Source organism: Lutra lutra, chromosome 6 (genome assembly GCF_902655055.1).
Source record: "Lutra lutra chromosome 6, mLutLut1.2, whole genome shotgun sequence".
NCBI classification, from domain to species: domain Eukaryota; kingdom Metazoa; phylum Chordata; class Mammalia; order Carnivora; family Mustelidae; genus Lutra; species Lutra lutra.
Window position 1 is genome coordinate 126,418,959 of NC_062283.1, and position 72,089 is coordinate 126,491,047.

Sequence of the window (72,089 nt, forward strand, 5' to 3'; positions counted from 1 at the left end):
ACTTGGAAGGAAGTTAGCACTTTCTTGAACCTTGCTAAATTAGGAAGAAAGCCCCATTTGCAAACATTTCCATTCTTGTCTATTTCAATAAGGAAAGAGATGAAAAAGCATGACCCACAGGGCTCCTGGAGGAAGGAGATGCATGGTTTTGTCTGCTAATTTAAATACTTAACAAGCCACAGGGAAAAAAGAAGACATCCCATTCCACTGCCCATAACATATGTCAGTAAGTCTTAAAAATAAATCATACCATGGACGGCTTGTGAACAGTGCTCAGCCTCCTGCGAGACATTAGCGCTTGTTCTTGAGCCAAAAAGGCAAACAGTCCAACTGTCTATCTAATATTTGTTCTTCCCTGCCATGAAAAACAGTTTCCAGAAGACAGCAAAGATAATTAGTTAATTCTTACCCTCACTCCATGGCAAAGTTATAATGTTCTCTCTAATAATTTTATCCTATAGAACTTCTTTGAATTAAAGGAGGATATTTCAGTAATATTTTTAGGTTTAGCAGAACTATGACATCTGAAGGAAATGATAAGAAGCTGCCTTTATGCTTTATATGAATCAAATTAATAAATATTGCCTGAAGATGAAGGTCTCTGGGGATCTAATACTGAGATTAGGCTATTCATTGGAAGAAAAAATAGTGAATGAGATTTTTTTTTCCTGCTCTGTCATGCTTAAATTTGACTAAAACTACAAAACAGTGTGTTTTCAAATATTTCCAAAAATCATCGAACTGGTTATTTGAGGAAATATTTAAGACTGAAGTATAGGAGCGCCTGGGTGGCTGAGTGGGTTAAAGCCTCTGCCTTCGGCTCAGGTCATGATCCCAGGGTTCTGGGATTGAGCCCAATATCAGTCTCTCTGCTCTGCGGGGAGTCTGCTTCCGCCCCTCTCTCTCTGTCTGCCTCTCTGCCTACTTGTGATCTCTGTCTGTAAATAAATAAATAAAGTCTTAAAAAAAAGGCTGAAGTATAGTATTAATGGCAGAAAATGAGTCTGAGTAAGAAACTGGAAACTTCAAAGCAGCTGTTTTCTGCCCAAGTCTTCTTGATAGTGTAGCTCAACTGCAAGGAATTGTGTGTCTGTTCCCACTCAATGTATGATCAATGTCACACATGATCCATTTCGCTGAGCCTCTCTAGTCTGATGAGGAATAGCGAGGTAAGAGGGGCAAAAATGAGGTAGGCAGGGATGAAATCAAATTACACTAAAAAAACACAATGTTGTTTGGGTGGAGAGCTTACTCATTACTGCCTGAAATATAGTCCCCCTACCCACCACTCCACCCCACCCCCCACCCTCACCCCCCCCAATTATTACTGGAAGTCTGCAAGAAAGGTCCCATGTGATGTCTTGACCATCAAGGGGCATCTGATTTTTCCTCATCTCCTGTCCCCGTTCTCTTGAGAATATGTTTAAGGTCCACGTAGCCTAGTCTGGTGCCTGACATTTCTGATACAGAAGGTACTCCACAGCATCCAACCCCCAGAAAGTATTAAGCCAACAACTGGGTGGAATCTCCAAGGCAATGCTTTAGTCCAAGCCTCGTCTCAACTGCTGATGCATCGTGTAACCTCTATTGAGGTACAATGAGCTCTGACTTCTATGCAGATTGATACTGTGTACAATTTCCAAAGGCATCAGCAGCATCTCTCAGATGGTAGTGCCTCCAATGCTTGTTCTTCTGGGCGTGGAAACTGGCTGCTACTATGGCCTGTTCTTGCCAACATGAGGACTACATCATTTCTGGGAGGACAGACCAACGCTACACAGCAGCTTTGCTATGTTCTCTGGAATGCCTGAACACACAGAACCATGCTGGGTTTTGCCCACAAGTATAATGATGTCCCCTCCCTCACGTGTGATACTGTTAAGTCTGCAACAAAATGGAGTCATTTCCTATTTCAAGAAGTGGTAGGGAAGGCACATAGCTGACTGACATCTTATTACGCCTCACCACCAAGCCCTGAGCATTATTATTAGAGCAAACTTTGAGACACTGACTCTCCATTGAGAAATCAATTTTTTCCCACGAAGTTCCCTTATCTGCAATGGTATAAATGCAAGTCGATTCCTAGTGGTTTCTGGCCAGAACACCACGTCTGAAACCCTGTGGGAAACATAGCTTAGGCTTTTTCCACAAGACCTGAAGCAAATACTCCCTGCTCTCCCTTAAAGTCACTATTTTTAAATTTTAAAAATATATCCTCTTTGCTGTACATGTGTAGAAAAACACTAACAAAAACTGAAGGACTCATAAGAAACGAAGAAGGAAAGGGAAGAGAAGAAGGAGGAGAGGGAGAAGAGAAAGAGGAAGAAGAGGAAAAGGAAGAAGAAGAAGAAGAAACCCCACTAAACCAAAAGAAAAGTGAAGAACAAAGTCTCAGCGCAGGAACAATGGAATCCTGAGCTCCTTGTAACCGAGTGTGTTTAAACCAACAATATCCTCATAATCTTCCTCTACCTCTCTCTCTTTCTCACACACACACACACACACACACACACACACACACAAACACACATCTGGCGACATTCATCCAACACTATTTCTAAGCATGCCTGGTATCTATTTCTTTCTTTTTTTTTCCTTTGGTATTTTTGATATCATTTTCAATGATAACCAGCTATGGCTTTTTCCTATTTTCCTATTTTTTCTATTTTCCATCCTCTCTCTTTTCCCATTCAAATAACACCTTTCACTTCATTAGTCTCCTTTAAGTTATAGACACCTACCAAACTATTAGGAAATAAGATATAAAATGTTTCAAAGTAACTTCAAAGCCATAAAATAATCACAACAAAGAAATTAAAATTTTATACATCAAAGATTTCCACATACTTAATCACTAAAACTGAGGGAAAGGGCTGACATATTTTTTTGGAGGTGAGAGGATTTCTCAATGTGAAAATTCTCCTTCAAGAATAATGGAAGATAAAGCAATTATGTTTTAAAGGACACAGACGTAAATGGGAAATAGGATGTGTTGTTTGTTTCTTCAGGCTATTTTTTCCTCACAATATATATGCAGAATTAAAGTCTTAAGAGCTCCTGCACACCTCCACATTCCTTCTCCAAAAATACCTACCTCCGCTGTAGCCACTTAAATCAGGCATGCATTTTGCTACACGGGATGGCAGAAGCACAACTAAAAGACTGAGTGTTCAGTGACCTGAGATGGGTGTTCTCTTTCTGCAAGGTATAATACAGTTTCTTCAAACTGATAATTGTCACCAGAAGGAATTCATATTAGAACCTTAATCTTCCTCCAAAATTCTTTTGGTAAAAGCCTGTAATTTGTGCAACTGGATGTATCTGACTGTCAGGAGCAGATATATTAGCCTCACCTGCTCCTGACACAGAGAAACACTCGCCTATTCCACAGTTTTTGTTTCCGGTTTAATGATTAGCACTCTTTCCATCATCTCTTTTCACTCTGCTTCAAACATGCTACTGCCATCATTTATCTAAAAGCTGAACACTAACAAGAAAATGTGGTTTGTGCTGCACTTGAGCTTCCTTTGTGATTCTCACCACCGAAACGGAATCTTTCTCCTCTCTCCTTCTCTCTTCCTTTTTTTTAATCTTACCACCTCAGTTATATTTTCCAGCAGAGCTTAGTGATCACAGTTAAGAAACTGATAACAAAAGATAAATAGGCAAACAAAGCATTCCCAAGAGGCTGTCAGAGGACCCCTAAAATCGATGCTAATTTAACTCCAGTTGGAACAGTGGCCCCACTATGGAAAACTGAAACAAGTCCACCGGGTCAAATCCACTCCCAATTACCAACCAGTGACTGAACTAACATTTTTTCGTAGAGCAATTTACTGTCTGTCATGGACCTTTGCCAAAGGCCAGACTAAAAAAGACCCAAAAAACTGACAACATCCCCAATGTTTAAATTCAGGTCTGTTTAGCCATCAGTAATGGATGTACTGTTGCAGGGGAACCAAGGAATAAGGCTTCAAGAAGGGAAAGAGGGAAGAAAGAAGAAGGCAGTTAAAGGGAAAAAAAATTGCCCTTTTAACCAGCTGCCTAAAGAAAGAAATCAGTGAGATCTACTTAAAAAAAAAAAAAATTTCCCTGAGATAGGACTGAAAATAAAACTAAACCATAAAAAAATCAATATTTAAAGAGAACCAACCTGAATTATTTGTTCTTTAAAAATACTTGAATTCAATAGAAAAGGTACAATTCCAATTCTGTAAATATATCCTAGTACAGTTTTCTTTTGTTTACAACTGCAAAAATTTTAGGTCACTTTTTCACTTGCTATCACATTCAACTTTTCATAATTCTAGGAAGCAAATAAGATTAACTTCCAACAAAAATGGACAATCAAGACATAAAAATATATTTATTAATTATCATCACAAAATAGGACACAATGGTGGCTCAATAAACAAAGTGTTCCATCGAACCTTAATAAAAACTGCTCTGTATTTAAGATCTGAAACACCACTGAAGACTGTGCTCTTTCAGGCAGCAAATATAACAGGAGATAGTCAGTGATGGAACCAACAGTGGGGAGAAGGACTGAGTGCCCTCCTTGAAGAGATTAATTCTCCTCACATGGAAATAACTATAGTATCTAAATGTCACTCAATGGTATATAAGCTTCACTGGCCCATAAAAATATCACTTTCCTATGAATGAAAAACAGGATTAAGATCAAAGAATAAAGGCCATATTTTTAGAAATTGAAGATAAATTATTTAAAAATATGTGAGTTGAATAAGCTGAATCAAAAAAGAGAGAAAGGTACCTATTTATTCTTTGCTTGAAATACACATGTGTTTTATTTTGCACCAAACATTTTTAAATATTAATTTAATTTCCACACTTTTAGTTACTTAGAATTAGTGAAAATTAGATACTTCTTTGATATAATCTAAATTTTTGCTGATTCTCTGACCTAGCTATCACATTCCAAGTAAATAAGGTTAAGACTTTAATAAATAATCTTGGGACTTCTGGCAAATGAATGAAATAAAAAGGAGTTTCAATTATGTTAGACATTCTTTGACAATGTGATTATAGATCATAAAGAAGGGCAGCACTGCCTGATGAAAGGCAAAGCTTTTGAAGTCAGATCTGGTTTGAGTTCTCTGTGCACCACTACCTGTGCGGCATGACCAAGTCAGAGCTCTTTTCTGAGACTGTTTTTCCTACAAAACTGAAATAACAATTCCTACTTTGTAGGATGTTTTAATGTTTAGGGATAACATGCCAGGTGGCCAACAAAATGCCTGGCACTGAGGTAGACTCTTACAGGATAATAAAGAATAGTTTTGATCATCATCTTCTTTTTAGATTGTGTTCTACAAAAGTTAAAGCCAAATTCCAATTGCTTGACTTGGTTGATTAAATGCAAAATTAGACAGAAGGATGTTGCTTTTATTAACTCTTAGAACAAAGTGATGTTTGGAACGTTGTCATCACCACATCATCAATTCAGAGCCATTAAAAATCAGCATTTATCAGCACTTCAAACACACAGGTGCCACCCCTCCAAATCTGTTTAATTAACAAAGACTGAAATAAATTTTAAGATTTAATAAGCTTCAAGATTCACTGGTTAAAATGGCATATACTGGGCAATATTGAGTTCACTAAATCAAGGGTTTGTGGACTATTTAGTTATATTCTCATGGTTTTGTGCACCTTCTGTCACATAATAGGTCAATAACTGTTTATTGCTGAATTAACCAGAAGCAGGAATTGAAAACTATGAGTATTAGAAACATGTACATCACATTTCATTCCTTCATACTAATTGTTTCATGTTTAGTATTTAAAGGATTCAGCAATCAATAAATATTTACAAGTGCCTGCTATGTGTAAGGCACTGAGCCAGACACTAGAGATAAGGAAGTGAATAAGATACAGTCTTAAATGAGATAATGCAGACAAACAGAACAATACCTAGCACATAATAAATTCTCAATAAGTGACAGAATGGTAGAGAAGTCCATGCCCGTCTCCTTCTCCGTCATGCTTTCTCCCTCCCATATACATACATACATATATATATATATATATATATATATATATATGGCACACAAATGCCTAAAAATTTTTAGTATCTCACTCCTCTACCCAGAAATTTACAAGAAAAAAATAAACATTTGTTGAAGTATCTTTGTTTTTATTTTATTTTTCCCTCAAACTGTGGGTTATCGATAAAATAGCCTTCCACACTAATGAAAAAGCAGTTGCTGTCATCAAAGAATCTCTAGGAATCTTCAAACTTTCTGTAAATTGGCAGCATTCTGCTCAAGCTGTTTAGTTTCCACAGAAGTGAGTCTTTGAAGTTACAAGGTGTTCACGGAGAAAGCAGTAGTTGGCTAAAAAACCATTACTTTTGTTTTACTTGAGACCTAGTTAAGCCTGATTTGGAAAGAACAAAGCCTGAGTTTCCAAAACCACTGTTGGGCCACTGCAAGATAGACTCCTTCCTACTGAGTGACGGGCAAAGGCTCCCCACGTGGCTGCTGAAGGGTATCGATGCACACTATAGATCTCTCCCCATCATTTGTCCTGTCCTGTGCAGTTGAGTAAAGACAAAGCTACTTTGTGGAAAGATCAGCCGCCAATACAATGAAAACGCAATCCTTTCTCATGAGCATGCCCTGGGAAGCAATCGGGATTAAGTAAGTGTGTGAGCTCAGGAGGTGGAAAAATCTGACTCTAAAACTGGGCATCAGCTCTCTTATTGATAATAATATTAATAGCTATCATTGATTGCGTGCTTCCAAGTTCCAGATGTACTAAGTGCTTTATGTTCATTATCTTACTGACGTACTAGAAACACTGCCAGTGTATACCAATGAGTAGAGCTGCTTCACCACTTAGCAGCTTGTTGGGGAAAACATTTGTCTGCACTCTCGCTGTTTCTTTCCACCTGGAGGGATTTCATTAGCTTTGTCCTCCAGGCCTTTCTCCATTGCCTCATTTAACCCTGGGGAAGGATGGCATATCTGGATGGTGAATTTAGTTGGGAAAAATGAGAATTCAAGGCGAAATGCCTGCCCTTATTTGCTCTCAGGAATGAACTCACCAGCAGAGAGCCCATCTTCTTCTCTGCTCTGTCATGCCCTAACTCTTACAAAACATGACCTCCATTTGGAGAGGCATACCTGAGCCAGCTGGACTTTGCCTGAGGTTTCTTCTTTGCAAGTCCAAATGCCCACAGAAAGGAGCCACGTTCTAATATGTCTGCTATAAACATGGTATTCTGATGTTCCACTAGCTCACATCTTGGCTTCCTTCCCAACTGTTTCAGAATTTGAAAAAGAAAGAGTGATAATTTAGAGGATATTCTCTATAGTTACACAATCTTTCAGTGTCTTATTTTTCTTATCTCAAAAATGAGGATAACAAAACTCATTTCATAGACTTACTCTATCTACAAATGAGATAATACCTATAGAGTAAGTAAAAGGCATACAGTTGACACATATTAAATTTTGGCAATTATAATTAATGATATTATTGTCAATATTATTTTTATTATTTCACCAAATGGTCTACCAGGTCTATTCCTCTTCTGATAGTCTACAGATTTTGTTAATATTAAAGTTACTTTAGGGGGCACCAGGGTAACTCAGGCAGTTAAGCATCTGACTCTTGATTTTGGATCAGGTCATGATCTCAGGGTCCTAACATTGAGCCCTGTGTCAGGCTCTGCACTCAGGAGGGAGTCTGCTTAAAATTCTCTCTTTCTCCGCCTGCCCCTTCCCCCACTTACATGTACATATATGTGTGCTCTCTCTCTAAAATAAATAAATACATCTTTAAAATAAATAAATAGATAAATAAATAAATAAAGTTATTATAACTTTGAGCAAGTCACTTTCTGAGACTCAAAAATGCTAGTAAAAGTAGTATCTGGATCAAAGCATTTAGCTGAGAATTACATATGGGAAAAGATGTTTAGTGCTTAGCACAACATCCGGCATATAAGCACTCAATAAATTAATAGTATTATCACTATTAATGTTGTTTAATTTTGAGTCACCTCATTCTCCTCACTCTCATCCCTGCTGTGCCTATTGTATAACAGTTTTTAATTTGATCTGGTTTCTCATAAATGACGTATGTATTTTTTCTTATCCCTATATGGTTGCTTTCTTCATTTAAATCCCCCAAATCCACTCTCCATCTGTCTACCTTTAATAAAGTATAGCATTGCCCTTTTCTTTCAGTAAAGAAATGAAGAATGTTTCCTTCAAAGATAAGACAATAGTGAATCATATATCCTATAATGTGCTGCTCTCATGCTAACCAGATGCTTTCTATTACATTATGACCACCAACACCCAAAAAATATTGAATAAAGAAAGAAAAATATATAAAATAGATACAGACATCAAGTATAAAAAAAGCAAAGTAATTCAGAAAGCCAAGTTTCCTCTCTCATATCATCAGTGCAACTTCTCCAAGGTCTTGACATTTAAAGCACTTTCTAGACTGATCTTTAACCCAGTGCTATAGGCAGCACAGCTTTGCATTTCCTCCTGATAAGTGGAAAGGATGATGAATATTTTCAAGTCTCAATATGGTCAGTATGAGCTATAGCACGTACACAAACATACAGAAAAGGAAAGCGTGTTTTCTCTGAATTGAATTGAACTAAAGGATATGTATATTTAACAGTTCTGTAGAAAGTACACTAAATCTTCAAAACACACACATGGAAATAAATATCCTATCAATCCTGACTCTGAAAAAGATCTGATTTCAAGCTGAAGGTTTTATTAAGATTTCAACACTTTAAACTCATGTTGGTCTTCAATGATACACATTCAATTGGAGATTACATCATCCAAGCTGATTTTTCCACTTAAAATACAAAAATTTTAAGTAAATGGGAAAAATTTAAGTTCTCAGTGTAAGAACATTCCCATGGCATCAATCAGTTTCCATTAATTACTAAGAATACTTTGTGAGGGTTGGCTTCAAAGAGTTATTTTAAATACATGCATATTACACCTCTAATAAAATCAAACTCTGTAAAAATATATATTTGAGGAATTCGTTCATCATTGCCTGGTAAATTGTGCTGGACTATAACCATAGGAAGCTCATTCTACTCTAATTATAAGAAAGTCTTTAGAAAACAAATAAAAAATAACATTATATAAAACTTAATACTTCCATGTTCAGACATTTTGAAAATAGATTGGTCAGTTACATTGGTTAGTTATTTGTTCATTCTTTCTTTGTCTTTGCTATCTCCTCAAAGAAAACAGTAGACATATCTCTAACACTCTCCAGAAATAACTGTTAAAGAGACTTTCTTTGTAGGCTAGAAGAAAACTATCTGGAAGTAAGCCAACAGTTTTTTTTCTTTTCCCCCTAATTGATTCTGTCCACGAAACATTGAAAACAATTTTTCGTGTATTAAAGACTGAACAATATTCTCTGAATATCCAGGTGGAATTTTTCTTTTAATGTTAAAAAATAATTCTAGAGTTCATTTGGAAAATAGGTTATAAATATAACTAATTTAAACATAAATTTAAAAATTTAAGTATTAGTGGCACACTTTGCTTAACAGACATTAAATCTCTTATAAAGTCACAGTAATTAAAACCAGGAGATATAAGACCAAAGGAAAGATAATACAACATATTATATAACCTCAAAACATATTGTAATATACAAAAAGTTAAACAGTAAGTTAAATAGCAGTATCAGGAAAAATATTGATTCTTTCACTTTGATAAATTAAAGGAAAAAATGTTTACATATTCACCTCGCCACAGACACCAAAAAAATTTCACATGACTTTAAAGTTTAAACATATAAAATCAAGCTAGTAAAAAAATAAAAAAAGAAGATGTAAGTGAAGCTTTTTATGCCAATTTCAACTCCTGGCTATGACAGCATAATTAGTCTTAGACATGCTCTTCTACCATAAATAGCTTAAAACTTGGCAAAACATATGAGGTAATTGTCCAAAATGATTAGATCTGCAAAGAAGCAGGAAAATGTGATCCCTAATCAAGGAAAACAGAAACAGTCAATAGAAATGGAAATAGGCAAGATTACCCACATTCGAGAATACTCAGATGTTAGAATTAGCAACAAAGATATTAAAACAACTAGTATGTTCAAAAACATAAAGATTGAATAAATAGTCTAAAAAAGAAATTTTAAAAAGAACTAAAAGAAAATTCTAGAGCTACAAAATACAATGTGTGAAATGAAAAATGCAGTGGATGGGCCAAAAATTAGATTGTACACTACACAATAAAGGGTTAGTGAACACAAAGAAAGATCAACAGAAATTATTCAATCTAAAAATGAAAAAAAATAGCAAAAGAAATACAAAGCATAATCGACTTATTGATTATGCATCTTAATTTATGTATGCAATTTTGATAGGAATATGATGACCTTCATGGTTTTAATTTGCATTTCTCTAATGGCTGATGATGTTGAAATCTTTTCATGTGCTTGTGATCTGTATGTCATCTTTCAACAGATGTCTCTTCCTGTCATTGCCCTGGTTTCTATTTAGATTGGTGCTTTACTGTTGACTATTGACAGTTCTTGATATATTATATATAGATGCTTGATAGATATAGATATGTGATTTGCAAACACTTTCTCATATTATGCACTTTTTAAAATCCTTTTACTAGGATTTTTTGCAGAGCAAAATATATTTGATTATGATAAAGCCCCATTTATCAAATTTTCCTTTCATAAACTATGCTTTTAGTGTCAAGTTTAAGAACTCTTTGCTTACCCCTAAATATTGAAGATTTTCTGTCTCAAAAAGTTTTATAACTTTACATTGTACATTTAAGTTCATGATCCATTTGAGTTAATAATTGTATAAGATGTGAGACTTAAGTGAAGTTTCACTTTTTGGTCTACAGATCTCCAATCACCCCAGCACCAACTGTTCAAAAAGCTATCTTTCCTTCGTTGTCTTGGTTACACACATTTGCCAAATACTAATGGGTATTTCTTGCAGGTCAATTTCTGAGTCCTCTCTTGACCTATCCCTCACCAATATCACACAGTCTTGATTACTACAGCAATATAATGAGTGTTAAAGTCAAGCTTGCTGATTTCTTCAACTTAATTCATTTTCAAAATTGTTTTAGCTATTCTAGTCCCTTTGCCTTTCCGTATTAATTTTAGAATAATCTTGCCTGTATCTACCAAAACAAATTGCTGGGATTCTGGCAAGAAATGCATTGAACCTGTATGCCAATTTGGGAAGAGGTGACAGCTTAACTATACTGAGTCTTCCAATAAATCCATGAACACAGTTTTCTTTCCATTTATTTAGGTCTTTGATTTCTTCTATCAGGGTTTATAGTTTTTAGCATATATTTCCTGTACACATTTTATTACATTTGCACCTATTTAATTTTCCTTGAGCAATTGTAAGTGGTTTTGTATTTTTTGTAAGTGATATTGTATTTTTAATTATGAGGTACACATGTTCATAGCTAGCATATAGACATACAATTAATGTGTACATTTATTTTGTATCCTTTGCCTTTACTAATTCATTTTTAATTCCTCAGAATTCTCTGTGTAGACATACATATTATCTACAAATAAGAAGAGTTTTATTTCTTCCTTTTCAATATGTATGCCTTATATTTCCTTTTCTTGTCTTATTAGACTGGCTGGAATTTCTACCATACAGTAAATAAAACTGGTGATAGTGGAAGTCCTGGTCTTGTTCTTGACCTTAGGAAGGAAGCATTCAATCTTTCATCAGTAAGTTTAGCTATAGGTCCTATATAGATGTTTTTTATTGAGGAAAATTCCCTCTGGTCTTTTTTTCTTTTCTTTTTCTTCTCTTTTCTTTCTTTCTTTTTTTTTTTTTTTTTTGAGAGTTTTTAGTCATGAATGGGTGTTTCGTTTTGTTGATTATTTTTCCAGAATCAATGATACAAGCCATGTGTTCATGTGATAGATTACATCACTTCATTTTCAAATTGATCCTGTTTTGTAGCCCTAGAATAACTCCATTTGATCTTGCTGTATAATTCCTTTATATATTGGTGAACTCTACTTGCTAATATTTTCTTTTTTTAAAGATTATATTTATTTATTTATTTGACAGAGAGAGAGATCACAGGTAGGTAGAGAGGCAGGTGGGGTGTGGGGGGAACAGACTCCCTGCTAAACAGAAAGCCTGATGTGGGGCTTCATCCCAGGACCCTGAGATTATGACCTGAGCCAAAGGCAGAGGCCTAACCCACTGAGCCACCCAGGTGCCCCACTTGCTACTATTTTCTTAAGAATTTTTATATGTATATGCATGAGAGATATTGGTCAGTAGTTTTCTTTCTTTTTAAATTTTCTTGTACTATTGTTTTTTACCTGTTTTGGTATCAAGATAATACTACCTACATAAAATTAGTTGGGTAGTGTTCCCTATTCTTCTATTTTCTGGAATAGATTATGTACAATTAGTGTTAATTCTCCTTTAAATATTTGATAGAATTGTCCAGTGAAACCATCTGGGGCTTAAAAAAATCCTTTTTCAGTTCGTTTTGTTAAATTTCAAATTCAATTTCCTTTATATTTATAGAGATACTCACATTATCTATTTGATATTGGATGAGTTATGATAGTTTGTATTTCTCAAGAAATGGATGCATTTCATCTACCTTATCAAATTTATGTTTGTAAAGTTCTGAATTGTGAAAGTTTGTATTTCTCAAGAAATTGATTGACTTCCTTTATCTTATGAAATTTATGTTTGTAAAGTTGTTCATAGTATTTATTACCTGAGAATTGTTTTTGATATTTATAAGGTCTGCAGCAATAACTCTTGTTTTATTCCTGATATTGGTATTTTTTATCTTTTTCTTTGATAATTTTTTTAAATTAACATATAATGTTTTATTAGATTCGGGTGTGCAGTCTGTGACTCATCAGTCTTACACAATTTACAGCACTCACCATAGCACATGCCCTCCCCAATGTCCATCACCAACCACCCCATCCCTCCCACCCCCCTCAACTGTAGCAACCATCAGTTTGTCTCCTGAGATTAAGAGTCTTTTATGGTTTGTCTCCCTCTCTGGTTTTGCCTTGTTTCATTTTCCTCTCCCTTCCCTTATGATCCTGTCTTGTTTCTCAAATTCTTCATATCAGTGAGATTATATGATAATTATCTTTCTTGGATTGATTTATTTCACTTACCATAATACCCTCTAGTTCCATCCATGTCATTGCAAATGGCAAGATTTCACTTTTTGAGGGCTGCATAATATTCAACTTTATACATACATACATATATATAGCATATATATAACATATATCTCACATATTCTTAACCATTCAGCTGTTGATGAACATCTAGGCTTTTTTCCATAGTTTGGCTATTGTGGACATTGCTGCTATAAACATTCGGGTATACATGCAACTTCAGAGCAATACATTTGTATCTTTGGGGTAAATGCCAATAGTGCAATTGCTGGGTCATAGGGTAGCTCTATTTTCAAATTTTTTGAGGAACCTCCATACTGTTTTCCACAATGGCTGCACCAGCTTGCACTCCCGCCAACAATGTAGGAGGGTTCCCCTTTCTCTGCATCCTCACCAGCATCTGTCATTTTCTGACTTGTTAATTGTAGCCATTCTGACTGGTGTAAGGTGGTATCTCATTGAGGTTGTGATTTGTATTTCCCTGATGCCAAGTGATGTTGAGCACTTCTTCATGAATCGGTTGGCTATTTGCATGTCTTCTTTGCAGAAGTGTCTTTTCATGTCTTCTGCCCATTTCTTAACTGGATTATTTGTTCTTTGGGTTTTGAGTTTAATAAGTCCTTTATGATTTTGATGCTAGCCCTTTATCTGATATGTCATTTGCAAATATCTTATCCCATTCTGTTGGTTTTCTTTTGGTTTTGTTGACTGTTTCCTTTGCTTTGAAAAGCTTTTGATCTTGATAAGTCCCAATAGTTCATTTTTGCCCTTGCTTCCCTTGCTTCTGGCAATGCTTCTAAGAAGAAATTGCTATGGCTGAGGTCAAAGGGGTTGCTGCCTGTGTCCTCCTCAAGGATTTTGATGGATTCCTTTCTCACACCGAGGTCCTTCATCCATTTTTAATCAACTTTTGTGTGTGGTGTAAGGAAATGGTCCAGTTTCATTCTTCTGCATGTGGCTGTCCAATTTTCCCAATACCATATGTTGAAGAAACTGTCTTTTTTCCATTGGACACTCTTTCCTGCTTTGTCAAAGATTAGTTGACCATAGAGTTGAGGGTCCATTTCTGGGCTCTCTATTCTGTTCCACTGATCTGTCTGTTTTTGTGCCAGTACCATACTGTCTTGATGATGACAACTTTGTAATAGAGCATGAAGTTCAGAATTGCGATGCACCAGCTTTGGTTTTCTTTTTCAACATTCCTCTGGCTATTTGGGATCTTTTCTGGTTCCATACAAATTTTAGGATTATTTGTTCCATTTCATTGAAAAAAAAGTTGATGGTATTTTGATAGGGATTGCATTAAATGTGTAGGTTGCTCTAGGTAGCGTAGACATTTTCACACTATTTGTTCTTCCAATCCATGAGCACGGTACATTTTTCCATTTCTTTGTGTCTTCCTCAATTTCATTCATGAGTATTTTCGGGAAATACTTGAGTAATTTTGGGAAACAGATTCTTTGCCTCTTTGGTTAGGTTTATTCCTAAGTAGTTGAAGATTTAGGGTGCAACTGTAAATGGGAGCAATTCCTTAATTTTTCTTTCTTCTGTCTTGTTGGTGTATAAAAATGCAACGGATTTCTATGCATTAATTTTATATCCTGACACTTTATTCCTGGATGAGTTCTAGCAGTTCTGGGGTGGATTCTTCTGGATTTTCCACATAAAGAATCATATCATCTGCAAAGACTGAGAGTTTGACTTCTTCTTTGCCAATTCAAATGCCTTTTATTTCTTTTTGTTGTCTGATTGCTAAGGCTAGGCCTTCTAGTACTATGTAGAATAGCAGTGATGATAGTGGACACCCCTGCTGTGTCCCTGACCCTAGGGGAAAAACTCTCAGTTTTTCCCCATTGAGAATGATATTCACTGTGTGTTTTTCACAGATGGCTTATATGATATTAAGGTATGTGCCCTCTATCCCTACACTGTGAAGGGTTTTGATCCAAAATAGAATGGTCTACTTTATCAAATGTCTTTTCTGCATCTATTGAAAGTATCATATGGTTCTTGTTCTTCCTTTTATTAATGTATTGTATCACATTGGTTGATTTGCAGATGTTGAACCACCTTGCAGCCCTGGAATAAATCCACTTGGTCATGATGAATAATCCTTTTCATGTACTGTTGGATCCTGGGGCACCTGGGTGGCTCAGTGGATTAATGTACTGTTGGATCCTATTGACTAGTATTTTGGTGATAATTTTTGCATCCATGTTCATCAGGGATATTGGTCTGTAAATCTCCTTTTTGATGGGTTCATTGTTACCTTGGGGATCAAGGTAATCCTGGCCTCATAAAATGAGTTCCACTTCTATTTTTTGGAACAGTTTCAGGAGAATAGGTATTAATTCTTCTTTAAATGTTTGGTAGAATTCCCCTGGAAAGTCATCTGACCCTGGGCTCTTGTTTGTTGGGAGATTTTTGATGACTGCTTCAATCTCCTTACAGGTTATGGGTCTGTTCCAGTTTTCTATTTGTTCCTGATTCAGTTTTGGTAGTTTATACATCTCCAGAAATGAGTCTGTTTCTTCCAGATTGTCAAATTTGCTGGCATATACTTGCTCATAATATGTTCTTATAACTATTTGTATTTGTTTGGTGTTGGTTGTGATCTCTCCTCTTTCATTCATGAATTTAACTTGGGTCCTTTCTCTTTTCTTTTTGATAAATCTGGCCAGGGGTTTATCAATCTTATTAATTCTTTCAAAGAACCAGCTCCTATTTTTTGTTGATCTGTTCTATTGTTCTTTTAGTTTCTATTTTATTGATTTCTGCTCTGATCTTTATGATTTCTCTTCTCCTGCTGGGTTTAAACTTTCTTTGCTGTTCTTTCTCCAGCTCCTTTAGGCATAGGGTTAGGTTGTGTATTTGAGACCTTTCTTGTTTCTTGAGAAAGACTTGTATTGCTAAGTACTTTCCTCTCAGGACTGCCTTTGCTGCATTCCAAAGATTTTGAACAGTTGTGTTTATATTTTCATTTGTTTCCATGGTTTTTTAAAATCATTCTTTAATTTCCTGGTTGATCCATTCATTCTTTAGTAGGATGCTCTTTAGCCTTCATGTATTTGAGTTCATCCCACCTTTCCCCTTGCAAATGAGTTCTAGTTTCAACGCATTGTGCAGGGAGTGATCCCAGTCTTTTGGTACTGGTTGAGACCTGATTTGCGACACAGGAATTGATTTATTCTGGAGAATGTTCCATGTGCATTTGAGAAGAATGTGTATTCTGTTGCTTTGGAATGGAATGTTCTGAATATATCTGTGAAGTCCATCTGGTCCAGTGTGTCATTTAATCTTTTGCTTAGATGATCTGTCCATTTCAGTGATGGGGTGTTAAAGTCCCCCACTATCATTGTATTATTGTTGATGTGTTTCTTTGATTTTGTTATTAATTGGCTTATATAATTGGCTGCTCCCATGTAAGGGGCATAGATATTTAAAACTGTTAGATCGGGGCACCTGGGTGGCTCAGTGGGTTAGGGTCTCTGCCTTTGGCTCAGGTCATGATCCCAGGGTCCTGGGATCAAGCCCCGCATAGGGCTCTCTGCTTGTCGGGGAGCCTGCTTCCTCCTCTTTCTGCCTGCCTCTCTGCCTATTGTGATCTCTCTGTCAAATAAATAAATAAAATCTTTTAAAATATAAAATAAAATGAAATAAAATAAAATAAAACTGTTAGATCTTCTTGTTGGATAGACCCTTGAAGTATAATACAGCATCATTCCATGTTTCTTATTATCATCTTTGGTTTAAAATATAATTTGTCTAGGGCGCCTGGGTGGCTCAGTGGGTTAGGCCGCTGCCTTCAGTTCAGGTCATGATCTCAGGGTCCTGGGATCGAGGCCTGCGTCGGGCTCTCTGCTCAGCAGGGAGCCTGCTTCCCTCTCTCTCTCTCTCTCTGCCTGCCTCTCTGTCTACTTGTGATCTCTGTCAAATAAATAAATAAAATCTTTAAAAAAAATAAAATAAAATATAATTTGTCTAATATAAGGATTGCCATCCCAGCTTTCTTTTGATGTCCATTAGCATGGTAAATTATTTTCCACCCCCTCACTTTAAATGTGGAGGTGCTTTGGGTCTAAAATAAGTCTTTTGCACACAGCATATCAATGGGTTGGGTTTTGTTTTCATGTTGTTTGTTTGTTTGTTTGTTTGTTTTTCCAATCTGATACCCTGTGTCTTTTGATTGGGGCATTTAGCCCCTTTACATTCAGGGTAACTATGAAAGATATGAATTTAGTGTCACTGTATTGCCTATAAAGTGACTGTTACTATATATTGTCTCTGTTCCTTTCTAGTCTATGTTACTTTTCAGCTCTCTCTTTGCTTAGAGAACCCTTTTCAATATTCCCGTAGAGCTGGTTTGGTGTTTGCAAATTCTTTTAGTTTTTGTTTTTCCTGGAAGATTTTTATTGCTCTTTCAATTTTCACTGACAGCCTAGCTGGATATAGTATTCTTGGCTGCATATTTTTCTCATTATTTCTCCAAATATATCATGCCAGTCCTTTCTGACCTGCCAGGTCTCTGTAGATAGGTCCGCTGTTAATCTAATGTTTCTACTGTTTTAGGTTACAGGCTTCTTGTCCCAAGCTGCTTTCAGGATTTTCTCCTTGTCTCTGAGACTGGAAAGTTTTATTGTTAGCTGACAGGGTATTGACCTATTTTTATTGATTTTGAGTGGGGTTCTCTGTGCCTCCTGGATTTTGTTACCTGTTTCTTTCTGCAATTAGAAAAGCTCTCCACTGTAATTTGCTCCAATATACCTTCTGCCTCTCTCTCTCTTTCTTCTTCTGGGATCCCAATTATTCTAATATTGTTTCATCTTATGGTATCACTTTTCTCTCAAATTCTCCCCTCGTGGTCTAGTAGTTGTTTGTCTCTCTTTTGCTCAGCTTCCTTATTCTCCATCATTTGCTCTTCTATATCATTAATTCTCTCTTCTGTCTTGTTTATTCTAGACGTTAGAGCCTCCATTTCTTATTGTACCTCATTAGTAGCCTTTTTTGATTTTGACTTGGTTAGATTTTAGTTCTTTTATTTCTCCAGAAAAGGATTCTCTAGTATCCTCTATGTTTTTTTCAAGCCCAGCTAGTATCTTTATAATCATCATTCAAAACTTTAGTTCTGACATCTTACTAATGTCCATATTAATTAGGTCCCTGGAGGTCAGTACTGCCTCTTGTTCTTTTTTTTTTTTTTTAAGGTAAGTTTTTCTGTTTTGTCATTTTGTCCAGAGAAGAATAGATGAATGAGAGAACAAAATGTTAATAGGGTAACAACGACCCCCAAAAATATACACTAAACAAATCATCAGAAGAGACCTGAAACTGGAGGGAAAAGAAAGAATAAAGAAAGAAAAGAAAAGAAAGAATATGATCAGGCTGGTGAATAGAACAGAGCCACACACTAGATTTTAAGTGTATTTTGCTCTGTTAGAAGAAACTGCCTCCCAAAATTTCAAAGAAAGAAAAATTTATATACATACAAAAATAAGGGTAAATACAATGAAGGGATGGAATATGACTATAAAGATGAAAATTACAAAAGATTTTTTAAACGGAATTGATAAGATATTTGTTGAAAAAGGAAAGGAAAAAAGTTCAAAAAAATAGAAAAAGAAAAAATAAAGAAAATCAGAAAAAATAACTTTGAAAGACTAAAGGACCATGGGGAAAAAAGCCATGAATTCTATGTGCTGTATTCCCCTAGTGCTGGAGTTTTGCAGTTCTCATTGATGGGTAAACTTGGTGTTGGCTGGATGTTCTTGCTAATCTTCTGGGGGAAGGGCCTGTTTCAGTGATTCTCAAATGTGTTTGCCCAAAGCAGAATTGCACAGCCTTTGCCAGGGGCCAGGCTAATTAATCTTAGGTTTGCTCTCTGTAGTTTTTTCCCTGAAGGCTTTCTGTACAGCTTTGGAGGATGAGAATGAAAATGGTGTCCTCCCAATTTCTGGCCCTGGAGGAGCCAGAACTCAGGGCCCCACTCCTCAGTGAGCCCTCAGAGAAAAGCAGTCAATCATTCCTCTCTCCCTGGTCTTTGGCTGTGCGCCATGTAACCCAGCCTGTGACTGAGCATTTCTATCTCTGGCACATGGACCTGTTTGGAGTCTCCAAACCCAGCGATTCCTGAAGCACACTCCCACTCCACTCCTCCTGGTGGAGGAAGGGGGTTGGGTCTCCCAGGATCTACCACTTGTGGGGTCCCTGCTTGAAGAGTAGTGGTCTGATTCTGCAGGGGATCACGGTTTATTGCAACCCTGAGCTGAGAGCCCACTCTTCAGCTCCATTTTTGCAGCCAGTTTCTCTGCTCCAATACTTGGGAGCTCTGCCACACTCAGGCACCCCCGGTCTTTCTGTGACTCCGAGGGTCTTGAAACCATACTATCCCACCAGGTGTTCCACCCCCTGCTTAGCCACTGGAGTGATTTCCCTCAGCGAAGCAGACTTCTAAAAGTTCTGATTTTGTGCTTTGCTGCTCTCTCACTTGCCAGCTCATTGAGGCACCCCACCCCCATATTCTATCTTCCCAAATATTACCTCAGATTCACTTCTCCTCACGTCCTACCTTCCAGAAAGTAGTCACTTTTCTGTTCTTAGAATTGCATCTATTCTTTTCTTTAATCTCCTATTGAGTTTGTAGGTATTCAGAATAGTTTGAAAACTACCTAACTGAATTCCTGGGACCAGACAAAACTTAGGTCTCCTACTCCTCTGCTATCTTGCTCCCCCTCCTTTGACAATCTTGATAGAGCTTCATCAATTTTAGTCATTTTTTCAGAGGACCAACTCTTCATTTTGTTGACATTTTCTTTTTTTCTTTTTTTTTTAAAGATTTTATTTATTTATTTGACAGACAGATCAAAAGTAGGCAGAGAGGCAGGAAGAGACAGAGGAGGAAGCAGGCTCCCCACTGAGCAGAGAGCCAGATGTGGGGCTCAATCCCAGGACCCTGGGATCATGACCTGAGCCAAAGGCAGAGGCTTAACCCACTGAGCCACCCAGGGGTGCCTTGTTGACATTTTCTATTTTTCCTGTTTTAATAAAAATTTTATTAATTTCTGCTCTTATATATATTATTTCCTTCTTTCTGCTTGCTTTCAGTTTATTTTGCTCTTGTTTTCCTAGGGTGTTTAGGTATGAGTATAGATTACTAATTTGAGACAACTTTCCTTTCTAATAGATACATTTAGTGCTGTAGATTTCCTTCTCAGTACAACTTTAAGTCATGCCTCTCAAATTTTGATATGTTGTATTTTTTAATATGTTGTATTTTCATTTTCATTCAGTTCAATGTATTTTTAATTTCCTTAAGACTTTCTTCTTAAAGTCCTTAAGGCTGTTCCTTGAGCCAAGGATTATGCATGTATGTACATTATGTATATTATGTGTTTTTTAGTTTCCACATGTTTGGAGACTTCCCTATTATTTTTCTGTTATTGAATTCTAGTTTGATTCCACTGTGAATTGAGAAAACACTCTATGATTTCAATTCCTTCACATTTGCTGAGGTTTATTTAGTGTCCTAAGATATTGTCTATCATGTATATTTTCTAAACATGGGCACTTGAAAAAAATGTGTATTTTGTTGTTGATGGATAATTAGATCTTGGTTGATGTTTTTGTTGAATTTTTCTGTATCTTTGCTGAATTTTTGTCTAGTTCTATTATTTTAAGAGAGGGATACTGAAGTCTTCAACTGCAATTGTGAATCTATCTATTCATTTTTTTCAGTTCTATCTTTTTTGCTTCATGTATCATGTGGCTCTATTTGGTGTATAAACATTGGGATTGTTATGTTTTCTTGATGAATTGGTCCTTTTATTATTGTGTAATATCTCTCCATCTCTAGTAATTTTACTTTTTGTTCTGAAATGCACTTTATCTGATATTAATATAATCAATCCTGCTTTCCTTGGTTAATGTTTGCATGACGTATCTTTTTTTATCTTATTACTTTTAGCCTCCTATATTGTTATATTTGAAATAGCATATACCTGGATTAGGATTTTTAATTCAACATGCCCACATGTGTCTTAATTTATGTACTTACACTATTTATAACTAATCTAATAATCAATATGTTAGAGCTTATATCTGCTATTTTATATTTAGATTTCTACTGCTCTATTTCTTATCCCCTTATTGTCTTTCTCCTGCCTTCCTGTAGACCCCCTAAACATTTTCAAATTTTAATTTATGTTATCTATAGTGTTTGTATGTGCATCTCTTTGTATAGCTTTTTTAGTGGTTACTATGGTGTTCCATTTTATATATATATATGTAAAATATTATTATATCTAATATATAGTTATTATATATTTAATATAACATTAATATATTATAATACATGTATATTTATAAATATATTTACATATATTTACATATACATGTATTATAATATATTAATGTTATATTAAATATATAATATTATTATATAATAACATGTTTATTTAAATAATATAATTAAAATTAAATAATATATTTATTTTATCATATATGTATGATAAAATAAATATATATGTATATTTATATATGTACATTTATCATACATAAGTATGTATGATAAAATAAATAAATATATACAGACATACACACATATAACTTATCAGGTGTCATCATTATACCATTTGAGTAAAGTACAGAAATCTTATCCCCTCCATTTATAATAAAATTGCCTTAAGTATTTTATCTAGTTACTCTTAAAATCATATCAGTCAGTGTTATTATTTGTGCTTCAGCCATTTAACATAATTTAGGAAATTCAAGAGTAAGGGGGAATCTCTTTTATTTATCCATATGTTTGCTTACCATGTTTATTCTCCCTTTCTGATATTCCAAGATTCTCTATTATTGTTTCCTTTATGTTCAGAGAACCTCCTTTAGTCATTATTTTAGGGTGTGTCCGCTGGCATCAAATCCTTTAAGTTTTCCATCACCCAAGAATATCTTGATTATTTCCCTTCATTTCTGAAGGATATTCTCATCAAGTGTAGAGTTGTGCATTAATAGTTCTTTTTGTTCTTTCATCAATTGAAATATGTCATGCCACTTCTTTATGGCCTCTGTATTTTCTGATGAGATATCCAACATCATTCCAATTATTTACCCCAATAGGTAAGGTGTCAGTTTTCTCTTTCTGGTTCCAAGATTTTTTTGTCCTTCATTAGTTTTCAGAGGTTTGCTCATGTGCTCGCTTCGGCAGCACATATACTAAAATTGGAAAGAAGTTTGCTTTAAGATTTTATTTATTTATTTGAGAGAGAGACAGTGAGAGAGAGCATGAGTGAGGAGAAGGTCAGAGAGAGAAGCAGACTCCCCTGTGGAGCTGGGAGCCCAATGCGGGACTCGGTCCCAGGACTCTGGGATCATGACCTGAGCCAAAGGCAGTCCTCCAACCAACTGAGCCACCCAGGTGTCCCTCAGCTCTTATTTCTTATAATATTTAGAATACTTTTTCAACCCTATTCTCTTTCACCTTTCCTTCCAGGACTCTAGTAACATGAATATTGAATCTTTTGTAACAGGTCCACAAGTCCCTGTGTTTCAGATTATGTAATTTCTATTGTTCCTATTTTCCAGCTTTCTAATTCTTTCCTCTGTTTCTTCCATTCTGTTCTTTAACCCATATATTGAGGGTTCTTAATTTATCTTATTGTACTTTTAAGTTCTAAAAATTCTATTTGGCTCTTTTTTATGTATCCTAGTTCCTTATTGAGGATCTCTATTTATTTGTGCAAAGCCTGTTCACAGTTGCTCATTGAAGCATTTTTGTGATATCTACTTAAACTGCTTGTAAGCTAAATCTAGCATGTCTACTGTCAGTGTTGGCATCTATTGGATACCATTTCTCATTCTGTTTGAGATCTGGTTCTTGGTATAATGAGTGGTTTTCTATTAAAATCTTGACATTATGGGTATTAGGAGACTCTGGATTTTATCTAAATCCTTTATCTTAGATAGCTTCCTCTTTTACCATCCAAGGTGGCAAAGAGGTTTGCCTCCTCATCACTGCCAGGTGAGGTAAGAGGTCTAGAGAACCAGACTGGCATCTCTTGACATCCAAAGTCTTCTTTATTTCTGCTGGGCAGGGTGGGATTTCTGGCTCCCAATATGGCCTTCACTGACAACACAGGGAGGGAGACAGCCTCATTAATGCTGAGAAGTGATGTAAGTCTTGACTCTCTGGCTGGATTCCTCAGACAACCTACCCAGTAATTACGGGGAAGGGATACCTTATTTCCACTAGGTGGGGTTCTCCAAGTGGTCTTTATTGATACAACAAAGGAAGTGGGAAGAGGATGACTACTTTCCACTAGTAGGGAGTGAAAATTTTGCCCCCTTACTAGTCCTTTATGACACAACCCCAGCAGGGATAGAGAAGGTAGATTAGAACGCCACACTTCTCCCTCTGATGAAGTTGGAATTAAGGCTCCTTACTAAGCCTTTGTTGGAATGGGTAGGAGTGAGGGCCAGAGATTTTTTTTGTGGTATTTTCCTGTATTGGAGCTGTTATTGTTTAAAATTTTTCTATCTTGATAAGCTGCCCTTTTCCTAGTCCTTTAGCTGGACAGTGAGCTTTTGTTAAGGCTTCCATTGTCTGTGTCCATACAACTGTTTGGGTTGTAGGCTTCTTCAGCTCCAAGTATTGGATATAGGAGGCAAGAAGGCAAGAATAAAACCCCTAAGAAACTCGTCACAATATTGTTGCCTGGATCTGAGCTTCCTGGTCAGTCTACCTCTACTCTCCTCCTTTCATAGTCTTCTTATATTTGTTTGTTTGTTTGTTTGTTTGTTTATAAAATGCCCAGGGTTGTTAGTTGTATTTAATGGGAGGATTATGGCAAACTATATACCATTTTCTCAGAAATGCAATTCTCCAAAAACAATCATGTTTAAAAACAGCAAAATTAGATGATATATTACCTGATATCAGGACTATGAAACTACAATAATCAGGCTGGCATGGTATTTACATAAAGGTAGAAAATATATCAATGGAGCAGATTAGAGAAACAGACTGACACATACACCAAAAACTGACTTTTGGCAAAGACACCATGGGAATTCAATGGAGGGAAAAAGGCTTCCAACAAATGGTGATGGGCCACCTGGATAAACACATGAATGATAATGAAATACCTTTGCTTCATATCTTCCACAAAATTAATTCAAGATGGATCATAGATCTAAGTGTCAAAGGTAGGGCAAAAAACTCTTATAGAAGGAAATAAAAGAAAAACTTCTTAATTACTTTGTGGAAGACAAAGACAGAGACAGAAAAAGTATACATATTAAGGAAAAATAATTAATTAAACTTTATTTTAAAAACTATTCATCAAAAGTCACAATTAAGAAAATGAAAAGGCAAACCAGAGACCAAGAGAAAATGTTCATAAAACATATATCTGACAAATGACTTGAGTTCAGAATATTTTAAGGATTACTACAATTAGTAATAACCCAATTAAAAGTGTGCAGGATATTTAAACATACACTTGATAAAAAAAAAGATAAATGGTGAATAACACATGAAAAGGTATTTAATGCTATTATGCATTATGAAAATGCAAATTAAAACTATAGTAGGAAACGATTTTCCTACACTGAGCTGGCTAAATGAGGGAAAAAACTGACAACAGATGTGTGTAAAGATAAAGAACAACTGGAATTCTCATACATTGTTGATGAGAATATAAAATGGTTCAACCACACTGGAAAATGACTTGGAAGTTTCTTATTACATTATGTATACACTGTGACCCAACAATTTCACTATCAGTTATTTATCCAAAAGAAATTAAAATACACATACACACACACACACACACACACACAGATTTATACAAGGTGGTTTATATCAGTGCGACTCACAATAATAAAAACCTGGAAGCAATTCAAATGCTCATCAGCAGGTTATATTTAATAAAAGCATGATGTATTTTTATAGTGGAAGCCTATTTGTCAATAAAAAATAATTAACTTTTAACACATTCAACAATGTAACAACTAGCATAAACATTATGTTAAGCAAAAAAACACAAAAGTTTGTCATTTTACTGTATGTAAATTTTACTACTACAAAATGATGTCGTTAAGTTTTTTATAGTCTGTTTAAAACCAATAGAATAAAGTCATAAAGGAAAAGACTGACATAGTACATAAATATAAAAAAATGTGCTTCTTTAAAATAATTACATAAATATAATTGAAAGAAAAATATTTCAAGCAAACATGATGAATGGTTAGAATAATATTTACAGACTTAACATAAAAGTAAGAAAAACATTTAAATCCAATAGACAGCTAAAACTCATAAATAATTTGTGGAGAAATGCACTTAAGCAGGAGAAAATGCACTTAAGCAATATGGCTAACCTATACTCTTTTCCAACTCATCTGTCTTTTGCATTCCCAATCCTAGGACACTATCCTAAGTCATCTTGCAGATACTGGTGGCCACAGGACACAACTTTCACAAGAAATATACTTGTCTCTTTTCTTCTTTTTCCTACCTTTCTGGTGTCTTTCTATCTGGAACAAGAAAAACTGAGTTGGTAGCACAGTTGCCACCTTGTGATCATGAAGCAACAAGAATGAGAACAAAAGCAAAGAAGCTTAGCAAGGCAGAGTGAAACATAAAAAGATCTTACATCTCTAAGGTTATTTCCGTGCAGCTGAATCATTTATGAGACATGTTATGTGAGAAAAATAATATTCACATTTGTTTAAACCCACAATTACTGAGTTTTCTGTTATTTTGACCAAAGACATTCTTTACCAATACACTAATCAACATTTGAAAAGCCTTCAATATCAAAGAATAGTAAAGCAATGCAACAAAAATATTTTAAAATATTTCATTTCCTGACATATCAAAACTGCAAATATTTTAAGACCTGAAACTACTGAATAGGATTAATTAAAATAAGGAAGTTTTAAAAATTTACTTCCACAGGGAATGCAAATTTAGACCTCTAATTTTGGAGATCACCATGATAATAATATGTAGAGACCCACAAATGTTAATGCTTATAACCTCGTTTATTTTTTTATTTACACCTTGACATTTTATTATGTATTTATAATTATTAGTAATTAACATTTATAACACAGGATTCTATCCAGTTATAGTTGACATTCAAGAATAATGGTTTATGGGGGTGCCTGGGTGGCTCAGTTAGTTGAGCCTTCAACTCTTGATCTCTTGGTTGAGTTCAAGCCCACATTGGGCTCCACACTGAGCATGGAGCCTACTTAGGAAAAAAAAAAGGGGGGAAGAAAGGAAAGAAAAGGAGAAAGAAAGGGTGGGAGGGGTGAAGGAAAGAAGGAAGGAAGAAAATAATGGCTTACGTTTTTTTCCTCGTTTTTTCATTTCTCCAAAGATTTATTTTACTTTGGAAAGGAATGGATTTTGAGGAGAAAAAACATGGAGCAGAGAAGTACAAAATAGCAAGTAAGTACAAATGTAAGTGGTTTTGCTAATTGTTTTATACTCACAACAAATTAGTACAGAGAATGCCCTGTACAAAACAACACAATGAAGACAGAAATCGTCTACATCCCTGCAAATCAAGGATTCTGGGAAATGTAGTTCTTAAAAAAAGATTCTAGAAAATGCAGCTCCCAGAGTGCAAAAGAAAGCACTTAATGAGAAAAGTCAATTCAATCCCACACAGAAACAGTTAAGTGAACTCTGGATATAACGGCAATTCAGAAGAGCATGTTTCAACCCCTAATATCCTAAGATACCCTTCAAAATGTGGCATTCCATAGCCGGGGCAAATAGAGTATTATGTTATCTCTTGGAAAGTCATAAGTTATAAAAGATTCTGCCACAACAGAAATCCATTTAATGTTACCTATCCCATTTTTAGCCCAAACTCAACTGATAATAATAATATACATTAGGGGGCGCCTGGGTGGCTCAGTGGGTTAAGCCGCTGCCTTCGGCTCAGGTCATGATCTCAGGGTCCTGGGATCGAGCCTCACATCAGGCTCTCTGCTCAGCAGGGAGCCTGCTTCCCTCTCTCTCTCTCTCTGCCTGCCTCTCCGTCTACTTGTGATCTCTCTCTGTCAAATAAATAAATAAAATCTTTAAAAAAAAAAAGAATATACATTAGGAAGTAGCAATACATTACATAAATACTAAATTATTTACAGATTTTTAACAATATGGGAACTGTGTCATAAAATATATATAAAAGAGGAATTTAAAAAGCATAAGATAAAAATGTAAATAGAACATTTCTCTCCCAAGCCCCAGATTATTAATTTCCATATCTCCTGGAATTTACCCAATCTTCCATGGAAACAATGGCTTTTCTAAAGCAATCATTTAAAATATGCAACTCCCCTCACCACCATCAGTACAATGTAAAGTTCATAAAAAGAGACACTGTCCTATCTTATTCACAGGTATATCATAGACACTACCTAGAAAAGTTCTTAATACTAAATAAATTTTTGAACAAATGAGTGAATTTATGTATGCAAGATTGTTGGAACACAACCCGGATCCTCGCCAATGTGACTGGGGTCATGTTGCATCCTGTGAGAAAACTCCAGGATATGGAGGGCAAGAGTCTTCCTGGGCCAACGCCCAGAATAAACATGGAAGGATCCCTGGAGTACTTTCATGTCCTCCTTCAGATGGATCTGATAAGTGTGGAGAATCCTGAGCTTTCTCTTGTCATTTAAAGCTAAGATAATAGTTGCTGTTCACTTGTCACACTTGATTGTCTGCACGTAGCCCACAACCCGCACATGGCCCATGTCCTGCACTTGGCTCACATCTCACATGCAATTCATGTCCTGCATATAAATCTATACAGTGTTTGTAACCAGATCTTGTGTAAAGTATAAAAGAGGTGATTGTAAGAAAAAAAAAATCGTCTACTGATCATCAGTCGGTAGTCCCTCCATCATTTTGGCTCTGATCACCAGGATCCCCACCTCGCAAGGGTGACATAAGATGGAATGAATGAATGAATAACTGAGTTGTTATTATGATAGAGCTTCTGTCATCTCATAGGAAAGATACCAGTGGGACAGTGAAATCTGCTTTAGAGAGATGTTTCTGGGCTCATAGTAAATGGTAAGTAACCATTGACTAGACAACAGAGACAAACAGGCAACTTTGAGGAAGAGAGAGCCATCTGGGGAGAGATTTGGCTTGATTGGGGGTTACAGAGAAATCAATTTATGTGAATAAAGAATGGGCTGTGTGGTAAAGTCAGCAATAATGCAGTTGAAAGGACAAAGTTTCAATAAGAAAAGATCTTATGTGTCATGACAAGGAGTTGAGATTTTTACAATTTTTGCAATCTAGAAAAGTTCTCTTGGCAGGAGTGCCTAAAATGAGAGACAAAATTGGAGAAAGAACAGCCAATAATTGCGTTGAACTGGGTGAGAAATAAACAGGGAAGGACTTAAAGTATTAGCAGTATGAATAGAAAAAAGGAGGAGGGGTCTTGAGACAAAACAAGGCAAAATGACAGCATTTTATCACAAGTTGAATATAAATAATTAGGAAATAAAAGAAAATGCTATTACTAAAAGCCTCAGTTTACAGTAGTATTACACAATAAGAAATAACTGAACATACGAATATTGGCTTCTATTCTTTGAGTATTACAGAAGCAAGTATGAGGTCTGAGGACTGCCTCTTCATCTTCTCATGCCCAGATTAGCCACCAATGACCAATCACAAATCCCTTTCCTGATGAGTTTGGACATTGCTTAATAATCCTTCCTGGACAAGCACTCCAATAATCACTATCAATCAGACTCAACATGCCTTAGTCCCATTATATTTCCAACACTCAAATAAAACTTTAGGTATATAACCTTTATTAATCTTTGCAATACAGTTCATGAATACTATTGTGTTCATTTTATAAATGAGGAAACTTATGATTAGTGTAGTAAGCATAGAAGCAAGATAATCACCCCAAGTGTGTCAGTCTCTATAGTTTACACACACATACACACACACACACACATACACATAATCCTCCCCTCAAAACCCACTTTGAACAGTTCCACATCTACTCTTGGAATGGAACAAATGACTGTCTATACAACAAGCCCTTCACCATATCTAGGTATCTTTGGGAAATCCCATAAAGATTTCTAGTAGGCCTTTTGGTATATAGGTCTGTGGTTCAGGAACACTACATGAGCTCCAAAGCTAGATGTGGGAGTCATGAGTCTATAGCTGAAGCTATAGATAAGGATGTAATCACCAAGGGACAGCTATAGAGTGAGATGAGAGGAGGAAAAGGAGAGGAGAGATTACAGGAGAACAGAATGAGTAGTAGGATGTGCACAGGGACCAATTTAATTGAGGGAATTCCAGGACTTGTCAGAGCTGCTGGGAAGAGATGCTCTTTTCCACTGTTTGGATGAAAGGCCACCATGTGGAATCTGGGCCTGAGAATAATGCTCTGGAAAGCAGACCAAGGATATGAAGAGATCCAGACCTAACCCTTCAAGTATGTAAACCATTAACTTCTGGGTTTTTATCTAAGCAAACTATATTGAGATTTTTGATATACTGATCCTGACACTTTCTCACCACCAAGATGTTGAAAGTGTCAAATGATAAAACCAATGAAAAGAGAAGTAATAAGAATTTCTGTCATACAAATTTCCATCATCATTACTAAGCAACTCTTCAGTGACCTTTCAGGTTGTGGATTCCAGGCTTTCTGACCACTGTAAGGCCATCTTAAACTGTCTATGCGAGAACTACTTGGGTACCATTTTTTTTCCCTACACGGATCATGTCCCACCTAGCTGGAGAATGTTGAAGATGCTATCAGACCATGAAGAGTTCAAGGAAAGGTCCCACAGTTTAAGCATTTTACTCATGTTACTACTGACTGAGTGTATTATTGACAGTGTCCGGCACATTGAAGAAGTACCACACATGTTTATACAATGAAGATGATGTCAGAAGTTGTTCCTTATGTGCTGTACACATCATCCTTTTAAAACAAAATTTCCAGGCTCCAAAGAAAAGCCCTGATATTTTTCAAGACAGACCTCCTAATGCTTCACATGGATGTGACTGATACCAACATTTTCATACATTACACTTATATTGTTTGACATAACTGCATAAATAAGCCATTATAGAATCTAGAATTAAGGACTTGAAACATCCCTCATATCTCAATGTCTACATTGAAACTGTGATGCATCTTGCTTGGAAAGAAGGGAGATTTTTTTATGAAAAATTTGTCTTACTATGCATGATGGATGTCATGGAGTTGCAATTTTCCAACCTTGCCAAGCCTGGTGATTTCCTTTTGCTCTATTACATCGCTGCTGATATGTGTGCTAAAATATTCTATGATACACAGCTTGCCAGGTGTAGCTCAGTTAATTTTGTTAAAATCTCAGATTCATTCTTTTCTCTCATTGGTATTCATTATAATGAAGACCTACGCTCTGCATTAATTTTCAATTCCCAAGGTAGAATTTTTCAGTGTTATGAGGTGAACCTAATTCCTTGGTTGACCATTAAACACCTGTGCTTAAATCATGAGCTTCTTGCCTCTTCTCTTTGATATAATTTCTGGATTAGCATTGCATTCTGAATATTCTGAATTTTATGTAATATCTAACCCCATGATCTCGACCAAACAGGCAAACTTTGGCATGAAGAATGAATGAGGCTGAGTGATAAGTAACATCTCAATAGATTTATTCTTTTTGGTGACACAAAATTAAATGCATCCATGCTCTCTAAGACACACTGTTTGATCAGGAAGAAGACAAAAGCATTCTAATCTTTCCTCACAATGCCCTTCAGAAACATTAGAGTGTGTGCATGCATATGCTGTTATCTTTTGAAACTAATAAAAATCGGTCACTGAGGAACTGTAGTAACATCCATTAACGGCAGAGCTGTTCACAGTCTGTGATGCTCACCATGTGCAAAGATGTACAGTGAGGGAAAACTTACCAGTTGGAACCCATGGACTATATAATCTTCCTCACAAAAGCTGGAAAAAACAGTTTTTATACAATGTGACATTTCATAGAACACATTCAAGTTAGTAGCCTCATGAGGGGAAAAGCCCATAAACCAAAAGTTTCAAGCAGAACATGATTTTGGAAAGGACAGAGAATAGTAACTACATTCCACTGAATGAAGTAATGTTTCTTCTGATATGAAATTATAGGCTATATTATTGAATAATAATCCAAGGAAAAAATTTTATTAAATAAAGAAAATAGAAATGACTTTATAATTTCCCAATAAAATATGAATTATTAAAAATTCCACAAAGTTATTAGTGTCTTTATCTGAATATCAGATGCTAAGAAAATCAGAGGCAATTTATTTTAAAAATAAATTTCACTTTTCTGGAAAATCCATGTGGTGCAAATGAAGTCTGGGTTTTTAATTTTCTTGTCTGTTTCCTAAAGTGACTAGCATATGATGTGCTGTATGTAATAAATGTTCCATGCAGATATAATGATGATTGATTAAAAAACCCAGTTCAGAGGTCAATTTGGCCATGAAGTCCTGCTTTGTTCCACCTTCCTCACTTCAAAGATTCTATAGCACAGTCCTTGCTTCTCCCATTGGTTATGTTCTAGAACTCTGTCCTAGACAAAGCTTCTACCTGCCTCATCTTTGCATTACTGCAATATTTTATACACCATAGGTGCAGACTCAGTATATACAGACAGAATGAAATCACTGAACAAATAACCATAGCCCTCACCCATTTATATTTGCTTCAATTTCCATTTTCCCAAAATTAATATTCCCAATCCTTCTGAAAGCGGTCTCTGGAAGAGGTAAATAACCTGAAAGAGAAAAAGGAATAGACTAAAGAAAACGCTAGAGCAAGGACCTGCTACAGGTATCATTAATACCTGCTATCCAGCAATATTATGTCACATATAAATCAACTGAAGTTCAGATTAATTAAGTAGCTGGTCCCAAGCCACTTGATGGCAGCATCAGAGCTGAAACCTAGGAGCTGATGGTTATGTTGGAGCACTTTCCACTCTACTTTGCTGATGCTGAAAATGTAAATCTTATCAGGACTTGGAGTATTTTCTTTTGTTTATTTTGTGTCTTTACTTGCCACCCACATTTGATTCCTTGTATGGGTTCTATATGCCCTTTTCCCAAACTCCTTACGTAGAAAATACACACACTAGAAATAAAATTTTTTTAAAAAGAGAGAAGAAAAGAATGAACAAATGAATGACATGGAAATGAATGCTGTCCTGTAAGTTCCTCTCGGTATTCCATTAAAACATTCTTTGATTTTTAAGCTTTCCGTAAGAATGTGTACGCCTTATCTCACCAAGCAGTTGAAAACAAGACCAATGTCATATACTTGTTTCTATCACGGTATCAGCTAACACTGAAGTATGTCTCCAGGACTGTTTTAGGCCCTGAGGGTCATAAACGAAATGTAAGAACAGGCGATTTAAGCCTATAGTGACTACATTAATTAGGGCAAGAATTAAAAATGAGTAAAGCTCAACCCTAAGGAAATTACCTAAAATTTGGCCATCAGAAAAATCTAAAAATCTTAAAAATGGAAATACTTAATTTTGAAAGTATCTGTGGAAGTTTTTTGTGCCTCTGAGTTTGGTTTATTTTTTCTTTAAAAAAAAATCAGTTACAGGAGATAAGATACTGTAATCTTTGTCATTGCTGAGAGTCTCTAAAGCATTTAACCCTGCTATGTTGAGGCAGAAAAAAACAATGATTGAGAAAACCAAACAAGGTATTACATGGTGTGGTATGAACAACACCTGGCCCAAAGTAATCTCTCAATAAATATTAACCATGATTATAAGAAACCAGTTGTGAACAAGACAGGCACAGTCTTAGGCCTCAAAAACCTTAAGTGTTTGTGCCATTTATTTTAACTTGGAAATTCAACTTTAAACCAAATGTAGAATTATTATTTACTTTATGTTTAAACCCAAAAGGAATACAAAGAAAATAATAAAACCAAAGCAGGTGGCTTAAAATTTAATTAAAAGGAAAAGAAAAATATTCAGTATCATTTTCTAATCTCTAAATTAATTTCCAGTTTAAAAAAAAAATGATCCAAACCTTTAACAATCTCTGAATTTCATCCAGGGAGAAAAAGTCAATCTTGTCAAAAGTCGTATTGGTTAATATGCAAAGAATAATACTGCTAACCTTTTAATCCTGTAAAAACTTTTAAGTGTAAAATTCTTGTAATGAACCGAAAACTTTAGCCATAAACACACACACACATACACACGAATATATAGAGGACTCTGACTAGGTTTGTTTCTATAAGATGTTGAAGTGATTAGCAATTCTGGTATATTCACTGGCAAAATACATCCTTAAAAAAGCCTTATTTGAAATAAATAAATATTTTTCATAATAATAATCTTGTAAATATTTGCCATCATAATTGTTTTCTTTTCAAAATTATATTCAATTTTTTAAAAACTCGATGTAGGCTAAGGCAGCAAAGAAATATGGAAACTGTACAGATCTGATGATGGTCCATACGGTTTTTCCCTCTTTTCCTTAATTTCCTTTACACAGCAGCTTTGCAATAAATAAAGTGACCAAATAAAAATGCCTCATGTGTTTTAATTTCAATTTGCAAATTCACTTTTTGACAAAAAGAGAATTTATGGCCAACTTTTCTAAATCAGATCACTCATCTTTCAAAGCAAACCACTTCTCTTAGATAATCTAAAACCTAGCGATTTTGCCACTTTCACTGTCAGCAAATGTTTCTACAGAAATACTGTCAGTGTTTATTGGGTCTATTTTTTTTCTTAAGTTTATGAAGTTGTTCAAATGACACAGTATTTTAATTTATGGGTGAGTGTTCTATAGGGTTTAGTGTGTATAAACCATAGCAGAGAGATCACTATTTAGTATTCTAAACTCCTAATTTTCTCTCTTGGTATAACGTGACATGTTTTTCTCCTACATTAATGAATTTTTAAAGTACCAATATGGCAACTCCAGGTGGTATGGTTAGCTGTAGATAATAGCCCCTCAGAGCATGGCTTTACCCCTCAGAGGTGAAGATTGCCAGACCCGTCATGCCCTCCTGCTTACATATATGCTGATGGACACAACCACAAACATTTGTTAAGGCATGAGCACCATGCAGAATATATGTGTTTTGCCCATTTGTTAATTATAAAAGTCACTAACACTACTGGCAATAGTGTGTATACTTTTATGCTGTCATCGTAATTACAAAGTTTTAGTATGTGGTTTTCTGTTGCGAAACCATCGATCAAAGTCCATTTTTTGACATGTGTAGCAGAGGCAATATGTTCCACATAAGTTATTTCTGGAATTGTATTACTTACTGGAATAGAGTCCCGTCACGTAGCTCTATTGCACGAACTCTCCCTGCCCTACTGCTGCCTGAGCTGTGACCACTTTTTTACCCTCTCAAATACGCATAAGATGGGGTGAAACGGTATAAAAGAGAATGTTTTCAGGAATCATATTTTATTGGTTAATATGCACATATATAAATTTGGTTTTCTAGGTTTGGTTTAAATACTAACACCCCAATCTTCTAAACACCTTAGTTTATTTAAAGCATATTCATCATATAACTGGCTTTTAGAAGACCAAGAAAATTTTTGTATTTCCTTTTATGATTTACTTAAAAACAACCTCTGGGCAATATCAAATATTTATCTTCTTTAAGGGAGATGCAATGCCTATTTCCTGCCATTCACTGCTCTATAAAATAGGCTTTTGGCAGGAGACAATCCCCATGAATGGAGAAAAAACTTCCTTAAAAAAAGAAAGGACAGAAAGTTGAGATAATTTCTTTCCTGTGCTTAATTCCACATTGAATTTGCACAAGTATTTCAAGGGCAGAATGAGGGTTGAAAATGGAAACTGACAAAATGATAAAATAAGTTGGTTGCAATTTGACAGAAAAATTAGAGTCCCCTTAAGTGATGCTAAAGAAAGCAATGTGTATATTGCACATGAAGCATAACAAGAAGAAGAGCCTTCTTTAATTGCAAGGAGAAAAAAAATCTAACTATTGCCAAATTTAATTTCCTTCCCAGAATTTAACTAACTGCCTAAGGTTTGACATGCTACATCAGTGCATTATGAAAATCAGTCACAATTACTGTCAAATGCACAATGTTCTCCTCCAAAACGCTTTTGAATTAGATCTATTTCAAAATAAAGCGAAGAAACTGACCTAGCACATGTTTATATCAAGGGATATATTGTTTGAAATAAACCTTTTACCATCATATCCTTCAAGTTGGGGGATTGAATGAATAAACTCATTCATTTCTAAGCAGCTTCAGTACAAATGGAAATCCCAGAATTATAAGCAAAGCCAGGGCAACCAGAATAACTAACATATGTACTTTTTGCCTTCTGTAAGATGGTTAAAATTATAATAATTTTTTTCTAACAGAAATGCATTTGAATAGTGTCCTTCTAAGTCCTTTTAATATTAATTTTAATATAATAAGATGTTACAGATACATGCAAATATTCAAAATTACCTATAATATATAGGATAGACAGATGAGATAGATGAGAGAGAGAAACAGACAAACTAGGCTTCTCAAGGCAAAAAGGCCTGTAACTTAATTGCAAATGATGGAATTGAGATCAAGTCAGCAGGCCAAGTATCTATGCAGATGCGTAAGTTTACACATTTTCTTCTAAAATAAAATCAAATTCATCACTGACTTGTGTGCTTTTTCTAAAGTCTAACTGAAACTAAGTGATGTTATTACATATGTTCCCACTCTATGATCCCAACTTTTCTATCTGTAATTAAAAGTTTCTAAAGATACTTGTGATTTCCTTGGGGAATGAGCCAGAGGTCCATTCCCTAACTAGAATGTTTCTTCTGCCAGAAGTGTGAAAAGATACAATCACTAAAACATTATAATGAAAAATTAGAACACCTATTATTCATATTAATAGAATCACCAGCTCATAGATGACTTTCAAGTCCATTATCATAGCATCTGAAGAGTTCATGATTCCAGGGAGGAAGCCAAATCTTAAAAATATACATCCTGGAGAGTGCTTGACAGTACAACCTTTGTGAAATGATAGAAGAAAGAATTACAATCACTTTTTCAGAATGTCATGGTTCAAAAGAAAGGTGACAGTGGAATAGATTACTCCAGAGACTTGGAAGGTGACATTAAGTCTCTCACATGCATATCAGTTCATCGGAGAGAAAAGGTATTCCTATCCAAAAACAGCTGCAGAGACCTTTGTGTAATGAATTAATAGGTTAGCCCATTTCCAATGGTTTCCAACACACCATAAAGACTTGCATAAATTAGGACTTTTATTTTGTAGACTGATTCAAGAACCTATGGAATAAACACACACACATATCCACAATTATCTGCATTTTATTGACACAATTCCCTGAGCAAAGTGCTACTGCCATAAATATGCCTGCTCTTTTGTTGTCTCATATCTTATTTTAAGTCAGTATGTGTATGCTAATCTATAAAGTCTTAGAGGACTGGAATCTCTTCTATATATTCTTATTTATAAAGCTTCAACATAACATCACAAATTTTAGGTATTTAGCAAATGAATTTTGATGGTGATAGTGATGCTGACTTTTTAAAGAAAACCTTTCTTAACTCAGTTTAGTTGAGATGCTCCTTCTCTGTCCTCCCACAATGCCCAGTGAATATCAGTCAGTCCTCCTATAAAAGTCTTATTTACTGATGTGTCTGCCTCTCTTTCTGGATTTTGACCACCTTGAAGACACAAATTATGTCTTACTTGTTTCAAGATCTTCAACACCTAGTGTGTAGTCCATCATTTGTACTTAACGTATGTTGGTTTAATTGGTTGTTGATGCCATCTGCCCCTCCCATGATGTTCCTCCCATAATACCCATCTAGCCTTGGCCTTTAATAAGAGAAGTTAAGATGAGTTCACATAGATGCTTAAGTTTTGTGAATCATCCTCCGTGTTAGAAATATAACTTCAAACATGGTTCTCTTGCAAGGTCAGGAGCAGTTAAAGGCAGCAATGGAAGGGAAAAGTCCTTGGATCACCATCAAAGTATTTACTGTGCGACTATAACAAGGAAGCCAGCACATGATTTTTAAAAAACCACCCATCAGATGTAAGCTCTACAGCCAGCCACAAATGACACCTACAGAGACATATATGGTCAGGAACATTATTCCTCTACCTTCTGTTTCCTTTTTCTTGAACTTTGGTCCATCATCTGATCCCCAAACATTGATGGAACAGTCGAGCTGATAGTTACATCTATACTTCAAAATCACTCCAGCTTTTTTCTAGAGAACACAGGTGAGGAATACTGGTAAAGGGGGAAGGAACATGCACATATGATTTTGATATAGTCACTGATAAGATTAGTGGCCTTGTTGCCTCTTTTCATAAAGGATCCTAGAAGAAAGGATTGTTGACTGAATTTTATTTATAATTAAGTATACAAATGTGCCCTACGTACATGGCTAAAGTTCTTCATTTTCTACCTGATTAGAATATAAAAGTTATAGATTCATAGAGTAAAATTAATTTTGGGAGGCTTTTGTAATTTCCTATATCCCTAATACAGTACCCTCGCTGCTATATATCCTGAGCCCTGAATACCTGTGTCAATAAACACTCCCAGACATACTCATCTATTATTACCTCATACTCTACTGATGCAGACACAGAACTATTGTTTATAGTATGAGAACTTTGGCACAGAGAGGTGAAAGAACCCCTCCCAGCTTGGCGACCCCATTGTTACACTGCCCAGTTGCAGACCATAAAATACACGGATGGAAGGAATTTAAAGTTTCTTAACATAGATTGTTTCAGCAGATCCAGGAATGCACTAAAGTTTATACAAAATCTTGCCCCCATGTGTAATCTTTTTTTCCTAGCTAAAAAATTCTCAATTTTATCAGATCTGAAAAAGAACTACAGAAAAAAAATCAAGAACCAAGAGAAGAAGCACATCATAAAGGAGTGCATCCATTCCTTCCTACAGTCAAATGTTTACTAAGGATTACTGCCATTAAAATATCTCTTTATGGGGCTCCCGGGTGGCTCAGTTGATTAAGCCTCTACCTTCAGCTTAGGTCATGACCCCAGAGTGCTGGGATGGAGCCCTGCATCAGGCTCCCTGATCCTCAGGAAGCTTCTTCTCCCTCTCCCTCTGCTTCTCCTCACCACTTGCGTGCTCTCTCTGTCTCTATCAAATAAATAAATAAAATCTTTTTAAAAAATCTCTTTATGCCATGGGGACTACATGGTGAATATGACAGCTACAACTTCCCCAGAGGTTTGCATTCTAGTAGGAAGAAAAAGAACCCACAAAAATGATCACAAACAAGTCAACAAATGGGTTTTATATAAGTGATGAAATGCCCCATGAAATTTCATAAAAAGGACATCCCTTTGTTTGGGTATTTCAAATGCAAGTGGCATTTAAGCTTGGCCTTAACATACTATAAGATTTCTACAGAGAGAGAGACAGGAAGAGTAAGACAGAGATGGGGGGAGGCGGGGGCATTCACGCTCTAAGAATGAAATAATCAAAGCAGGGAGGCTGGAAAGAAATAACTTTGAGAATCCAGAAGGATATTGGAAGAAATTAGTTTGACTATAGCTTTTGTGGTATGGCAGTAGAAGATAAGTTTGGATATATGGACAGTAGTTTTGAATATGAGGGGGAAATTTTGGACTGTAACATGTGAAAGAAAAGAAGTCACGAAAGATCTTGGGGTCAGTAAGTGGCATGATCAAGGCAGTATTTTAGAAAGAATGACCCTCAGCAAGTATGCAGAGTGCACTCTTCAAAGGAAGATGATCCAGAGGGGAAAAGACCAGTTCAAGATTGGGGCAAAACCAATATAAACTATTGCTGTTAATATCAGTGATAGAAGGGAAGGATAAAGGAGGGCTTGTGACCAAAAAATCAACTGGACTGTATGACTGATTGATTGATAACTTCTCTGTCCATGAAGTGGAAATAGCAATGAGTAGCTACTTTACAGTTTAAGTATCTAAGTGAGATAATCAATGTAAAAAGTTAGAATACCGTCTAGTATTTAATAAATAGTATAATAAGCTTTAATTATTGTTGTTATTCAATATAAGAAAGTTAGGGAAATCAAATCCCAGTAAAATTAGAGCCCAGTTACCTGACATACTCGTAAGCACATTAAAAAACTTGGAGAAGTCAAAAGGAAGAGGAGGTTTAGGGCAAAGGGGAGGGATACAGATGTGCAGACTATAAGACTAGCTGCAGAAGGAGGGGGTTAAGGTGGAAACAAATAGTGGACAAATAGAAGCAAAGTCCCTTCTACATGATAGGTCTGGCAGAAGACCCACATTTCAGAATCATCCCCCTACAACTATCGCAAGCTAGCAATTTCTAGAGAGAGAATGGAAAGCAAAGTGATAAAATGAAAAGTCAGAACCTTTCAGTGCCCAAGTTTAAGGGACAAAAATGGAGGAGGCTGCAGGCAGGTAAAGAGAGCAGTTCGAAAGGAAGGAGAACCAAGATGATTCTGTTTTCAGAAAGCGATAGAAGGGGAAATTGATTTAACTGAAAGTTAAGGAGATACCTCCAAGACTTCTGCTCTAGTGAGAGAAAAAGTTGATGAATATAATGAGGCAGAGGAGACTGAATATAGTGCCTCTTCGGGATTCTGGCAGCAAAAGAAGCAGAGGTCAGACTGGATTTGGAGCAAGTGGGGTGGTTTAAGTGTGAGAAAATGTGAAGCCAAGTTTCATGTGAAACAGGGCTCAGGTGCAAAAACAAAAAGCCTTACAGACAGACCAGCAAAGGCAGCAGCCCAAGAGGTTAGTCTAACACAGAATCGAAAGACATATTTTATAGAAAAATGGAAGCAAAGTGGAAGCAATGCAGTTTAATGGTTTAATCACTCAGCTCTAGAGTCAGATAGGGTGCCTTAGAGTTGAGCTCCGCAACCTTGGAGAAGTTCCATACATCTGCAGGTCTTAACTCATCCTAGGTAAAATTATACAACCTACTGCACAGTGTTGTTGCAGTAAAAGATAAATGAGATAAAAGAGATAGTACATGTAAAGCACTCAGTGCAATAGCTGGGACATAATAAATGTTTAAAAATGTTAGCAATTATGATTAACAGCGGGTAGGAATCTCTCCGATAGGCTAGACGTGATAATTGCACATGCTTTTTAGTAGAAACCCAAACCTAAGACAAAGAGAGTCTACCTAGAAAATTAGACTCATCGGCTTATTTAAGAAAAACCTTGGGGCGCCTGGGTGGCTCAGTGGGTTAAGCCGCTGCCTTCGGCTCAGGTCATGATCCCAGGTCCTGGGTTCGAGCCCCACATCGGGCTTTCTGCTCAGCAGGGAGCCTGCTTCCTCCTCTCTCTCTGCCTGCCTCTCTGCCTACTTGTGATTTCTCTCTGTCAAATAAATAAATAAAATCTTTAAAAAAAAAAAAAAGAAAGAAAAAGAAAAACCTTGAATATCAACGTGACACGTGGCCATTGTCCTTTAGGAAATGGAAGGCCATTTATGTTATTTTATCAATATAATGACATGATTAAAATCTATTTAAGAGTTCATCTTAAAGTGGTATGCAGGATGGTCTGGACATAAGAATGCTTGTTTAATTCATTTCCTATTGGTGATTAAAAAGAGAGTGGTGTGGTTGTTTCAGTCAGACATTTAATCCCAAGTATTCACTCCCCATGGACTCTCCCTGTATTGTTGTGTCACTGTGACCCCTTCCACTAGGTATATATTAAAGGTTTTTTTTTTAATTCTAATGATTTCCAGCCTGAATATAGAACAGGAGAGTAGAATCTTCAATTCTGTTTATGATAAGAATTTAAAATAGCTGAATTGTTGGATCATACAAAATGAGAGAACAACTGTAGATCTTGTAATTATCACATACATGTCCACTTTACTTAAATCCATCATATTTAAACCCATCTTATTATGCATAAAGGGTTGGAACAACACATGTACAACATTATTGATTTCCAGAAATGACAAGTGTACCCTACAAATGAAAACTGAGCCTGCGACCTCCTGCTTTCCTTTCTCTGCATGTCTAGAGGCTCACCACATGCTAGAAATACTGCAAGCCAGTCTCACATTTGCTAAAAATAATTGCTATTCTTCTATGTCTGTTCAGGCATGATGCTCTGAAACAAAGTACAAAGTATAGCAGCTTCAATTAAAAAAATATAACTACAATATCCTTCAATTCTGTATAGATTCATTTTATCCCAAGGATATTAGAATATATCACAAAGTTCAATTTTTTTCCTATAACCATCTGTCATTAAAACCGAAATCATACAGCTAGATGCCCATAAATCACAGCTAACCCAGCTAACCTGCCATTCCCCAGCAAGAGTCAAACATCCACCCTATGCTACAGCCCTCATATTAAGATAATTGATGGACAGTCTTTTTTCCTCATCGTATCACCAAGGTTTCACTTCAGAACAATACCACATGATGAGTCCACTTTTTTTGATGCTACATGTGAATACTGTTTTCATAATTTAGTATGCAGTGTGCTGGTATGAATCGGCATGTTTGTAAGGGATTCCATCATGTCAAACAGAGGAGAAGGGAAAATCTGACAGCAGGCACTTGTTGGATATGGCCAAATCTCTGTAGGATCCTGCTTTCACTGCACAGTCCCTAAAGCATATAAAGCTCATCCCACTTTTATAAAGCCAAGCATGCATGAAACTGAGGGTAGAATTTCAAGCAGGAATTGATGACTTAGTAAAAATGTATATAATTTCCCCATATAAAAGAGAAATGGAAGGCACACCAAAAAAACACTGTTCCTGAATAAGGTGATTAAAAATTCAAGAGCCCCTTTTAAAGTCAAAACCTCACAAAGCTCATCAAATCCATGTAAAGGTAGACATTTTGAATAAAGAAAACTGCGCAGAAGAATTAAGCAGCAGCATTTTGGAGGTGCTGTTGTTCTGCTATTTATCTACATTTAAAACAGAAAACCACCACAACAGAATGGAAACAGGTAGATTTACTTGGCAGATTAGCTAATACCTGCACTTTTCAAAGACGGGCAATAATTCCAACCATTTAATGGAAAAAATGCTCTCTTTAAAGAAAAATTCTTGCTTTTTTAAAATATCCTAAATTGGTTGGATACCCAGTTGGATAACTGGGTCTTCTGTGTTTTTGAAGTCACATTTCTAAATAAGCTATTATTAGACCCTAGAAAAATACTGACATGTTTATAACTGAAGCTAGCGCAGAAAATTTTCAAAGAAAATAAGACCAATTTATAGTGGAATAAATACACTGCACAGGTTTTAGTAAAGAAAGTGATTCACTTTAAATATAATTTTAGCTATTTCAGAATTGAATTATTTGTCAGATCATAAAATTTCATTGTCCCATCATTGTCCTGTGTGGTTAAGGACAAGGACTGTGGGGCCAGTCTATCTGGATGCAAATCTTAGCTTTCCTACTTAGCAACTGTGCACAATACTTATCAAATGTAGTCTTGATTTCTTCATTTGCAAAATGCAGTTAATAAGAGTGTCTACATCATAGGGCTGTGATGAGGATTAAGTGAGTTAATGTGTATAAGGGGCTGTATCTGGGCAGCATTATAGAACTTCAAGTATAACATCCCTTCAGTAAAACCCACATACTTGAAGAGAACCCTGTTCTCTCCTCTATCCATCTGTTTTTTCCTGCTGTGCCACATTAATTCTTACTCTTTTGCTTGAGTCTTACCTCTCTAACCATAACCAGTTCTATATTTTTAGAGAACCACCCCTGCTGGTGGTTCATCTTGGAGCAAAGGGAGAGAAGTAATTGTTTTTATCCCATTGCTATATCCTATAGCAATGTCTTATAATCATGTATTTTAGTTTGCTGGTTAGTAGGTGGGGAAATATTTCATGAAACTGATAATGTATATCATGTTAATAAAGAACAGCACTCTAGAATAGACCATTGGAGATAGATGAATAGCAGTCTTGTTCTCAAAATATTCACAGGATAATGGGAAAGACAGATTAGTAAACTATTTCTATCCAAGCTGATGTCTGATGTATGATGTGGGAGAATACTGAGTGGTAATATGAATCAAAGACTGAGGGCAGGGTTGAGGGGGAGAAAAAGCTTTTTAGAGGAAAAAGAGAAAACCAGAATGATGACTTTCAAAGAGGGATGAATTTGGGAAGGATGGAGACTTTGCAAGAGATTTAAGGGCACTGGAGAGCTGCGAGGTTTCTGGAATGACGAAATGTGGAGATGTGGGAGTGTTAAAACTCACAACTATGCTAAAGAGAAAAGGCCATAATAAGATAAACATGATAGACAAAGGAGAGAAAATATTACAGAAAGAACAAGGTTCTTGTACAGGTAACAAAAGATACTAGAAGGAACAAGGTTCTCAAAAAAAGGAACTGAACTCAAAAATGAAATTCCTTTTTCTCCAAGTCCATGGGAAAGAAGAGTATTGGGGATGAGTCTGGATATAGCAACATGGGGTGCATGTTTCAGTGTAAGCTAACATATAGACAGTTCCTGCCTGATGGTCTTCACCTTCTCTGTGAAGAAGGAGGGGTCCCAGGTTCGGGTTTGAGGAGAAAAGTTAAGGGTTTGACACAGCTGCGGAGGAGAATGACAGAGGGACCTTCCTTGGTACATAAGAAGGATAAAATGACAGTATTAGAGCTTGGTGGTAGTTGGAGAAATATCTTTTCTGTGATGTGCATGTAAAGAAATAGTGTTTTTGTGGGTAGTCTTCTATAGACATATTTGAACCAGATGAAGTGGATATTTGGCTTTCTCTAAGTTTGGTGTTTCTCTACGTACAAGCAAGAGAAAGTTAGAAGGCCAATAAAGTATGCAAAGACAACAGCAGTTTACATAATAAGTAATGTGATAATAGTAAGTAATCTAGGTGATTAGAAATATAAGTAGAGCCAAAAAGAGACAATTGAAAGAAAAAAATGGTGTAGGTGGCAGGAGAACCACTCAGGAAGAAAATTAAAAAAAAAAATACTTCTGAATGCCTGTTTATTTCTTTTCATTTTTCTTTCTTCCCTCTTCTTTTTTTTTTTTTTAAAGATTTTATTTATTTGACAGAGAGAGAGAGAGATCACAAGTAGGCAGAGAGGCAGGCAGAGAGAGAGGGGAGGAAGCAGGCTCCCTGCGGAGCAGAGAGCCCGATGCGGGGCTCGATCCCATGACCTTGAGATCATGACCTGAGCCGAAGGCAGAGGCTTAACCCACTGAGCCACCCAGGCGCCCCTCCCCTCTTCTTTCTTTAATTGAGGTAAGTACACTTACCGTGAGATCTATCCATTCAACAAATTCTTAAGTGCATGATACAGTATTGTTAACTATAGATACAACAGATTTCTACAGCTTATGCATCTAATATAACTGAGGTTTTATTCCTATTGACAGTAGGACATTTTCCTTTTTTTATTGAGATATAAATGACATATTATTTTCAGATGTACAACACAATGATTCAACATTTGTTTCGATTGTGAAATAGCTACCATAATAAGTCTAGTTAACATATGTCATCATACTTAGTTGTAGAACTTGTTTTTCCTTGTGATGAGAACTTTTAAGATCTACTTTCCTGGAGACTTTCAAAAATACAATATAATATTATTAAATACTTTTAATATTATTAAAGTTTTCATAGCTGTATATTATCTTCCCAAGACTTTATTTATCTTGCAATTAGAAGTTTGTACCTTTGACTCTATTCACCTATTTCATATCCTCAACATATACTGCCTCTGGCAACAACCAATCTATTTTCTGTATCTATGGTTTTGCTGGTGGTTTTGTTTTTCATTTTTTTTTTAAGATTCCATATATAGTGAGATCACATGGTATTTGAGATCATATGGTATATCTTTCTCTGAGTTATTTCACTTAGCATAATGTCTTTAAGGTCCATTCCTGTCACAAATTACAAGATTTCATTCTTTTTTAGGGCTGAATAATATTTCACACACACGCGTGCGTGCGCGCACACATGCACACACACACACACACATTTTTCTTTATCCATTCTTCAGACAATGGATACTACTTAGGTTATTTCCATGCCTTGGCTATTGTATATAATGTTGCAATGAACATGAGGGTGCATATATCTTTTTGAGTTACTGTCTTCATTTTCTTTGGATAAATAAAAGAAACGGAATTGTTATATCATATGATAGTTCTATTTTTAATTTTTTGAAGAACCCTGATACTGTTTTCCAGAGTGGCTACACCAAATTACATTCCCGCTAACACTGCACAAGAGTTCCTTTTTCTTCACATCCTCACCAGCATTTGTTATCTCTTGTCTTTTTGATACTAGTCATTCTGTCAAGTGTGAGGTAGTATCTCATTGTAGTGTTCATTTGCCTTTCCATAATGATTAGTGATGTTGAGTATTTTACTAGTATTTTATACCTGTTGGCTATCTGTATGTTTTCTTCAGAAAAATTTCTATTCAGATCCTCTGATGATTTTTTAATCAGATGTGTTTTTGCTATTGAGTTTTATGAATTCTTTATGTCCATTCTCTTTTAACAATAAAAAAGAAGATAGAAAATTTCAGTAACATGCTGATCATTTCATCATCTCAACTGTTCTTCATCGTAGAAACTTCTATCAAGGCTACTAAAATGCTTAAGTAAGGTGGCTATAAATTGAGAGACTTTTGAAAGTGAGGGGAGGAGATATAAGTAATTATACCAGTCTAATAGACATAAACACAAAATGCTAGGCAATTAGAGGTTTAGGGTCACTGTATACTTAATGGCTTAAAAAATAAAAACTTTTTGAAGAGCATGAACAGGACAAGGATGATAATAAAGGGTCTGGAAAGACAAGATAGAAAATTCCAGGATAAATTTAGCCTATTTCACAAGTTTGTTTACAACCAATTCTATGAGTAATTGTTCAATATAGCAATAATTTCAGCAAGTTTATATCTCTTGTAAATTAAGATATCTCATAATTATGTGAAAATTAATTTTATTAATTAGCCTTATTCTATACCTTGATTAGTGTACAGAATGGGTTGAACCAGTTTGGATTCTTTCTTTTTAGGAAAAAAAAAAAAAAAACAGACTCCAGTTATCTTAAGAAAGTTCCAAAAGGGAAAGAGACTGTTTCTCTCGCTTCAAGAAAGGTAAGTATTAGTGTAGTTTCAGGGGCTTCTGTGGCAGGAATTCATGAAAATGTTACCATCAGGTGACTAGGTTCCCACCACTTTCCATCCTTCCTTACCTTTCTCACACTCAGTTCCTGTGTGGAGAATATTCTGATTGTCTCAATTTGGATCAACCACCTTCTGATACAGTCAAAGGAGTGGGGTCATGAAATGAAAGCCCATAAGAGCAAATGTTGAGCAAAATCCCTGAGATCTACCACATATGACTTAAATAGTCCTTATTAAATGAGCATATTCCATTGATGGAATACTAATTTGCACTCCCATCTTACAACTACTGGACAAAACTGTCTCCAATTCAATTTTTAGTGCTCCAAACCTCAAAATGGTTGCACTTCAGTCAGGACTTCTTTAATAGATCAGAATAGCATGGTGCTCTGGAAAGCATATTTCCAAATGATCTTTCAGACTGACATAATCCTCTTTGGAAAAAAGATCCCTAGCCAGACTTATCAAAAAGAAAAGCAAAGGACCCAAGTGAATAAAAATCACAAATGAGAAAGGAGAAATCACAAGCAACACCACAGAAATACAAACAATTATAAAAGAATATTATGAAAAATTAATGCCATCAAATCAGACAATCTTAAGGAAATGGATAAATTTCCTAGAAACATATAAAGTACCGAAACAGAAACAGGAAGAAACAGAAAACTTGAATAGACCCATAACCAGCAAAGAAATTGAATCAGTAATAAAAAAAAAAAAAATCTCCCAACAAAGTCCAGGATCAGATGGTTTCACAAGGGAATCCTATCAAACATTTAAAGAAGAATATTTAATACCTATTCTTCTCAAACTATTCCAAAAAATGGAAATGGAAGGAAAACTAAACTCATCTATGAGGCCAGCATTACTCTGATTCCAAAACCAGACAAAGACCCCACTAAAAAAGAGAACAAGAGGCTAATATCCCTGATGAACATGGATGCAAAAAAATCTCAACAAAGGGGCGCCTCGGTGGCTCAGTGGGTTAAGCCTCTGCCTTCGGCTCAGGTCATGATCTCAGGGTCCTGGGATCGAGCCCCGCATCGGTCTCTCTGCTCGGCGATGAGCCTGCTTCCCCCCTCTCTGCCTGTCTCTCTGCCTACTTGTGATCTCTCTCTCTCTCTCTCTGTCAAATAAATAAATAAAATCTTTAAAAAAAATTTTTCAACAAAACACTAGCAAATTGAAACCAACAGCACATTAAAAGAATCACCTACCACAATCAAGTGATTTATCCATGGGTTGCAAGGGTGGTTCAATATTCTCAAATTAATCAACATGATGCACCACACTAATAAGAGAAAGGATAAAAGCCATATGATCCACTCAATAGATGCAGAAAAAGCAGCTGACAAAGTACAATATCTATTCATGATAAAAACCCTCCACAAAGTAGGGATAGAAAGAACATACCTCAAAATCATTAAGGCCATATATGTAAAACCCATAGCTAATATAATCCTCAATGGGAGGGAGTTTTTCCCCTACGGTCAGGAACAAGACAGGGATAACCACTCTCACCACTGCTATTTAACATAGTACTGGAAGACCTAGCTTCAGCAATCTGAAAACAAAAGGAAATTAAAGGCATCTAAATCAGCAAGGGAGAAGTCAAACTTTCATTATTCACAGGTTACATGATATTCTATATTGAATGCCCAAAAACTCTACCCAAAAATTGTTAGAACTGATACAGGAATTCAGTAAAGTTACAGGATACAAAATCAATGTACAAAAATCTGTTGCATTTCTATACAATAATGAAGCAGAAGAAGGAGATTTGATCCCATTTACAACTGCACCCAAAACAACAAGATACCTAGGAATAAATCTAATCAAAGAGGCAAAAGATCTATATTCTGAAAATCGTAAAATATTGATGAAAGAAATTGAAAATGACATAAAGAAATGGAAAAGCATCCCATGCTCATGTATTGGGAGAAAAAATATTATTAAAATGTCTACATTATCCCAAGCAATCTATACATTTAATGCAATTCCAATCAAAATACCAACAGTATTTTTCATAGAAGTAGAACAAACAATCCTAAAATTTGTATGGAAACAAAAAAGACCCTGAATAGCCAAAGCAATCTTGAAAAAGAAAAGCAACGCTGGAGGCATCACAATTCTAGAGTTCAAGTTATATTACAAACCTGTAGTGATCAAGATAGTATGGCACTGGCACAAAAACACACACATAGATCAATAGAACAGAATAGAAAACCCAGAAATCAACCCACAACTCTATGGTCAATTGATTTTCAACAAAGCAGGGAAGAATATCCAATGGAAAAATAGTATCTTCAACAAATGGTGTTAGGAAAACTGGACAGCAACATACAAAAGAATGAAACTGGATCACTTTCTTACACATACACAAAAATAATTTCAAAATGGTTGAAAGACTTAAATATGAGACATGAAACCCTCAAAATCCTAGAGAAGAACATAGGCAGTAACCTCTTTGACATCAGCCATAGCAACTTCTTACTAGATATGTCTCCTGAGACAAGGGAAACAAAAGCAAAAATAAACTATTGGGACTTTCTCAAGATATAAAGCTTCTACACAGTGAAGGAAATAATCAACAAAACTAAAACATAACCTTTGGAATGGAAGAAGATATTTGCAAATGACATATCTGAGAAAGGAGGAGTATCCAAAATACATAAAGAACTTCTAAAACTCAACACCCCCCCCAAAAAAAATCCATTTTTAGAATAGGCAGAAAGCTTGAGTAGACATTTTTCCAAAGAAGACATCCAGGTGGCCAGCAGATACATGAAAAGATGCTCAATATCATAGTCATCATCAGGGAATCACAAATCAAAACCATGATGAGATACAACTCACACCTGTCAGAAAGGTTAACATTAACAATACAGGAAAAAACAGGTGTTGGTGAGGATGTGAAGAAAGGTACCGTCTTGTACTGTTGGTGGGAATGAAAACTGGTGCTGTCACTGTGGAAAACAGTACAGAGGTTCTTCAAAAAGTTAAAACTAGAACTATCCTAGGACCTAGAAATTGCACTACAGTATTTACCTAAAGGATACACAAATACTGATTTGATTGAAGGGCACATGCATGGAAAGGCCCTAAATGTCCACCAACTGATGAATGGATAAAGAAGATGGTAATATGTGTGTGTGTATATATGTACACATACACAATGGAATATTACTCAGCCATACAAAAAAATGAAATCTTGCTATTCATGACAATGTGGATGGAGGTAGAGAGTATTATGCTAAGCAAAATAAGTCAGAGAAAGACAAATGCCATATGATTTCACTGATATGTTGAATTTTTTTTAAAACTTCATATATGAATATATGTATTTATTTTAAGAGAGATTGTGCATGGGTGGGAAGTGGCAGAGGGAGAGGGAAGAGAGAGAATCTTAAGCAGGCTCCTTGCTCAGCAGGAAGTACACAACCTGAGATCATGACCAGAGCTGAAATCAGAGTTGGATGTTTAAATGACTGAGACACCCAGATGCCCCACTCATATGTGGAATTTAAGAAACACAACAGATGAACATAAGGGAAAAAAGAAAAAAGAGGGGCAAACCAGAAAACTTTTTTTTTTTCAGAAAACATTCTTAAAAATACAGAACAAACTGGGGGTTACTGGAGAGGAGGTGGGCAGGGGGTGGGTTAAATGGGTGATGAGTATTAAGGATGTGATGAGCACTGGGTGTTTTATGTAAGCAAAAAATCATTAAATTATACATCTGAAACTAATATTACACAGTGTTGATCAACTGGAATTTAAATAAAAACTTGAAAAAGAAAAGAATAAAAAGAAAAAAGATCCAACTTCTTATACTGTTAACGGAATGAACTATAACTACTAGACAGATACAGGAAGTGTTGGTAGCAGTAGCCAATGGGAAGACTTGATTCACCATTAATATGAGTTAAAATTGTCAGCTATTCATTATTAGAATTAAGATAAAAATATGTACTCTATCCCGCAGCCAGTTGGAGATGAGAGTCAAACATGACTTTTTCAATGTGAGAGAGAGTCACTTAAGCTCTCCCTATATTATAAAGTTTTCCATAAGTCCATTTTTTTAAAAAAGATTTTATTTATTTATTTGACAGACAGAGATCACAAGTAGGCAGAGAGGCAGGCAGAGAGAGAGGAGGAAGCAGGCTCCCTGCTGAGCAGAGAGCCCGATGCGGGGCTCTATCCCAGGACCCTGGGATCATGACCTGAGCTGAAGGCAGAGGCTTTAACCCACTGAGCCACCCAGGCGCCCCCATAAGTCCATTTTTACTGTAAAATGGTGACTTGCTAGCAATTAAAATTGCACCTTCACTTTAGTTGTTAAACACATTTGAAATTCAATTATCCATAGTATCAATTTCAAATCAGCCATCTGCATCTTAAAAAATTAAGGTAAGATCTCGGCACTATTCATTTCAATGTATGTGTATACACCTGATTCTTATTGACTTATTGCTCACTTCTTGTAATATACTTTCTTTTACATGGGGGAAAAAATAAAAACCAACTTTGTACTCACAGCATAAGTCACTTGGAGACCTGTTCAGAAAAGTGAAATAGTTTTAAAATGTACAATGCCCAGAAGCAGGGTTAAATAAGATTGGTCTATGCGCTGGGAGATGTTAGTGTTATGACCCGAGGATTTCAGACTCCAGAGAAATACCCAGGTCCAATTTCTAGCTGGCTAAAGAGCAACATTAGCATTGATTGAAGAACTGGCCGCAAGCCTTCTACCCTGCCTTGTGGCTAGAAATTGGGTCTTTGGTGGCAATACCAACCATAAAGAAAAAAAATGCAGAAATCATACAGAATGTTGATTTAACCTTTTGAACAGCTAAAAACGCATCAAAGGCTTGAACATTTGTTTAGATGTGAAGCTTGAATAATTTTTACAGCCTGTAAATCTGTCCTTAAAAAAAAGGTCTTATAAGAAAAGGATTTCTTATGTGATTTCTGGTGCTCAATTCACTGTTGTTCTAAAATATCACTAGAGTAGCTATCTTCAAGTAACACGTTTCTTGTTCTGTCTGATACAATACAAAACTTGAGAAAAGCAAATTGGGAAAAAAAAAAGGCAAGGAAATTTTAAAACTCTGACAATTTTCAGTGAAGGACAATTTTGTGCTTGCAATTTAAACTTGAATAAATGCTTCCCTTAATATCCAAAATAATTCCCTCGTGTACACTGTCCTTTCTTCATCTCTTCCTTTTTTCTCTTCTTCCTTCTCCCATAAACCTTTAAATGAAAACATTATTGTACAAAAGTAGTATCAGTTTTGCTTCTGCTCTTATACTCTGAGGAAGTACAGGATTTTTTCTGAAATGTTTTTCTCTAGGCAACTGAAGAGTGTGTAAAACAAATAGGTAGACTTTTAAAACAGTGTAAATAAAGTGAATACAGTGTATAGAGCCAAACAGAGATGCTCACAAAACACATAAAAAGACCCAAAAGAACTGGGTTCAAATTCCAGGTTTGTGACTGCCCATGTGTGTGACCTTGGACAAGTTCATTTGTCCCTCTGTTTCTCATCTGTAGAAAGGTGATCATGATAATTTCACAAGTTTTGTTTTTGTGAGGGGGGCTGAATTAAAAAATGTATCCGTAAGTATGATATCAAATTTGAGTGCTATAAAAATAACTACAATTGGATTATAATAATTATAATCAGAACCAGGGAAGCACTATGAATGGGGTTAGGCAAAGGTGAAGTGATAAGCTTTAATGCTCATTATCATCAAATAAGCTGAATGGCAGTACCATACAAGAAGACACTATTCCATCATTCAGTCCTTCTGTGCACTCAACAATCCCATGCTAGATAGCCTTCAAATGCTAAATAAACAGGAGATACAAACACAATCCAGCCCTCAATAATCTTACAGCCGAATGGAGCTCAACAGGTAACTTGACAACTTGTTCAGTGATGCTATTATGGATGCCTGGACAAGCACAATAAGAACACAAGAGACATGATGACTATAGTTAACAATATTGTATTGTATAGTTGGAAGTTTTTAAGAAAGTAGATCTTAAAATTTCTTACTACACACAAAGGTAATCACATGAGGTGATGGATGTGCTATAAAGTTAAGGGTTTGACGCAGCTGCGGAGGAGAATGACAGAGGGACCTTCCTTGGTACATAAGAAGGATAAAATGACAGTATTAGAGCTTGGTGGTAGTTGGAGAAATATCTTTTCTGTGATGTGCATGTAAAGAAATAGTGTTTTTGTGGGTAGTCTTCTATAGACATATTTGAACCAGATGAAGTGGATATTTGGCTTTCTCTAAGTTTGGTGTTTCTCTACGTACAAGCAAGAGAAAGTTAGAAGGCCAATAAAGTATGCAAAGACAACAGCAGTTTACATAATAAGTAATGTGATAATAGTAAGTAATCTAGGTGATTAGAAATATAAGTAGAGCCAAAAAGAGACAATTGAAAGAAAAAAATGGTGTAGGTGGCAGGAGAACCACTCAGGAAGAAAATTAAAAAAAAAATACTTCTGAATGCCTGTTTATTTCTTTTCATTTTTCTTTCTTCCCTCTTTTTTTTTTTAAAGATTTTATTTATTTTTATTTATTTGACAGAGAGAGAGAGAGATCACAAGTAAGCAGAGAGGCAGGCAGAGAGAGAGGGGAGGAAGCAGGCTCCCTGCGGAGCAGAGAGCCCGATGCGGGGCTCGATCCCATGACCTTGAGATCATGAGATCATGACCTGAGCCGAAGGCAGAGGCTTAACCCACTGAGCCACCCAGGCGCCCCTCCCCTCTTCTTTCTTTAATTGTGCTATCTAACCTTATAGTAACCATTTCCCAATATATATCGGTATCAAACCATCACATTGTACAACTTAAACTTGCACAATATTATATGTCAACTATATCTCAGTAAAGTTGGGGGGATATTTTTTAAGAGGGAAATGTGGACAGAGAGACACACAGAGAATGCCAGGAGACAATGGAAATATAATTGGATATATATGCAAGCCGACAAAGACTAAGAATTGCCCACAACCACCAGAAGCCAGAAGAGGGGCATGGAACAATTCCCTCTCAGCATCTCCAGAAGAAACCAACCCTGCTGATATCTTGGTCTTAAGCTTCTGACCTAAACTATAAGAATAAATTTCTTTTTTAATTTTTTTTAAATCAAAAACAAAAGAAAACAAAACAAACACCAAAGAACAACCTCAAATTCAGTCTGGGGGGAAGAGGCAGACCACAGAGAACTTTTGAAAGAGACAGCTCCTAGCTTGGAAGAAGCAGGGGTAGTAGACAGAGCAGCTGAGCAAAATCTACAAGGGAGTAAGAGTGCAAGGCACAACCAGACATCTGCAAGTTTTAACACTGGTGGAAAAGAGAAAGTATGAGAAAAGCAAGGAGGGGGGCCTTGAAAAGTTTGTAGGAGTCAAATCAAAAAGGGCATTTAGTGTCATATTAAGACTTTGAAATTTTATTCTTGGAAGAAATAGGGAGTTGTTAAATAATTCTAAGCAGGGGAGAGGTAGAACAAGATTTGATTTTTTTAAAGCTGTGGTGACACTATAGAGCACAAAGGGAAGTTATGCTAGATAGAGACTTATTGCAGTGATAAGAGGAAGATACATGAGAAACTGATCCAGGGACTGTGGTGTTGGGATAGGGAAAAAAAAAGAGAGAGAGAGAGAGAGAAACTGGAGAGATCCAATCACAAGGAGCATCCAATGGATTCAACACGGATAAGGGCAAGAGGAAAGATTAAGGGGTGATTCCCACAGAGCTGCTTTACTGCCTTAACCGATAGAGGCACCATCCACAGGCCACTAAATACCAGAGGAAGAATGGGATTGCCAGAAGGAGGGGTTGAGATGGGGACCCCGGCAAAGAGGCAGGAGATGATGAGGTTCACTTTGGAATGTCTTCAATTTGTGGTGGACACCTGGACATAAATGTCTATACAGCAAGGCTGGAGCTCAGCAGGAAGATCTGGATTCAAGACACAGATTCAGAAGTCATCACAATAAAAGCAGCAGAAGAAAGTATGGTAATAGGTATAGTAGCATGGTAGAGTGAAACAAGGAAAGAGCTGGGGACATTAGCTATAGTAAATCAGAAAAGTTGGGGGGGTGGAATGGGTATCCTTGGTAAGACAAAGATCTAAAGATCATATATTTATTGTATATTATGTTCTTATCAGCTCCATGAACATTTACACTAATGGATTTTAACTGAATTATAGAGGCTCTAATAAAGTTATACTATCAGCAGCCAAAAGAATGACAATATAATATATACATATATATTAGAACATATTCTAATATAATCCTAATTATATTAGAATATGTTCTAATATATATATTAGAATGAGGGTCTCAGGCATCTACAAATTAGAACTACCTCTGCCTCTAGTTATGTAATCTTGTATTGGTTTCCTAAACTTCCTCAGTCTAAAGTTCTTAATATTAAAAGTAAGGAAATTCAACTGGACCACCTAAGTTACCTTTCAACAATCTGTGATTCTACTATGCAACACTTTGTTTTCTCAGTAATTTGTCATTACGTGCCTGTCAGTTGTACAGTATTTCAATACTTCATTCATTTATCCTTTAAACAAATAGTTACTGAGCATGTGGTATGCATTAGGCCCCATTCAATATGCATAGGAGAGGGCCTTCTATGTTCTTTTTTTAAAAACCCATGGGGAAGAGAGATAATAAAGAAAAATAATACATGCAAGGTAAGGAAAAGTACTTTGAAGAAAAACAGGCGTGGGAGGTAAAAGGGAACAGATTTGATATGGTGTTAGCAGGAAGAGCTTCCTGGTAAGAGCATATTGGAACAAAGATCTAAAGTAAATGAAAAAAGTAAACCATATTTTTGTAAAAAAAAAAAAAAAAAAAAAAAAGACAATTCTAGGCAAGGAGAAGATAGTCTTTGGGGAAGAGGTATGCCTGGCATCCTCAAAGAGTTACAAGAAATCTGATGCAGTTTGGGCATTTGCAGAACACGGGAAGTTAGAGAGGTTGGGTTAATAGTAGTAGGCTAGGAACCAACTGGAAGAGATCAAATAGACAGTTAAATAAACAACTTGGAGCTAGAAATACACATGTGTCATGGACTGAATGTCTGTATACCCCCAAAATTCACATGTTGAAGCCCTAACCTTCAATGTGAAGGAATTAGGAGATGGGGCCCTTTGAAGGTAATTAGGTTTAGAAGACATCATGAGGGAGGCACTGCCTGAATGATACTAGTGTCTTTATGAGAAAAGGAAGACAAACCACAGCTCAAGCTCTCTCTCAGCTATATAAGGACACAGCAAGAATACAGCCATCTACAAACCAGGAAGAGGGCTCTTACTAGGAACAAATCTGCTGGCACCTTGATCTTGAATTTCTCAGTCTCCATTACTGTAAGAAATAAATATCTATTGTAAAAGCCACATAGGCTATGATATTTCCTGATAGCAGCCCAAGCCAACTAAGACAGATGCCATGAATCTAAATGAGGCGTCTAGAGAGTGAGTGTTGCTAGAAAAGACAAAAGTCCAAGGACACAGCTTGAAGTGCTCTCACCACTAAGCATGGGGAATGGACGACCCACTCAGGAGACTGAGTAGGAGCAGCCAGTCAGGAAAAGAAGAAAGAGCTAAAACCCAGAAAGTGCTGAGAGTGTTTTAAGGAGGAAGGATGATCAATTGTGGGAAGTGCAGCTGGCAGATTGCATATAATGAGGATGCTATTTAGCAGTTAGAAGTAACCTTGACAAGAGTTCCTTGAGTGGCATGGTATGAACAGAAACCTGATCTAAATCCAATTGAAATGAAATGGAGGCAGCAAGAGGAAACAACACATTCTAGGAGTAAATGTTGTACTATTAATGGGGATAGAGAAATGATGCAGTGGCTTGAAGAGAACATGGAGAAAAAGGTTTTTCCTAATATATTTATATGTATTGACAAAGTTTCAGTAATGAGAGTAATATTGATGATATACTTTTGGATTGAAACCCTTAGCAGGACGAGAGGTCCACTGCCTCAGTCCATCAATTGTAAAAGAGGGGAATGCACAGTATATGGATACAGGTAATTTCATCTATCTAGTAAGGGCACATGTTTAAGTTCTTTATCATCAATGACTTCTGTTTCCTCAGTGAAACAGGAAGAAAGCCCATCAGCTAAGAGTGAAAGACAGTGGCAGTATTAGAATTTTAAGAAAAGATTAGGTATAAAATCCTCTGCTCAGAGAATTGCTAGAGGAAGGTAGTAGGCTTCTTGAACACCACTAGAAGCCCCCCTGAGGTCTGTGGTCATGAAGTGAGGCCAGTCATCACAGTTGTGTGTTTTTCTCCAGCTCCATTCTGCTACTTGAATACGCCCAGAGTACGGGGACATTAAACCACAGGTTGAGCACCCAATATATTAAAGGTTTGAGACTTGGTGTAAAAAATGAGTGGATTTCATGGCATTCATGATCTTTTAGAAATCGAGGGAAATATATATGCAAAAAAAAAAAGCAATCTGAAATACAGAGTAATGATTAAAGAACATTCAGAGGGAGAAGGTGACTGCATTCATGGCAGGCAGAGTCAAAGCAGGCTACTTGGAGAAGACTGCTAAAAACCTCCCTTCTTCCTCTAAATCATGCATGATTTCACACCTTCTTGGGATTCATAAGTAACTGAGATAATTATTTGGTCACAGTAGTGACCTATCGCAATGGCTATGTTCAATTCAATTCAATCCACGAATGTTGCCAACTGAATTCTTCTCTCTCCTAGTCCAAGAATAAGTGCTTATAGACATCCTAAGATGAGAGAAAAGGAAGTGAAGTAATATGAATCTGCTAATGTTTCTTCATTCGCACTGTCAGCCAGATGAGAGGGAGAAATATCAGGTCTGCCAGCTTGCAAAGATGGTATATCCTCTGTGTGTGTGTGTGTGTGTGTGTGTGTGTGAGAGAGAGAGAGAGAGAGAGAGAAAATAAACAAACAAACGAACAAATAAATAAATATTCTTTGTTCCCTTTTTCCAATTCTACTCAAGTTTCCACTAAGAGAACCTCCACTGAGGTGGTCAGTGACAACCCTTTGCTTCCCAGATTGCTACTCTACTCAGAGTGGGCTTGCTACTATCCTACTCTACTCAGAGTGGGCTTGCTCACCCACCTTTGCGGATTGCCACATCATTATAGTATGAGGAGTGTTTGCTGTCCTTTACCACCTCATTTTGAGTCTGAATTCCCTTGTTCAAAACCTTAATGCTTTGGTTTCCTTCCAAGTAAGTACAAGTATGTGTCAGTGACCTAGATTCTTCAGGGAACCAGAATATTTGCTTCCCATTATATCTTATTGACACTAGTTGATATTCAATTACTACTTTTTTATTGCTCTCGGATGCTAAGTTTCTTTTTATTGCAAGTATGTTTTTTTTTCCTTCAGAGGTTAGAGACTATTTCTAAAATGCTATTTAAACTTGAATATATCAACTTCTGTGATTTTATTCCTCATCATGATGATCCTTTCCAAAGTAATATCCAAAATGTGTACTGAAAGATGAACAAAAATTTTCCTGGCAGAAAAATGAGAATAGAATTTTCAGGTGAAAGATGAGGATCTACAGATACAGTGGAGTAAAAGATGAAACAAATCCCACATGAAGACACCATTCTTCTCAAAGTACAAGCAGGAAGAAAGAGCCCTTCTTCTTGCTCGTATTCCTGCTCTAACCCCAACTCCAGAGGGGTGGGATGTTTTCCTAACTGGCCCAATTCATTCATGATGATTCCATTTTCCTTGCCAATGATTAATCAGGTATGAGCATGTAAAGCAATTCTGACCAATGATATATAAGGAGAAGTCTGGAGGGAGAGGCAATGGTATTATTTTTCAGACACATATAAAGAAACATCCTGAAAAACTATCTCACTTCTGCTAGACATTGTGTTTCATATTTCCATGTTTCATACTTCCATGCAAACAGAGGAACACTAGTCAAAAATAAGTCAATAATAGCTGAAGAAAAGGGAGTGAAAATTTGATAAGAAGGTGAGTTCCAAATGTTGTCATTATTGAGTGGCTGAATTAACTACCCAGAAGCTGCTCTCTCTTGGGATTTCTTTTTCTGTGATCTATTAAATCTAATTTTTAGAAAGGGAGAAGGAATGGAAAGAGGGAGGCAAGGGAGGAGATACAGAAAAAAGGAGAGTAAATAATAAAATAACTATAGAATTTTAAAACTTTAAAAAACATTTTTAAGTGACAGTTTAGGACCAACTGGCAAAATTTATCATTAGTGAAGACCTCTTTCCATATTATAAACATAAGAGTGCTATGAAAAAATAGAGTTTTAAACCTCTTTTTTGACAGATAAGCATGCTGAGAGAGTAAGTGCTCCAACAAGCTCACAAATGCTCTATGTAGCAGAGTCAAGACTCCAAACTGAGCATCTCAATTTCAAGTCCAATGCTTTAAAATGCCATAATAAGTGTTTTAACATCTATGAAAAAAGATGATGATATTTGTCCCAACTATCTCAAATGCTCAAAGGATATCACATTTGTTACTCATTCTAAATTCTTTTCTGAAGATTTTTTATTTATTTATGAGAGAGAGAGAGAAAGAGAGAGAACTGAACATGAACATGAGGAGGGGGAGTGGCAGACTCCCGGCTGAGCAGGAAGCCCCATGCAGGGCACTATCCCAGAACCCTGAGATCACGACCTGAGCTGAAGGCAGACACACCCAGGTACTGCTACTCATTTTAAGTTCTAAGCAGTATTTTTTTTCACTATGGACAAAAGATATTAATTAAGCCACCCCTTATGCCTATGAATGGATTACCTCCAGTTCATCCACTCCACGAGCATACTTCCTGTCTTCTGCTGTTGTGGTAGAAGACAGTTGTATAGCTGAGTGCAGCAGAGAAGGTGACTTATAGTTTTGCTACTTTTTTTTTTTTAATTCATGAGAGAGAGAGAGAGAGAGAGTTAGCATGAGCAGGCAGAAAGAGAAGCAGGCTCTCCACTGAGCAGGGAGCATAATGCAAGGCTCTATCCCAGGACCATGGGATCATGACATGAGCCATGGCAGATTTTTAAACATTTAAGCCACCCAGGTGGTTCTTAAATAGACTTTGAACCAATTTTCCTGACTTCACAGGTATCTGGTACTTCCACCTGTCAGACTTTTTAAGGTTTGTCTTCTTGAATTGGCTTAGTTCCTTTTTTTAAGATTTTATTAATTCATTTGAGAGAGAGAAAGAAAGAGAGAGATTGAACACAGATGAGAGGTAGGGAAGAAGCCGAGGGAGAAGCAGAAGGAGAAGCAGACTCCCCGCTGAGCAGGGATCCCAATGTAGGAACTCAATTCCGGGACCCTGGGATCATGACCTGAGCGGAAGGCAGACACTTAACCAAATCACCCAGGTGCTCCTTGAATTGGCTTACTTTTTGGATTTTTTTCCTTGCAGGCTTATACATCTTCTTTTTCAAAACTGGTAAATTATAACCACTCGTTCATTTGCTGTTGTTGCTTCCAAAATTTAATTAGTATCTGTCATCTGGTCTTGTCTTCTCTCTCATTAACTGTTCCCAGATGGGTTTATGTATTTTTTCTTTTAAATGGCATTTCTGTGGGTTTTTTAAGGGACCAGAGATAAATGTTTGTGTTCAGTTCACCATTTATAGCCGTACTTTCTTGATGTATTTTCAAATGTTAAACCATCTTTGCATTCCAGAAAAAGGCCTATTTGATCATGACATATTCTTTAAGTATATTACTGGATTCTCTTTTATTAATTTGTGATTCTCCTTGTTCATATCTAGTTTCATTAGTGAAATACACTTATTTTTTTAATTCTTTTAGTTTCAGTGCCAAGGTAAAACTAGCATCATAAAATGAGTTTGTTGACTTTTCTCTTATAATCTGACAAGTTTGTATAAGATATTCCTAGATTTATGTAGTAATAATAATACTAATAAACACCGAGCCTCCAAACACCTGGTGTTTTGGGTAGGCAATGAGAGTTTTTAACAACAATATTTAATAATTTTTTCTTATTCAGGTTATCCTTTCCTCCTTGAATCGTAATTAGTTTATATTTTCCTAAAGGTTTTTACATTTCTTCTGAACTTTGAAATATACAGACATAAAGTTTCTTAATGTACATCCTTGCAATTTCTAAATCTCTACTTACATCTTATATTTGGATTTGTAGCTCCTTTTCTATAGATAATATTCTGTATTTGGGCCTGTGCTATTTGTGTTTTTTTATCAAATATTTTAAGATTTTATTTATTTATTTGAGAGAGAGAGACAGCAAGCATGTGAGCAGGGGAGGAGCAGAGGGAGAGGGAGAGAGAGAATCTCAAGCAGATTTTGTGAGCGTGGAGCCCACCATGGGGCTTGATTTCACAACCCTGAGATTTATGATCTGAGCTGAAATCAAGAGATGGACACTTTGCCAACTGAGCCACCTAGGCGCCCGTTTTTGTATCAAATTTGACAGAAGTTTATTTCATCTTTCTTTTCAGGAAACCCTTCAAATGTATTCATGATTTTTGTTTTGTGACCTTTTTTCTAATTCATTAAATTCTGCTCCCATCTCTTTAATTTCCATTCTTTTAAATTGTGTGTTTTCCTGTTGTTTCTTTTATCTTGATTTTGACAATCACTGTATATATTCAAATATGTATAGTGTCCTAATATAGACTATAAGTTGCTCCCTATACTATAAATTGCTCTTAATATAGGTGACAAATTGGCTTGATAAAAATATAAACTTCTCCTTAAGATCCACTTTAACTGTACCTTCTGAGTTTTGATATATAGTGCTTTAATATTTCCTCAGTTCTAAATAATTTCTGACTTCTAATTAATTTCCTCTTTAACCCACAAATTATTAGTAAGTGTACTCTCCCACCAAATCACCATCTGGGACAGGCAGGAAGAGGAAATTTAAAAATTTTTCTGATTTCTAAAATATTATTACATTTTGTTTGACAATGTTGTTTGTATGATGTTGACATTTTTGAAATGTGATGAGATTTCCATTGTAGCCTTACACAAATTAAGTTTTTAAAAATAATCTGTGTGTTGGGGCGCCTGGGTGACTCAGTCATTTAAGCATCTGCTTCGGCTCAGGTCATGATCTCTGGGTCTTAGAATGCAGTCCCACATCAATCTCCTTGCTCAGTAGGGAGTCTGCTTCTTCCTCTCCCTCTGTGCTTTCTCTCCCTCTCTCACTTGCTTTCAAGTACATAAATAACATCTTTAAAAAAAAATAATCTGGGGCACCTGAGTGGCTCAGTGGGTTAAGCCGCTGCCTTCGGCTCGGGTTGTGATCTCAGGGTCCTGGGATCGAGTCCCGCGTCGGGCTCTCTGCTCGGCGGGGAGCCTGCTTCCCTCTCTCTCTCTCTCTCTGCCTGCCTCTCTGTCTACTTGTGATCTCTCTCTGTCAAATAAATAAATAAAATCTTTAAAAAAAATAATCTGTATGTACTCTGAAATAATGTTCATTTTGTTGGATACAAGCTATTATACATGTATGGAAATATATATTTAAACAAGCTTTCAATTAGTTATTTAAATCTCCACTTCTTTCTCTCTTCAGCTTTTCTGGCTGTGTTTCTGTGTTTCTGATGTATAATAAATCTTCTTCTATGTGGGTAGGTTTGTCAGTTTCTCTTTGTGGATTTTCTTTATGTCTTTCAATCCTCTGTGGTTAGGAGCCTTGAACTGGGAGATGAAGAAATGAATTAGGAATTTATAGACCAGTGGAAGAGACTGATGGGTACACTTAGAACAATAAATCCCAAGGCCTAATACAAATGACATAAGAGAAAGAAACAAAATGCTAAGTGGCATTAAGTCTGACAATAAATGGGACCGTTTTGTTTTTTGAATCATCTCTAATTTTGTTGATAGCTCTGAGGGAAATGAACCCTCTTTTAAATCTGTGAAATCTCTCCAGGGAGGTTGTAGAGAGAGGATCTTTGCTTCCCTTACTTTGTGTTTCCTTCCCTCCCTTCCCTGGCTAGCTCTGCCTCTTGTTCAAAAGCTTCCTGTATCATATGCCTCCTACTTCCTTCAGATCAACTTCTCTTTATTTCTATTAACCATTCTCTTTTCTTTTATATTTATTTCCATTTTTCTTTTCCTCTTTCTGTTTCCCCCCGTTGATCATAAAGTGAAACTTTGGGATTCTTGTTTATTTATTCAATAATGTTTATGTTTACATTATTAAAAATTTCATTCAATTCAAACATGCATAAATTGTTTGAAGAAAAAAAATGTGTCAGTCTTTTCTCCTTACCTTTTAAGACAATCATTACAATTTGTCTTACATTTAAATGTCTACAACTGCCCCCCTCCTTTGGTAAAGCAATTAATGCTTTTTTTTTTTAATTCCTTTTATAACCCCACATTCTTATTCCTCTCATTTTTACTGGGCAGGACAATTATAATTATCTTTTTATAATCATCTATTTATAATTATCTCCTTTACTAAAAGATTGCATGAAGTAAGTATGGTTTTTGAGCTCTGAGGCTTTGTTATAAGTGTAGAATAGTTAAAGGAGAGCACGTGCAGCTAATTTTTTTCCAAGTATTTTTTTTTTTCCAATGACAATGGAAGATTACATCTGGTAAGGCAACTGGTCTGATTGGTGCAAGACCAGCCTGCTAAAATGCAATGCTTAAATATCACAGAGCCATAATACAAAAGAAGGTTATCACTAAAATGTAAAATAGCATATTAAATTCAAATAGTATGGGCATCTCCAAGGTTGCCTTGTCTTTGTAGTAGCATGCCTATGATGGATGCTTTGTTAAAGCTATAAATAACTTTGGCATTTATACTTTTATCAAAGAGTAATTATGATATAAAAAAATGAATATATCTGCCTTTAGAACTTCTGTACTGTTCTTATAATTTTCAAGTTATATTAGGCATACATGCACATTCATACATATACACACTATCATTTTTCCCCATTATCAAGTGATTACCTGAAAAGACTATAGTCAGACATCACAGTAACCCTGCAAGGCTGCTTGAGGGATAGTTTGTGTTGCATTGTGTGCAGTTTTCTGTCAAGGTGATTTCTACGGTAACCCCTATTTGCATTCTTTCAAATAGTGGTAAAATCTGACATATCCCATTAAATATTGATAATGGTGTTTCATCCATTCTTAAGCCCATTTGGGAATTCTTCATATTATCTACTGACTGAGACCATTCTCCTACAGTATCAAAGCATCACGTTTTTTACTGTTAAAATGTTAATTAGATTTTTATAACCATTTTTATAGTTCTGCTCTTCATCTCAATTGCTACAAACATATTTATTTACAGTTCCATAATGTTCTCATTAATATGCTATGGAAATCTGCCATAGTCCATGGAAGTTAGCTTAATAACAAGCTGCAGAAATATATCCTTAAAGACATCTGTGAAACATCTGTAGAATTGTAATGACGCAAAATAACTTTTCAGCAAATGAGACAATAAGCAGATGATACTTAAGGTCAGCATTTTTTATGACCATAGCTTGTTTGCTAGTATGACTATGTCATGCTTTTAATACCGCCAATACCACTACCTACCAATGGTTATTTGCTAAATCCCATGCTTATTAAAAGTGATACACATATAGCCCAGGAATCTTGATGTCTAAAATAACAGAATCATAGCATTCATTTATAAACATTTTCTTCCAAGACATGTCAAGGTGCTCAGCCATATCTCATCCTTGAGCTACTGGCTTAAATATTTATTTCTCATTTCACAGGAAACATAGATGTTAAAAACCTAAATGGCTTGCTTATATCATAGAACAGAGAGGAAATGACAATGGAATGTCAAGTTACATCAGAACAAATATCTAACTAAATGTAATCTGCTATTCTCCGAGTTTCTAGTGGCAATAACCCAGAGTTCATAGTAAAAAGGTTATTTGTGTTACCTTGGGCAAGTCACCTAATTTGCCAGAATCTCACTACTTTTTTACTTGAAAGGGGATAAAAGTAACCATCTCCAAGTGTTCAGTAAGGAATAAATATTATTTATCTAATTTCCCCAAAGCCTTTGAAAAAAATCATACTAGGCAAGATTAAACATCACCTCGCTGAATGAATGATAAGCAAATGGATACATATGGTGCTTTGCAAACTGTAAACTTTGTAAACTTTGCTAGGTATTGAGATTACTACTTTACAAGAGTCTGCCTATTTGCAGAAAAACTCCCGATATAGACATGGGCATTAATGTGTTAATTTTCTATTGCTGATGTCACAAACTATCACCAACTTGGTGGCTTAAGGAACACAAATTATTATCATATAGCTCTGCAGGTTAGAAGTTCAACGTGGGTCAAACTAGGCTGAAATAACGGTTTTAGCCCAGGGCTATATTCCTTTTTAGAGACACTAGAATGGCTTCTAGGGGCCACTCACATTCCTTGGCTCATTGCCTCCTTCCTTCATGTTCAAAACCAGGAATGTTGTACCCTTTCAAGGTAAAAACACTCAAGAAACTAGGAATAGAAGAAAATCTCCCCACTAATAAAGACCATATATAAAAAGTTCACATCAAATATCACATTCAATGGTGAAAAACCAAAAGCTTTTCCGCTGAGATCAGAAACAAGGCAAGGATATCTACTTGTACCACTTTATTTAACTTAGGACTGAAAGTTTGATCAGGCAAGAAAAAATAAAAGGCGTACAAATTGAAAAGGAAGAAGTAAAATTATCTCAGTTCACATATGACATGATGTTATGCTAAAAATCCTACACACAAAATAAGCCATAAGAATTAATAAACAAGGGGCGCCTGGGTGGCTCAGTGGGTTAAGCCGCTGCCTTCGGCTCAGGTCATGATCTCAGGGTCCTGGGATTGAGTCCCACATCGGGCTCTCTGCTCAGCAAGAAGCCTGCTTCCCTCTCTCTCTCTCTCTCTGCCTGCCTCTCCGTCTACTTGTGATCTCTCTCTGTCAAATAAATAAATAAAATCTTTAAAAAAAAAAAAAGAATTAATAAACAAGCTGTGACACCTGGGTGGCTCAGTTGGTTGGACGACTGCCTTCGGCTCAGGTCATGATCCTGGAGTCCCAGGATCGAGTCCCGCATCGGGCTCCCGGCTCCGCGGGGAGTCTGCTTCTCTCTCTGACCTTCTCCTCGCTCATGCTCTCTCTCACTGTCTCTCTCTCAAATAAATAAATAAAATCTTAAAAAAAAAAAAAGAATTAAACAAGTTCAGTGAAGTTGCAGAATACAAAAATCAGCTTCATTTCTAGACACTAATAGCAAACAATGCAAAAAAAAATTAAGAAAACAATACCATTTGCAATAGCATCAAAAGAATAACATAATCAGAAATAAACAACCAGAGGCAAAAAACTCGTACATTGAAAAATGTGAGGTGCTTGGGTGGCTCAGTTAAGCATCTAACTCTTGATTTCAGCTCAGGTCATGATCTCAGGGTCCTGAGATTGAGCCCCATGCCTGGCCACATCAGTTGTTGCAGAAAATCTGAGGTGATCAGGAAACCCAAAGTGCACATGGAGAGATGGGAGAACACAGCTTTATTAACGCCAGTGGGCTCAGTGGTATCGGTCCCAAAGACTGAGCACCCGACAGGATTAGGAGTGAGTTTTTATGGTTACAGGCAATGGGGGATAGTAATGGGGTATTTTCCAGTTCTCTCAAGGCCAGGACGTTTTCCTAGTCTCTCAAGGCCAAATGGCCCTTTCACGTGGAAATATAATCTATGTGGAGGCATCTCAGGAGAGTACTAAATCACCTTGCTGGCTGTTTCTTTCTTTTCTTACTTAAACAGGACCAGGCTTCTGGTCTTTTTCTTCTGTCTCAGCAGGAGCTTGACTGCTATCTTATCTTAGTCAAATGGAATGGCTATTTGGTCTTTTCCTGGCCTTAGCAGGAGCAAAGGGGAACGGAAAGGGGCTGGAGCTGGGAGTCTCTATTTGCCTCACACTCAGTAGGGAGTCAGCCTGGGATTCTCTCTCCCCTCTCCTGCCCTTTCTGCCTTCTTACCCCCACCACTCTTGCTAACTTGCTCTGTCTCTCAAATAAATAAATAAATAAATAAATAAATAAATAAATAAATCTTTAAAAGAAAAATGCAAAACATTGCTCAAAGAAATTAAAAAAGACAAAGAAATGGAAAGACATCCTTAAACAAGGATTGGAAAACATAGTATTAAATTGTCCATACTACCCAAAGCAATCTATAGATGCAATTTGAGCTCTATGAAAATCCCAGTATTTAGTTTTTGGTTTTGTTTTTTTTGCAGGAATAGAAGAAAAACCATTTTAAAATTCATCTGGAATCTCAAAGGAACCTGAATAACCAAAACAATTTTGAGAAGAAAACAAAACAAAACTGGATGCCTCATACTCTCTGATTTCAAACATATTACAAAGCTATTATCTCAGACTGTTACAGGTGCTATAACAAAATTCCAGACTGGATAGTTTAAATAATAGAAATTTATATCTCCAATGTTTTGGACATTGGAAAGCCCTGAAATCTCCAACAATCTTCAACATCTCCAATGTTTTAGACATTGGAAAGCCCTGAAATCCAGTCGATTCAGTTCTTGCTGAGAGATCCCTTTGTGGTTTGCAGATGGCAGCCATCCTCCTGCACGTTCACATGATCTCTTCTTTATGCACATGTGGAAAGTAAAAGTTCTGGTGTCTCTTCTCCTCACAAGAGCACCACTGCTGGTTGGAAACCTCAGGGGATTCCCAGGTGAAATCTGAAACCGGTTTCCACACATGGAGAGCAAGAAACCAAAGAAAAAGGCAGAGTAACTCAGGTTGGTATGTGGCAGGTTTACCAAGCAAGGGAACTTACTCATGAGACTTGTCTTGGGTGGCCAAATAATAACTAGATCTCCACACCTACCCACCAGAATCTTAAAATGTTATATAGAAGCCTTCACTGGGTATTGCCACCTACCATCCAGATGTTCCCAACTACATTTTACCCTCTCAAGTCTGTGTCTTTCCACAGTGGAAATAGTAAATAGAGCTTACATTCCAAGGACGGGGAGGGGGATGGAACTTTTGACTGCCTGGATCCACCTCAGAAGTTAACTAGACAACACGTCCTCTCAATAACTTCCTCCAGTACTCTACCTCTTACCTCGTGACGGGTTCTTACAATCCTACATCCCTCCCACCCCCCACTCCACCACTCTTCAGTGTGCCCTGAACATTCTGCAAGGGATTTCCCTAGCACGGAGGTGGTTCATTTGGTGGCTAACTGGCTACATTGGAGGCAGATACCACAGCAACAAAATAGGCACATTCAAAAGAAAATAGAGATTAAGGTCATGATTCCCAATATAAGTAACAATTTTTTTCTACCAAGAGCTCCATAATCCAAACCATTGATTTACTAGATCCCCTAGGCTGGGTGTCAGATCACTCAGGGCATTCCCTTATGTCCTCATATGGTTTAATAAAGATGATACATTAGCAGACTCATCAAGTTAGAACACACAACCTTCTGTTTGGATAATGGCAGAGATCCCTCCTTGCAAGGTAGTAATCATGTCCAAGGCCACCCTATTGGAAGACCGTTTTTCTCATTAGAGACGTTTCACTGTTCAGTAAGACAGCTTTGCTGCTATCAGTAAAGGCTTGCTGGGTGAACTTAGTAAGAGCTTTTGTGTGTGCGATAGGTCTGGTTTCTGTATCAGTACTGGTAATATCAGATGAACCAAGAATATTAGTTCTAGCATATTCTTCCTTAATGTACTGCTTCAGGGCCTTCCAATCCCTTCCTTGGAGTGGTGATACTCACCATGCAGTCCTGACAAGCTAGAGAGGGGCAGCTACCCTGTGTGATTCAACACAATAGTTGAATCAATTCCTCCATCAGGTATATGAGTGAGCCCATTGCAGAAAGGCATTTGTATCACGTGTCCATCCTGTGACAGAACACCACAATAGAATCAGAAGTCTAACACAAAGACAAATATTTAGTAGGGACTTGTATGGAAAGGTATTCCCCTTCTGTAAGAACTACACTTGTGGCCTCACCCTTAGTCATTAATGTGGTTGCAGCTTTAGAAATTTGACCTGGTTGTGAATACCACACATGATGGTAAGGGAGATGCAGTATTCTCAGGTATGAGGAAATGGGCTGGGTGAGTGAAGCTTATGTCAGACCAAGGACTCCCATTTGCTCCCTTCTTTCGATGTTGTGTGTTCTATTCCATGTATAGTAGATTTCTACAGATTTGGTTTGTAGCAAAACAACAGGATCTCACTGGAGACAGTGGTTCTCCCCTCACCCATCCCAGTGGGACATCCCATTGCAAATTCCAGTACATAATGCCTTTTCCAGGAATGATGGAACTTGGTATTCTCAGCAGCAAAGCGTATTGATCCACAGTGAGAGTCAGGCCAATGGCTGTTCCCCATGACTTTCATACTTTTATGGTATTGGGTGCCTCAACAGGAGTCCCCAGTCTGATATATGGGGCAATAGGTCCTACTGGTTAATAATCCAAATGTATTAAAGCCTGGGATAGTACTTTAGTCCACACGGTCAAGGTGGTTTTACTTGTTAATAATTTAATCTGCTGCTTTAATATTCCATTCTTCCTTTTTATCAACCCTGCTGCTACAGGTTATGGGGAAGATGGACCCTCTATTCGATGTTATGTTCTCTTGGTCACAGTCTATTTGGCAAAGGCATCCATACTTGGTACTAAGCTTCTCTAATTCTCTAGTGGTAGTACCACATGGCCATCCTTTCTATGTACCCAATCTGCTGTATCTACTGAAGGATCAATTGCTAGGGCTCACATACCTGAGCTAGGGCCTCAGCTTCCTGACTGCCAGAAAGTATCAACAACTTATGAGCCAGGAAATAGAAAAAAATGAGGATGCTTCAGGCTGTCTTTTTACATACACTGACCCCACAAGGGCTTGTTCCTGATCCTCCCCTCCTCGATTTCCCTTTGTCCAAGCCATAGGGTTAATTTCTTTAAAAAGCCTCAACTATCAGTCCAAAGGTTAACAGCCAGGATGCATGAGTGATCTCCAGCCAAACTGCCCTGAGTTCAGCCCACTAAACATTCCTGTTTCCAACTAGATAATGTTAGTTTTGGACTGAAGAGCGACTATAGTCCCTGTGGATAGGCTGTCTCAACTAGACCCATCTGTATACCAGGCCTGAGAGGGAATTCCCCTACTTCCTTTCTGTAGGTTACAGGAGCCAGCACAGGACTAGGGGTGAGTGCGTTTGGAGAATCTACAACTCTTACAGGACGAGTAGCATCCACATTCCTAGAGACAGTGGGCTGGCAGACTGGGTGCTCCTCCACTGCAAATAGGCATGCAAATTAGTCAGTATAGAATATGAACCACGGCAAAGGTAAGTCAATAGAACATATTCTCAACCCCTTTTCCTAGGGAAGAGATGTTCTTAGGATATGTCGTTGCTTCATAAGAGGCTCTACGTGGAGGAGCACTATGTGAGGAGCAATACTATGTTAAGGACCAGCTTCACTGCTTGAAGCTAGTGCTCTATCGGGGTATATCAGTTTCTGTCCCCTTCCAGAGCTGCGACCAAATCCTAAGAGTACTCTCTTTTCTTCTTTTTGGCCTCTGCCAGAAGCCCAGCCCATGCCTTCCAGAATCACAGACACATGTAACTCAAATGCAAGCCCTATTTGAGAGATGCCCAGAGCTTTAATCTGTTTCACTAGTATTTTTTTCCCCTCACTAGGACTTTTGCCTTCTGCTCTAATTCTGCAGTCCCACATGTACCCTTTCTTTACAAGGTGGTATAAGGGATGGGTGTACTGTATCAGGTAGGGAATAAAAGTCCTCCAAAACCTCAAAATCCATAGAAAGGCTTGCACCTTTTTCACATTCTTAGGGGTTGTATAAGCTGGCACCTTAACAGTCATAGCTTCAGGAACAATATGCATCAAACTCAACCATAATGACTCCTAAAAACTTTATGGTGGTGCCTGGGCCTTGAATTTTCTGTGGGTTTACTGGTTTACTGCCTATCCTCTCTTCCATATATGTTCTAGCAAAGTCTGCAGAGTGTCCTGCAGCTGAGGCAAGTCTTCACATGTTAACATTATATCATCAATATAATAGACCCAACTTACTAATGTGGGGAAAGAGAACAGGGGCAGGTCTTGGGCTACCATCCTGTGGCATATTGTGGGGCTGTGTAGATAGCCTTGGTGAAGCATTTATAAAGTCTACCCTTGCCCTTCCCATGTGACAGCAAATTGATCTTCTGGCTAAGCAGTCATGGGAAAACTAAACAAAGGTGTTAAGTCCAATACAGCATGCTATACTTCTAAGACCATGGCCAAGGTGTTTTAAGATGATGGTAATGTTGGGAACAGTCATATGGATGGTGGCACTACCTTGTTCAATTTCTGTAGTCCATAGTCATCTGCCATGACCCAGCTGACTTTTTTATCAGCCATATCAAGCTGTTGAAAGCACCATGGATAGTTGAAAGCCATATCAAACTGTTGAAAGCAGTTCTTGGATAGTTTCTTCCATTTCTCTATGCTCCCCCTCCCAAGAAAATTACACTGTTTGACAGTTACCACTCATAGACTTACTGGCTCCCAGTTGGCATTTCCCTTCAGGACTAGTTTGATTACTCTAACCTGAAAGTGGAAATCACCAATGGAGGTTTGTAGATTTTGACCCTGTAGGTTATCAGTGCTCAATATACTTTCTAGTATTGGAAAGATAAAAAACCTCAAACTCTTGTAGGGGAGAATGCTTAATTTGTAACATCAAAGGGACCTTCCTCACCCTAATCATTTGCCCTTTGTAACCATCGATGGCACTGAGGGGATGAGAAAACTTCTGAGGGTTACCATGTATTATAACATATCAAGCTCCAGTATCAACCAGAGCCATCATCTTCTGTTTGTTTCTGGGGTATCAGTGAATAGTGAGCTCAACATGAGGCCTCCAGTCACCTCCAATGGTCCTCACCTGGGAGCAGTCTTGGCCTACATCCTACACCAAAAGCATGAGTGGATACCCTAAATAGGACTGTATCCCTGAGAATTCTGCTGAAGCCAAAGGGACATCAAGGATGGTAGAGGCAGGTGGGGCAGTTGTTCAAGTTTTAAGGCTTTCCATACATCAACCAACATAGTGCTGGGTTGCTGGTCTATCTTTTTAGGTGGGATCCTGGCAGTAATGAGTTCAAACTACATTTGCTTCCAGGTTACTTTTATCAAATCCTTTCCAGCTGACTGGAATAGCCTTTTGGCTTTTTGAGATCCCTCTCTGTCTTGGGTCTTTTCCACAGCTTATACCCATTCCTGGGATTCTCAGTTTTCCCCAGATCTGCAAAGAACTGCTTAACATCATAATGTCTTCTTGCACAGCTGGGCTCACCATGGATATCAGAGTCCTATACCAGGTGACAGGGGTAGACTGGAGTATCTTGGTTTTGATTCCTGCAGTGAATATGGTCCCATCGGGGCCTTCAAAGACAAGGGCATAAGTGACCTATCTCATTTCCAACTCCCTAAAAATGTATTGTAGTTCTTTTGTAGATTTCCACTTTTCCAGGGATATCGTGATCACTGAGCAAAAACCTCCCTTCAGGTTGGAATAATCTAA